Below are 65,324 nucleotides of genomic sequence, written 5' to 3'. Positions count from 1 at the left end.
TTAGCTTAGTATTGGGACAAGGAGGTATTATTTTTTAATATTACATTTCGTTTCTAGCCAATGTAACACTCTAGTTTGGCTGAGGAGCGTGGACGTAGCCCAGTTGTAGACCGCTCGTTTGATGAGCAGTCGCGGTCTAGGATCGATCCCTTTCGTGGGCCCACTTGGGTCCTATCGCTCTCTTACCAGCCAGTGCGTCACGACTGGTATATCAAAAGCCGTGGTATGTGCTATCCTGTCTGTGGGTCGGTGCATATAACAGGTACATTATTAATAACAGAAAAAAAAAATTAGATCGCTTTCTAAGACTAGTGTCATAATTATCCAAATGTTTGGAGATCCAATAGCCGATGATTAATAAATCAATGTGCTCTAGTGGTGTCGTTGAACAAAACAAACTTTAAACTGTTGGCTGTAAAACGATATTTGGAGTTCATGTACCTACTAGGATTCTACAGGTAAATAATGGCTCTGCGCCCGGGCCCACACACACACACACGCACGCTGTCAGGACACGCGCACACAAACATCTTATGGTAGGATGTTAAATGTAGTTAGTAAATTATGCTTTCTAGGCATCATATTCCCACGATTGTAGAATACATACCAATTTACTAAAAATGTGGCATCACAGGGTATTGTGGAACCGGTTTTTTTATGACTTTTAGTATTATCATTTCTTCTTCTTAATATTTTACTTTTTTAAATTACTATTATTATATTATTAATATTTTTATTACAATTGAACAATGTACATCCATTAAATAAAATATATTTAAAACAATAAACACTCACATACAAGAACCGTTTTGACTAAGCTACCCTGGTTCTATCACACTGATGTATACACTCGTATGTAAAACAAAAGTTCAAAGTAAAAATGTGTTTGGTTTAACGACACACCACTAGGGCACATAGATTCATTAATTATCGTCTAATGGATGACCGTCATTTCGTAACTAATTGTGAGATAAAACATGTCGCCTCTCTCTCTCTCTCTCTCTCTCTCTCCGTCTCTCTCTCTCTCTCTCTCATCTCTCTCTCGTCTCTCTCTCTCTCTCTGTCTCTCTGTGTGTGGTGTGTGTCTCTCTCTGTCTCTGTCTCTCAATATTAATATTAATATTAATTGAACAACAGCACTATTTACATCCCGTACCTTCAATTGCAATGTCGTGGGACATTGCCTGGGTTGGGGGTAGCCCGTGTCCAGCCACATCGAACGACCCATCATATCTCAGACGAGCGCTGTATCCACTAAGCGATACGCCGCCTAACTATAATTACAATGACAGACAGATGACGGTCACGCAATTGTTTGTCGTTTATTAACGAACTTTGACCTCCACAAAGTCAACAGGGATTTAGTGAAATATATAGAGGACTATTTTCATGGGTTTTTTTTCAAATGGTATATGGAGAGATAGGAAGGTTCCCTTTAGAAATACAAGTAATGTTACGAATGGTGTTATTTTGGTAGTAAACTGGTTAAAGGCGAAAATAAACTTAGAAGTATTTTATGTAAATTAATGTTTCCTTTAAACAGTGGTGAAAGAAATCAATTTTAAATGGTTGAAATTCATAAAAAGTATTTCGATAACACGGGAGTGGGGTACATCTATACCAATCAAAATAATGATTTCAAATTGTATAAACAAGAATGGAAAACAAAACCTCTGCAATCAATTTATACAACAGTGATTCTCGGATATTACAAACTCTTCTAGGGGTCAATTTTATACTTATTTTAAAACAGAATTTTATTTCGAAACCTATTCGTCGAGATTATCGTACCAAAATAGATGCTTAATAACTAAATTGCGTACGTCAAATTTAAGATTACAATCGAAACTGGCAGATGGCATAAACATTCCTAGAGAAAAAAGAATAGCAAACTTTCTAATACTGATATTGGAGATAAGTACCAGTATTTATTCAACTGTAAGAATGAAAACATTGAAAAACATTAGAATAAAATATATAAAAAACAATGTATATAAAACGTTTTTAAAATGAAAGGTATGCTGTCATGTAATGCACCATTATAGAAAAAACTAGCTATATTTATTAAAACATTATCTAGTCTAGTGAACTGACGTTCGCCGCACCCTTTAGCCATTTTGTTTGCATATCTTGTGTTCTATGTTAATTGTAGATACTTCTATGTTGACGCCTGTTCTTGTCATGTGTGTTAATTATGTATTTGAAAATGTCCTCTTGTTACACATTATAATGTATCTGAGTGGGGTTTTTTTAATAAATCTTGAAAAATAATTTTAAGAAACCCAACAACCACAAACAAAAAAACAACACCACCAACATATACACCACGCATATAAATACTACCACCCCTCATCCTTAAATTAAATAAGAAAACAATGGGAGTTAAGATGCTAATTTCACAGTTAACGAGTAGCGTCTATGACTACCCTAGTTGCGCACAAAATTGAGTATTTTGTTTTTCTTTACAGGTACCCCGTACATGTTTCAAGCACAAGGAATCTGGACACTGTGATACTAGATGAAATAAAATTTCTTTCAAAACATTGCCCAGATGATTTTTTTTCCAACAACAAACACACTAACACTATCACCAGTGACAGTGATTGCAGGGAAATGTATTCTGTAAATAAGTGTGTGCTCACTTCATTCTTACTCGGAGTGTACTTAAAAAACCACCCCATCCATAATAACAATAATAAAATCATTAAAAGACAAATAATAATAATAATAATAATAATAATAATAACAACAGTGTTGTTGTGGTTAAGCCACTGGGCATAAGGTTGACAGGTAGAGGGTTCGGAGCCCGGTACCGGCTCGCACCCAGAGTGAGGTTTAACGAATCAGTTGGTAGGTGTAACACCACTACACCCTCTTCTCTCACACTAACCACTAACAATTAACAAGTAACTCACTGTCCTGGACAGACAGCCCAGATAGCTGAGGTGTTTGCCCAGGACGCTAATTATTTGGAATATTGAAATACATTATTGAGCTTAGTAATGGCAAAGGAGTTATTATTTTTATATTTACATTTCGTTTCTAGTCAATGTAACACTCTTTTGGCATCACGACTGGTATATCAAAAGCCGTGGTACGTGCTATCCTGTCTGTGGGTCGGTGCATATAACAGGTACATTACTAATAACAGAAAAAATGTAGAGCGCTTTCTAAGACTATGTGTCAGAATTACCAAATGTTTGAGATCCAATAGCCGATGATTAATAAATCAATGTGCTCTAGTGGTGTCGTTGAACAAAACAAACTTTGCGTGAATACAGCTTTCTTTCTCTGAGGCCACGTGTATTTGTTTAATTATAACTCATAGACTGTGACCTTGTCGCTAGACTTAGATCACGTGATCATTATCTCTGGCTTGAAGCTCCGCCCATTTTATTGTCGGTAGGACCCACCGCAAGCGCGGCTTTAAGCTTAGTAATGGACAAGGAGGTATTATTTTTATATTTACATTTCGTTTCTAGCCAATGTAACACTCATTTGGCTGAGGAGCGTGGGACGTAGCCCAGTTGTAGACCGCTCGTTTGATGAGCCGTCGGTCTAGGATCGATCCCCTTCGGTGGGTGCATTGGGCTATCTCTCTTACCAGCCAGTGCGTCACGACTGGTATATCAAAAGCCGTGGTATGTGCTATCCTGTCTGTGGGTCGGTGCATATAACAGGTACATTATTAATAACAGAAAAAAAATGTAGAGCGCTTTCTAAGACTATGTGTCAGAATTACCAAATGTTTGAGATCCAATAGCCGATGATTAATAAATCAATGTGCTCTAGTGGTGTCGTTGAACAAAACAAACTTTAACTGTTTGGCTGTAACGAGATTCGGAGTTCATGTACCCACTAATAATATAGTAATAATGGCTATGCCCCCCCCCCCCCCCCACAGAGACACACGCACGCACATGCACACACTGACATGCACACAGACATGCACGCGCGCACACACACACACACGCACGTACGCAGTCAGGAACACGCGCACAGAAACATTATGGTAGGATGTTAAATGTAGTTAGGCATAAATATTTCACGACTGTAGAATACATACCAATTTACTAAAAATATGGCATCACAGTTTATTGTGGAACCGGGTTTTTGTTACTTTTTTATTATTATTTCTTCTTATTATTATTATTTTACCTTTTTTAATTACTATTATTATTATTATTATTTTAAAAATTATAGTTACATCATCCTTTTCCGAGATATTTGTCTAGTTAGATGACGGGTTTTGGAGCCGTTGAGTGACGGGTGTAATGATCGAGGGCGTAGCACGAGCTTGGCCATGATTTTATATTGAGGGGTACCCATACGTGGGGAGGGCACCCACACTGTCTTTGGGTCATGTATATAATTATAACAGACTAATATATATTTAACAGGTAGTTGAGTGTGTGTGTGTGTGTGGGGGGGGGGGGGGGGGGGTTACTTTTCAAGACTGACACAGGGCCTCCGGAGTGTATTTGAAAATGGGGGCGGGGTGGGGCGAATGTCTGTGAATCAAAATACATGTATTTGTGGGCCCGGGCATGCTTCCCTGAGAAAAGTTTGAATTTTAGGTGTTAAAATACATTTCAAGCCTTCTGAACAGTATAACATGGAAACGTGGGTGGTGTGCCATGACGTCAGACACGCCCGTGGTCTAACTATGGGATACACCACGGGTAAAATCAAAGGGACCCATACCAAAGCGTGGTACAAATTGATTTTGTATTACACATATGTGCAATCTTGACCGGAACTTTTAAATGGGGAATTCCCGTTTTATTTTTACTGCAGTTAGCGTCTTAGTTCTCACTACACAGATGTCATCTGCCACTGAAACCCATGTTAAACTGCCCAACTTCAAACGAAGATTGCCAATAGAGGTATTTCACATTCCTATTGCGCATGCGCGCGAAGAGTAACGTCCCTTGACAAAATAGACTGAAACTAGTCTATTTACAAATTGGGGGGCGTGACAGACATGTTGTTATGGGCGACTTGAGTAGCTTCGTAGGAGACTTTTAAACTTTGGCAACTAACATGTACATATTTCGAATTAGATGGTATAATGGCCGTAGAAAACAGTCCGCTGAAATTTATAGCGGAATGGTTCAAATTAAAAAGCAGTGCAACAACTTGGACAAAGTCTCTGCGACTTGTATCCGAGGATTTTGATAACGCCAGATTAAAAGACTATCTCGTAAAAAGTATAAACAAAACATTTGACAGATTCCATAGGTTATGGCATCGACAGGTTATGGCATCGATCGATATATATATTTGAGAGAGAGAGAGAGAGAGAGAGAGAGAGAGAGAGAGAGAGAGAGAGAGAGAGAGAGAGAGAGAGAGAGAGAGAGAGAGAGAGAGAGAGAGAGAGAGAGAGAGAGAGAGAGAGAGAGAGAGAGAGAGAGAGAGAGAGAGAGAGAGAGAGAGTATATATATACACACACACACATATATATATATATATATATAGTCAAACCTGTCTTATGCGGCCACACAAGGGAGTAGATAAACGTGGCCGCCGAGTACAGGTTGCCACATATATAGTCTTTAAAACATTTGTTGTTGTTTCTTGTTTTACCGTCTGTACTGCTAATTAACGGATGTGTGCTTCATAGTTGACTATAAATCAACTTTTGACATGTTGTCTCCTTCAAAAATAATGCAAATAGAATATATTAAATTAACCGTTCTCCACAAGTTTGTTTTCTACTTCCATTTAATTATTTATTTCCGACTTCATGCGATGTATTGTTATAGTAAGTGAATCTACAAACTGTCAAGCGTAGCCTGCCCAGAGGCAATTAGATGCTGTTCAGATTCATACTTCCTTAATTGATACACAGTGGAGATGTCGGGACTGAATGGGTACTATTATTCCTGAAGGTGTGAAGATCGGTTATTTGCTGCATTTTACCCATTATCGCTGTTGTCAAGGTCAAGGTCAAGGTTCAATAGGGTTTATAGTCAAACTGCACGTTCAGAGCAAGCTGTTCATAATACATGCACGCCTGTCGTGGGCACAGGGCATTTTACTTCCATATATAGTCCGTTCATAATACATGCATTTTACTGCCTCTCTGTCCAAGACTGCCATATATAGGTGGGGGGGGGGGGGGGGGGGGAACTGTTCATAATACATGCATTTTACTTCCGGGGAAGGGCAAGGGACTGTCATGGCACTGCAGGTTTCAGGATACAGCAGTCCGATTGAATCGGTAGCAGGCGGATGGGTTTTGGGGTGCTATGGAATTTTGAGTGGAGCGATTTACCAAAGAGAAAAGGTGCGCAGTTTTGTTGAGTAATTTGGCGCAATTTTGAACGGTCGGTCGAAAGGTAAAAATTTGAGCTAGTATAGGTTTTGGAATTCGAGTGTAACTCGTTAGTGGTTCGAGAGTAGCTCGTTATTTATAGACCTTCATGATGCTGGTTGTCTCCCTAGGCTGTTCATGGGGTCCTCAGAAGGACCTGACCTATTCAGGTCGTGGCATGACAGCCCAGAGGAGACTCGTGCAATTGTGTAGACACTGGTAGGCAAGGCAATTTGTTCCGGGGTGGTCGAAGCGCAGGTGTTGTTATCGCTGTTGTTAAAATATCCCTTTTATATAAGAGTAAAACTTTACTGTGGCGCTTAATGCAGGTATTTTAGCGATTTGGGGTCCGATTTAGGTTGCCGCTGGCCGCGTTAGACAGGTGACCGCTTATTACAGGTGCATTTACATTATAAATCGTTTGGGAGGAAAAAAGTGGCCGCTTAAGGCAGGTGACCGCTGAGTACAGGTGGCCGCTAGGACAGGTTGTTTTGACTGATATATATATATATATATATATATATAAGATATATCAGGTGTTTTGTTGCATTTTTCTTAGTGTCTACCTAATTGGGGAAAAGTTAAAAAAAGAAGAGAATTTATGCTGTTACATGTATATCCATAAACGTGGGAATTTAAAAAAAAGGGGGGATTTGGGGGGGGGGGGGGGTGTTGAAGGTTTTGTGCCGTTCTGTTTACCCATACACACGTTTTTATACAGTGTCAACATGAACGCATGGGTGAGTATTATACAAAATATATTTATTTTCTTTACAGTTAATGTGTTTTCCACCATATCTAAGTATATAAATACTAGACGGACCTGTGTAGGAACGTCCTGTACAGAGCCGTCATCACTCTATATATATTTATATATCATTATTATTATTATTATTATTATTATTATTATTATTATTATTTAAGGAGTGTCTGTTATTTCTTTTACGTTCATCGGGGTATGAACAAAATAAATCATCCGTAAATTGTGTGAATCGGCGAAGCCGTTCTCACATATGTTTGCGGATGATTTTTTTGTTCATACCTAGATGAACGTAAAAGTAATAACAGACAATACTTATAATTAAATTTGAAACATACTGAGTAATAATAACATTAAAAGTTCATATATATATATATATATATATATATATATGGGTATATAAGGATATATATATTAAGTTGAGTATTGTCCGAAATATACATATATTTTCTGTATATACAAAATAGATATTTTTTTTATTTTATTTACTGTTTACTACCATATCTAAGTAGAGAATACTAAACCGCCCTGTATAGGAACGTTCTGTACAGAGCTGTCCTGACTACATATATTTTTTATATATTTACACACGCACACGTTATAACATTTATTGAGTATAATCCGAAATACACATATATTTTTTTTATATACAAAATATATATATTTTTTCTTTACTGTTAATGTGTTTTTCACCATATCTAAGTATACTAGACCACCCTGTGTAGGAACGTCCTGTACAGAACCGGTAAAGTTTTGGTCCCTTATGCGTTCACTGGCTTCCCTCCTACAAAATGTGCCGAACAAACCCTCGTACTTAGAGTAACATTAAAATCGTTTTCTACGTGAAACGATTACCCACAATCGTTTCCGATATCCATTGGCTGGATATCGATGGAAGGATAACGAATTTCCCGGACATATGCGGTTGGAACAGTTAATAATTGAACAATGGTCGTGGCCTCCCATTGCTTTTGCCCCCCAATTTGCAGATAGGTCTATTTTGGCGAGATCTCGCGAAGTCTCGCGGTTTGCGTCCTCGAGTAACTCCGCAACGGGCACATGCGCAGTGGAATGTGAAAGAAGTCTATAGAACGGGTTCTCGTTGCAACTAACAACATACACCATTGCGAACCGTATATAAGCATTATATATATTACATTATATAAGCATTTATTTTCACTCCAAAATTGAGAACATTTCCATCTCAGTTTTTTGCTATATGACCGCATCTGGCTGTAGTACCGGTCCGAACAGGTGGTTCATTAATCGATTCAATCCGGCTGTCTCTTGCGCTATACACCCATGTCCCAAAAGGACGATGCACAATATTACAAAATAACATGGGTGTGACGGTACATGCTCTTAATTTCTTTTCGCCTGTGGCGATATTAATTGTTTTAGAAGGCCGTGTGCAGTTCCAAATGCACTTAGCCCAGATGGGCAACTTGTTACGTGATACCTTTGCGCGACGGTCGTCGAGCTTTTCTAATACACAACTAGCGCAGGTGTGAAGGCCATGTGGCCAGTAGTTACGTAATAACTCCGCTAGTGCTGTTTATGACCAGGGGATTGCTCGCGGAATGGCGACAGCCAGTCTGACGATCAGAGAAAAATATGCCGGCATGGTGGCTGTGGAAAATCCACATGATACGTGAGGTACCGCCTTGTACCCCCAGGCGATATTCGCTGTCTCTGAGAGTTTGGAATAAATAGCTAGGATTTTAGAGATATCGAGGAGAAACATAGGAAGGCTCCAGGGGATCGCTGTCCGTCCACTGAACGATCTATATTAGTTCAGACGGGACTTTGGTAAATATATATTTTCTGCTCTGTGTATAACCTTGATGTGATTGATGTGACTTTAAATATTTTAATACTGTATTATACCAATATTATTTAGACGATGCTGCCGGTCATCTGACGCAGTATACTGTAGGCTCACCGTTCTGATATATATATATATATATATATATATGTATATGTATATATATATATATATATATATATATATATATATATATATATATATATATATATATATATATATATATATATATATATATATCAAGCTTATCCAGTCATCCTAGAAGACCTAGGTAAACTGTAGGTTATTGTCTTTATTGTGATAGGTACCAGTATTAAGTGTGTATTACAAGGTTATTGAATGAGTAGTTAGGGTTAATTAAAAATTAACCAGTTAGGAATAGAGTGTATTCCTTTATTAATTAAGTTCCCCTGGCAGCGTTTCTCCATTATCACACGTGTGCGTGTTAGCGTTTCTCAGTTATCACACGTGTGGGTGTTGTGTCACGGTGAAGTGATTAGCATATTGTGTAAACAAGACACCTAGAGATTAACTAATTAAGTGATTAGTTCTGGGTTATTATTATTGTTGTTATTAATTAACTACTGCGGCAGTACATTTGTCAGCGTAGGTTAATACAGATTCCAAAGTGTATTGTGTTTTGTTGTGTTTTCTAGTGAACTAAACGTGCTATAATAATATATACTTTATATAAGATCGTATCTCTGATCATACCTAGACGAGCCACTCGGGTAAATACTGCTCGATACAGAGAGATCTAATAGATATACAGTTAGGAGAGATATTTGGATAATCGTGTTTCATCCAGTTACGGGTATTATAGGATCCTCGTGACAATGGGCAAAATACATCAGAAGGCTTACCATTAAACATACATATTGTTTTAATTCTTCACCATTTCCTAGAAGTGAATATGTCAACCATAACGTGTCACAATTAGGAACTATAGTACCGTGATCATAACTAATCAGTTGTGTTGGTAAACTGTTTACTGCCATTATTAATAACAGACTAAACCTTTTTGCTACTGAAGTACACTTAATAAACAGGAACCAGGCTGGATTTCGCAAAGGTCACTCAACGAGCGATAATGTATACTTTATGCATGTTTTATTGTCGTTATACCTGTCATTTGGTAAAACATTATACTGTACTTTTGTCAATTTTTTAAAGGCTTTTGACTTTGTCTGGCATACGAGACTATGGAGAAAATTACAAAAAAAAACTAAATAAAAAAAACATATACACCACGCATATAAATACCACCTTCCCTTATCCTTAAATTAAATAAGAAAACAATGAGGGTTAAGCTGCTCATTTCAGAGTTAACGAGTAGCGTCTATGACTACCCTAGTTGCACACAAAATTGAGTACTTTTTTTTTTCTTTACAGGTACTCCATACATGTTTCAAGTACAAGGATACTGGACACTGTGATACTAGATGAAATAAAATTTCTTTAAATTTTTGCCCAGATGATTTTTTTTCCAACAGCAAACACACTAACATTATCACCAGTGACAGTGATTGCAGGCAAATGTTTTCTGTAAATAAGTGTGTGCTCACTTCATTCTTACTCGGAGTGTACAAGTTTACAAACAAAAAATCCATAATAATAATAAAATCATTAAAAGACAAATAATAATAATAATAATAATAATAAACAATAACAATTATAATTATGATATAATCATGTATATATAATTATATTTAAAAAAAAAAAAAAAAAATGTCTACAGCACCCGGTGTTCCCAGGCGGTCACCCATCCAAGTACTAACCGGGCCCGACGTTGCTTAACTTCGGTGATCGGACGAGAACCGGTGCTTTCAACGTGGTATGGCCGTAGACAACAACTGTTGAAAAATAGGGGTATACATACGTAATTTTCCGGAAGTCGATATATGGCCGTAGCTTTTGTTTTGTTTTATTTGTTGGAAAGACAGATCGAATGACTTATCGCCGGTGTTGTTTACATGCAATTTTAGTGAAGTTTTTTTTTAATCCACACAGTGATCTCCCTTGTGTATCGCGTAGAGAAAAAGAGTCCACAAGACCGGCCTCGGTGTTGTCGTGGTTAAGCCACTGGGCATAAGGTTGACAGATACAGGGCTCGGAGTACGGTACCAGCTCGCACCCGAAGTGAGGTTTAATGACTCAATTGGTAGGTGTAACACCACTACACCCACTTATCTCTGACTAACCACTAACAATTAACTCACTGTCCTGGACAGACAGCCCAGATAGCTGAGGTGTTTGCCCAGGACAGCGTGCTTGAACCTTAATTAGATATAAGCACGAAAATAAGCAGAAATGAAAAGAAAGAAATGTTTTATTTAACGACGCACTCAACACATTTTCTTTACGGTTATATGGCGTCAGACATATGGTTAAGGACCACACAGATTTCTTTGAGAGGAAACCCGCTGTCGCCACTTCATGGGCTACTCTTTCCAATTAACAGCAAGGGATCTTTTATTTGTGCTTCCCACAGGCAGGATAGCACAAACCATGGCCTTTGTTGAACCAGTTATGGATCACTGGTCGGTGCAAGTAGTTTACACCTACCCACTGGGCCTTGCGGAGCACTCACTCAGGGTTTGGAGTCGGTATCTGGATTAAAAATCCCATGCCTCGACTGGGATCCGAACCCAGTACCTACCAGCCTGTTGACCGATGGCCTAACCACGACGCCACGAGTACACTTAATAAACAGGAACCAGGCTGGATTTTGCAAAGGTCACTCAACGAGCGATAATGTATACTTTATGCATGTTTTATTGTCGTTATACCTGTCATTTGGTAAAACATTATACTGTACTTTTGTCAATTTTCGAAAGGCTTTTGACTTTGTCTGGCATACGAGACTATGTAGAAAATTACAAAAACAAACAACAACATATACACCACGCATATAAATACCACCACCCCTCATCCTTAAAGGAACAATTAAGGCATTTGACCTGGTATGCATATTCCACTATATATAACGCACATTATTATTTAATATCAACAAGTATAATCGTATAGTTAATTAATAAAACGCTTAAATGTGACGGCTATTATATATAACGGGCGCGGCCATTTTGTACCATCCCAATGAATGCGCCCTCTGGCGAGCTGGTGGTTACGTAATACCTAACGTGTCGCGTCAGAAATTAGTCTTCGAACTGAAGAAACAAAACATACCTGATTTTTGCGGATGCATCGCAATGTCTGTAATAATATCCATCCCAGTAAGCCGGCAACAAGTATATATTATTTTTCAATACACACTAAGCCATCATTGTCAAAGTGTTGAAATAACTGTATTATGTTTTGTACATAAATTAACCCACATACTGAAAGAATAATCGGAGTGTGTTCTTGGTTAACTGGTCTTTTCTTTCCGTGGCCTGTACCTGTGGTTCCTGATTGACAGGTGTATATTTAGACGGTCCCCAGACACTGTGTCTAGACACTCTAAAAAGACGTGCCTCTTTTATTAAGATCACAAGGTATTGTCTGATAGCCGCGCGGACGCCCCTTAAATCGTAATGGACATTATCACTTTATTACTGTAAGTAATTCTGTAAAACCCTTGATTAAGTAGACTTTCCCATCTAACATCACAAAACTGACCTAGTACGTAGTCCCAAAAGTAACTCACTGTTCTGGACAGACAGCCCAAATAGATGTACATTCATTAAGCAAAATATATTAAAACAATAAACACTCACATACAAGAACCGTTCACTGAGCTACCCTGTTCTATCACACTGATGTATACACTCCTATTTAATTAAAGATAAAAGTTAAAAGTAAAAATGTGTTTGGTTTAACGATACCACTAGGGCACATAGATTTATTAATTATCGGCTAATGGATGAGTCATTTGGTAACTAATTGTGAGATAAAACATGTCGCCTCTCTCTCTCTCTCTCTCTCTCTCTCTCTCCCTCTCTCTCTCTCTCCTCTCTCTCTCTCTCTCTCTCTCTCTCTCTCTCTCTCTCTCATTATTAATATTAATTGAACAACAGCACTATTTACATCCCATGCCTTCAGTTGCAATGTCGTGGGACATTGCCTGGGATTGGGGGTAGCCCGTGTCCATCTACATCGAACGACCCATCGTATCTCAGACGAGCGCTGTATCCACTAAGTGATACGCCGCCTAACTATAATTACAATGACAGATAGATGCCGTCACGCAATTGTTTGTTGTTTGTTAACGAACTTTGACCTCCGCAGTCAACAGAGATTTAAATATATATATATTTTTTTTTTATTACATACCTATTCAATCTTACTATAGTGATAAAGACATTTTCAACCCGTGTAATAAATTGATTTTGTATTACATATATGTGCAATCTGGACCGGAAGTTTTAAATGGAGAATTCCCTTTTTATTTTTACTGCAGTTGGCGTCTTATATTTACTGACGTCATATTATATGATTAAATAGAATGGAAATTACATTTAAAATGAAATTTTCTTGGAGCTTGGGGATTTCGACCTCCATGCTTCACCCACCCACCCCCATCTGTGCACACTAGCCTGATGTCACATTCCTGAAAAATAGGATATGACTAGTGACTGTATACAGACACTGGGTGCGCTCCTTTCACCTCTCCTGGACATGTTCCAGCTGTTCTGTCCTGGACAGCGAAAGGAACGATTTTGGAACAGGAAGTTATTTCAACAACATGGCTGCCTCTGTTGTTGTGGTCAAGCATTCGATCGTTTCAATTATTAAACATAAAATAAACGCTTTAACTTACACACTACAGTAAATCAGAATAACGATGTCGCCTCTTTGACTGGTGGTTATGTTGTTTAACTAGTCCTTGTAATTTTTATACCTGCATTTGGCTAGCTAATTAGTAATTTGTACTTTCCTAAAACACAAACTTTGCAATGTCCGCCATTTTGTCTTCCGGCTGCACCACGTCGTCGTCTGGCAGAGGCGGAGTAAGTCCTGGACAGTGTTCCCATTCACTCCATTGCTGTGCGGAGTACTCTGGCTCTCCGGGAGAGTGAAAGGAGCGCACCCTGTAGTCATTAGTGGTGGGACTAGCTGTCTGTGCTTGCGTCGTATAATAGAACCACCTCTGGGGTGTTTTGTTTTTTTACATCCCAACCAGTGCCCCCCCCCCCACCCCCACTGGTATGTCAAAGGCCGTTGTATGTGCTGTCCTGTCTGGGAAAGTAAAGATCCCTTGCTGGTAATGAAAAGTTTTGTAACAACGCGCCTTACTATGTATGGTCTTGTGTCAGTTATGACCATAAAGACTTTCATATTGGAAGTTGATTGCTTGATGATACTAACTACAAAATACTTTACTTTAAAACATGAAATAAAACTGATGTTACAATAATTAAACAAAAAAATTCACGTAACTGCATTTATTGTGATAACATAAATGTGTAATAACATAATATATGAATGCCATCGTGGTAACTCTGTTCTGTTATATATATCCTATAACTATTATGAATAAAAACATTTAGAAAATATTAGGCCTCCATATTTTTGCCAACAGCTGTTGTGCAATTTCTTTTCTATCTTTTTCTAATAATAAATACATTGTAATCATTTATATTTATGCTAAATATTTCACAACATATCACTAAAGATAAAATACCATTTTAAAACTCTCCCGAAACAGTTAACGCTGGTTAAGACAAGCTGAGTACAAGTTAGAAATCGCGATTAGTTTTATACAGTTGGTGGCCAAATATTTGGGATTTATAATTTTATTTCGAAACTATTTTATCAAGACAAATCTGCCAGTGTCAGTTGTTACTTCATTTTTTTCTAAATATATAAAGCTGTTATCCCACGAAACCAGGTAAGAATTCTTGTGTTAATTATATGTAAAATTATGAACTATAAACAGTCATAAATACTAAATAGGGACCGCATAGTTGTCATTGTCGAGATGGGACTGGGATCAGGTCAACTTGCCCTAAAATCATCTCGCCCCCTAGCTACCAACTCCTCGAAGCAGGTCAATGCTCCCCAAAATGAGCTCAACCCGTAGTAACTAACTCGCCCCAGTGGTTGTCAACTCTCCCCAAACTTTATCAACTCACTTCCACCCCCACCCCCCACCCCCCGAAATTAAAAAAACAAACAAAATAATTACTAACTTCCCCAAAAAACACTTTACTCAATACTGTCCATTGGCTAATTGTGAAGATACTAATGCAGACCTCAAATGGGACCTTTTTTTTTTCATTTGGCGACTAAAGTATTTCATACTATCTAAAAATATAAGTAGGCGCCATCTGGCTCCTAAATTGAAAAGTTAACATAGAGGGCTGTTAATGTAGACCTGGTCGTCTATGTACTATAGTGTATATGTTAATGTAGACCTGATCGTCTATGTACTATAGTGTATATATTAATGTAGACCTGGTCGTCTATGTACTATAGTGTATATGTTAATGTAGACCTGGTCGTCTATGTACTATAGTGTATATATTAATGTAGACCTGGTCGTCTATGTATACTACTCAAAAGAATTTAAGGGTCAGACGATATTTTCGACATTATTTTCTGAATGTCAATTATATTAGCTAGACCATAATGTCACGCATGGTATTGTTCCATTTTGACGAAAGTGGGTCTAAGCAACCCATAAATGAATTAAAATCCACTGTCATTGACACTGTCGACTAGTTCTAATGGCGAAAACATGCTTACATTTGCACGTAAATTAGGGCGAAAGCGAAAGGTCTGCTAAGTGCCCATAACTTGCTTTTTCACAAAGCGCTTCATTTGCATGCTTTGCACGTGTATTCCATGTTCCCAACGCTGAATTTCCGTATAATTGAAGCTTGCGTTCGTGTACGGTGCACACTCCAAATTCGACAATGGTACGACGTCAACTGACTATCGAAGATCAAGGAAGGGCTATTGCTTGGCTTCAGGATGGCAATACGCAAAGAAATGTTGCTCTGAGACTTGGTGTCAGTCAGAGTGTCGTTGGCCGACTGTGGCAACGGTACCAAGCAACGAATTCTGTTCAAAATCGTCCACGTTCGGGAAGACCCCGAAGCACTACAAATAGAGAGGACCGCTACATCACCAATATGGCTCTACATCAACGCACAACCACTGCACGCCGATTACGTGACAATCTGCGGACTGCAACTGGAACTCGAGTGTCTGATCAAACCATACGCAATCGTCTGAGAGCCAATAATCTACGCTGCCGTCGCCAGGCTGTTCGACCACCACTCCTACCACGTCACAGAACGGCCAGACGTCACTGGTGCACGCTTCATCTGCGGTGGCAACGTGTTCAGTGGGGTCAAGTGATGGTCACTGATGAGTCCAGGTTTAGTCTCCAGTTCAACGACGGTCGGGTTCGTGTCTACAGACGTCCTGGGGAGCGCTTCGCTGACGTTAACGTTAGACAACGCCATCGGTTCGGTGGTGGCAGCGTCATGGTGTGGGGCGGCATCTCTATCCACCACAGGACCCCCCTCTATGTGGTGGATGGCAATCTGAATGGAATTCGCTATCTGAATGAGATTATCCGGCCGTTGGTTCTCCCAGGCCTTCAGCAGATTGGCGGCGGGGCAGTTCTGCAGGATGACAATGCCAGACCCCACCGCGCCAGGGTGGTAACGGACTTTCTCAGACAACAAGGTATTGCCAGGATGGATTGGCCAGCATATTCGCCTGACTTGGCCCCAATAGAGTACGCCTGGGACGAATTAGGCAGGAGAGTTCGGGATAACCATGCCCCTCCGGCCAACCTTCATGGTCTGGGTCAACTTCTTATGGCAGAGTGGCAGGCCATTCCCCAAGAGTTCTTCAGACGTCTGATCAACAGCATGAGGCAACGATGTGTCGAGTGTATTCGCACCAGGGGTGGATTCACACACTATTAAACGAATGTTCTAATGTGTAAAATCCATGTTTGACAACCTTCAACTTTAACAGCATGTCATGTGACTTTCTTGTATACAGTGACGTTTATTTGTGGTTTTTTGTAAATATGGAACAATAAATTAAATTTTTGGTGTAGTTTACATCATCAATCTAATACACTCTGAAACTTATTTGGTTATACATTTTTGACCCTTAAATTCTTTTGAGTAGTATACTATAGTCTATATATTTCATGCCAGAACATGCTCTGGGGTACAGAGGTGTGAATTGCCGTCGTACTGTAGTAAAATATATCAAGCAATGAACAGTTATTAAGCTGCTTTCATCTGCTGTAACCAAACCGACACAGATAGGTTGGTACTACTAATTATCAATTAACCAACTCAATGAGTTTGAAACATTGTAAAATCTTTGTCAATACACACACATGCCAGGCATGCATGAATGACGTCTGCAATGTTCACTGATTGGTGCTTTGCCGCCACAAAATGTTGATCCCCAAGACAGCATTGTCTGTCGAGACTGTCTTCATCTCAATTGTATACTAATTAAGGAAATAATTAGGGATACAGACCTATAAACACACACCCCCCCCCCCCAGTCTTCATTATTAAAAGATTATTGGCAGTTCAAATATTAGTTGACGCTATTCAGAGTATTTTTGTCAAAATTGGACACCCTCCCTCCCCCTAGGGGCAGTTCGTAGTCCAGTGGTAAAGTGTTCGTTTGATGTGCGGTCAGTCTAGGATCGATCCCTGTCGGTGGACCCGTTGGGCTAATTCTTGTTCCAGCCAGTGCTCCACAACTGGTGTAACAAAGGCTGTGGTATGTACTATTGGATGGTGCATATAAAAGATCTTTTGCTGCTAATCGAAAAGAGTAGCCCATGAAGTGGCGACAGCGGGTTTCCTCTCTCAATATCTGTGTGGTCCTTAAGCATATGTTTGATGCCATATAACTGTAAATAAAATGTGTTGAGTGCGTCATTAAATAAAACATTTCCTTCCTTCTCACCCCCCCCCCCCCCCCCCCCCCCCAATACTACATAATGCTTGGAGATCTCTCCCCCCCCCCCCCAGCCCTTCATAAACAAGTTATGTGATGGGTGTAATATAATTGTAGTGTAACTGGCCTCGGTGGCATTGTGGTTAGGCCATCAGTCTACAGGCTGGTAGGTACTGGGTTCGGATCCCAGTTGAGGCATGGATTTTTAATCCAGATACCGACTCCAAACCCTGAGTGATTGCTCCGCAAGACTCAATGGGTAGGTATAAACCACTTGCACCGACCAGTGATCCATAACTGGTTCGACAAAGGCCATGGTTTGTACTATCCTGCCTGTGGGAAGCGCAAATAAAATATCCCTTGCTGCCTGTTGTAAAAGAGTAGCCTATGTGGCAACAGCGGGTTTCTTCTAAAAAACAGTGTTAGAATGACCATATGTTTGACATCCAATAGCCGATGATAAGATAAAAAATCAATGTGCTCTAGTGGCGTCGTTAAATAAAACAAACTTTATTTTAATATAATTGTAATGTAATACTGTTTTGTCATTTTGGAAAGTGCAGATGTATGCATTTCAATTTGATTTATAATCCTTATATATTGTTACATATATAATTGTATGTATATACGGTATATGCCTAACTATAACTATGTTAAACACTGTCACTGTGACAGAGCATTTATAAAAAACACAAAACCAGGTGGCAGAAATGGAAAATATTTCACAAGCCCGCCGGATCAAAACCAACTAAAATTTACTAACCCACCAGAATTTCTACTAGTCCACCAGTCTATAGAACAATATATTATTAACAATATTATAATACACAGAGTGTCTTCACGTTAAATGATATACGTTATATACATATATTGATAAATTTGAAACATTATTAAGATCAGTTGGTAAGTGATCAGCATCATGTGGCGTACAAAATAAAAAACCCACAGATAGACTGTCGGACTGGTAGTTGCTTTTTTTAACTTGCCAATACCACAACGTTAATGTGAAAAATTTGATCTGATGGATTTTTTGTCTTAAATTTCCTCTAACTTCTGTTGGAAATATGATACCCACAAGCTCTTCTTGTCAGCCAGTTTGCGTGGAGTAATGTAGTCTGATATATTTTTAAGAGTTTTACTTAATGGAGTAAATATTTTTCAATTCTGAAATTTTGGTATATTGAGGTATGCTCGGTATGATAAATCAGTATTGACATTATACCGATACCGAATGGTATATACAATATACCGCCTAGCTCTATTTATAACTAAAAAGGACCTGGTTATTCAAAGACATACATGTATGTAGGCCTACATGTATTTCCAGTTAGACATGGGTACAAACAATTTTTTAAGGTACATTAATTGTACATGTATGTACCATTAAAACACTTTACTTAAAATTTCCTGTGAATTAACATTTTGTACATGTTTTAATTGTAATGTACATGTATTTGCATAAATTATTTCTTTAATGTATGTTGTACATTTTGTAATGTATTAAACAGAATATATATTTATTTTTGTAGAAACTTAAAAGAACATTTCTTCTCAACAATGGAAGGAACAATAACAGAAAACCCACTCACTACATCCAATGCTTGGGCGAAAACGTCAACACCAGTTAGCTCCCCCTGGGGTAAGAAGGTTGAAGTGATGCCCTGTTCCCTGGAAGACGTGATGAGTGAACAGCTGGCATCAGAACTGGCCATTCAGGAGACTCGGCGAGTGGATATCACACCAGTAGACAGCTGCTGGTGAGAAACAGATCTCTGAATACTTTTACTGTAACTCGGAACAAGATGTTTCATTTCATATCAACTTATTTGTGTGCTTATATCCAATTAAGGTTCATGCACACTGTCCTGGGCACACACCTCAGCTATCTGGGCTGTCTGTCCATGTCAGTGAGTTGGTTGCTAGTAAGAGAGAAGAGGGTGTAGTGGTCTTCTACCTACCCATTGAGTCATTAAAACTCGCTCTGGGTGGGAGCCAGTACCGGGCTGCGAACCCTGTACCTACCAGCCTTATGCTCGATGGCTTAACCACGACATCACAAGATGTGTCTCACTGGTAGAGATTGCTGACACTACTGACATTCACAATCAGTGCAAACATTACAACTTGGTATGAAAAACACACATTACCACGCTAGTAATGAATTAAATTATGTATACAAGTCCACATGTTCTCTTACTTCATTTCATCAGTGTAGTTTTATAGAGTAACATGAACAAGATATTCTTTCTCGGTTTCATCTACATTATGTAGGCTTTTTTTCCTGAATTCTGGATTGTTTTGTTTTTATGCTGTTCCTGTTCATGTTCTGTGATGAAAAGTACACAGTAGCTCTCTGAAAACCATTTATTTTTACAGCAATAAAAATATGTTTTATACAAACTGTCTCCGCGTAAAACCCTTAAAATTTGTTTGCTGAATTTTGTGCCAGTGACCCTTTTCATCCATCTGCTTGTTATGAGTAATATTTTTGTACGATTCAGAAAGTTTTACCAAGATTGATTTGTTTTAGTTCTGGAGCGGAGTCTGCTGATGACTTAAGTTATCTGCTGACAGACCAATCGAAACTTGATGGGTGTAATGATGAACTGATCGCCCGCATGCTGCAGCTTGAGTTTGATCGGGAGCACAACGCCTTGCTTACCAAGGAACAGCAGAAGTTAAATGGCTCAAACAAAGGTATTCCTAAATAATAAATGTATGAAATACATTGTATACTATAAGGTCCTGGAGGGAAAAGTATGGGAGTTTTTATGATGCAAAGAAGCAGCAGTGTGAAATAGAGTGTAGTTATTTCACACGTGATTAGAGTGTGAAAAAAAGAGTATTAGAAAACAAGCATGTTATCACCACATACATGTAGGCTGCTTCAAGCACACAGCAGTTAATGCCTTCGGTAAAAGATGACATTTACAAGCTTTGGATAGACCGTAACACCTGCAAATCTAAAAACTACATGTGTTATATAATCTCCTGTTTAAAGATAAACATACAATTTAATAGTACATTGTGCATGTACATTTATGTATGCAGCCGTTTCGTAAAATCAGTGCGGCACGCATACGGTTCGTATAATAATATCTATTTATTAACCAAGTTAATAATTTTTTACTGTCTACTGTCAGTGGGTCATTTGTTTACAAGCCAATAAGACCTGTATGCCAAAGTGTTGTATTTTTTTAATGATTTTAGTTGAAATATATCGTTAAACCACATTTACAAGGGCTAATTGTGATGACATCATATTACGAAAGGAAGTGATTTTAGAACTGGTTTACTAAATGTTATAGCATAAATAGGATTAGCTACCTGTGTTTTTTAATATGTAAAATATCAACGTTGTCAGCAGAACTTCAACAAATACTGTTTAACATAAGACACCAGCCTCGGTGGTGTCACGGTTAAGCCATCAAACATAAGGCTAGTAGGTACAGGGTTCATATCACAGCTCCCACCCAGAGCGAGTTTTAACGACTCAGTGGTTAGGTGTAAGACCACTACACCCTCTTCTCTCTCGTTAACCAACTAACAACTAACTCACTGTCCTGGACAGACAGACCAAATAGCTGATGTATGTTCACAGGACAGTGTGCTTGAACCTTAATTGGTTATAAGCATGAAAATAAGTTAAAAAATTAATAAATACTGAGTTGATATTTTCTATATTAAACAACACTCTGACAAATCCTTTATTTCCTTTCTTTTAAGTGTGCATATCGTTTGAGAATTACAAGACACTTCATCCTTCGTATGAGGAGGAAGACGATGAGGAGAAATTGAAAGAACTTCAAAATAGAGAACCCGAAGAAACTAAATGGCGTAAGAAGAATTTAATTTTTACCCTATGAACTTGAAGGAAATGTGCTACAATAAAAAATTTGGTTTTATTATTTTTTTTAACTTTACATGTACATGTATAAGGAATATCACTTTTAATGTGTGTTGTTAGATCTTAGTTTCTTTCTTAGTACACCATCCTTCTGTAGAGCTAATAACACTTTGCAGTGAATTATATGCGAGGTTTTTGTGGTGAGGATATTTGGGGTGAAGGTGTGTATGGGGATGTTGTAGCATTAAAAGAATTTTCTTTTTCTTGTTTTTGTGTTATACTAATTTTCTTTTTCTTGTTTGGTGTTTATTTTATTTTAATTTTTTGTGTGGTGTTTTTAAAAAATATTTTTCTGCTTTTTGTTTATTTTAGATGAGAAGACACCACAGATAGGTCGGTCTGGATTTGTGTGTGAGGGGAGCAAAATCACGACGAAACATGACAAGGTTATCTGTGGCAGACGTAATGCTGAACGACTGATGGAGGTAAAAAACCAGTGACATTTCATCGTCTTCCAGTAGCTACGAAGATAATTAACAAACACTATTTCGTCTTATTTAAAAAATTGTGATAAATTTATTCTTTTGTTTAGCTTGTCAAGTAGATATAGAGGGTTGATATCCTCAACTAGTGATATCTAAAATCATGGTTTTCAGAAAAACTACTTTTAATGTTTACAATGTTAAGAAAAATCTGAAAAGAAAGCAATTTTGTTTGTTATAAATTATATAGCTTTGCATGTACATGCATGTCTCCTCAAGGGAGGGAAGAAATGTTTTATTTAACGATGCAGCACTCAACACATTTTATTTTAGTAATGGTTATATGGCTTCACCCAGATGGGGGGGGGGGACATAGCCCAGAGGTAAAGTGCTCGCTTGATGCGTGGTCGGTTTAGGATTGATCCCCGTCGTGGCCCCATTGGGCTATTTTTCGTTCCAGTCAGTGCTCCACAACTGGTGTAATAAAGGCCATGGTGTGTACTGTCCTATCTGTGGGATGGTGCACATAAAAGATCCCTTGCTGCTAATCGAAAAGAGCAGCCCATGAAGTGGCGACAGCAGGTTTCCTCTCTCCATATTTGTGTGGTCCTTAACCATATGTCTGATGCCATATGACTGTAAATAAAATGTGTTGAGTGCTTCGTTAAATTAAACAGTTCTTTCCTTCAGCCGGATGGTTAAGGATCACTGAGATCATTTAGAGACGAAACCCGCTGCTGCCTTTCCACGAGCTGATCTTTTTGATTAATTTGCAGCAAGGCATCTTTTATATGCACTATCACATAGAGCCTTTATTAAACCAGTCATGGAGCACTGGCTGGAGTCTCCTAAAAAAACTGACTTTTTAAAAAAGACTTACTATTCTAATTTTTGCATAGGGTGGATGTAACAAATTCTTGTTGTTAGCAATATGTTCTTTTATTTGATAGCATTTTTTTTTTTTTATTGGTAAGTAAGATCTACTGTTGAGAAAACTTAAGAATAATAGTACTTCGGTTCTGATCTGTATTGATATTTTCACTGTATTCATAAGAAACCAATCTTAATTTCTCAGGGAATATATGTGCAGGTTTAATTATTACAAAATGTATATATGAAGAGTTTACTTTGAAAATGCAGTTTATGCCAATTTCAAGATTTCGAAGTTAGCAGTGAAGTTACATGCATAATAATATTAGGGAGGTTTAGATACAAGGTACAAGTGCAAGCTTATAACTTGTAACTTGTAAAACGTACAAGTTGCAGGTTAAAGTATTGAGTTTGCATTTAGTTACACGTAATAGATTTGGATTAAACTTGTAACTTGATTATGAATTATGGGAAATGTAACAAATTTATCCATTGAGGTGTATCAAGATGTTCAGAGTTAAAACCTTTCAGCAGTGCTTCATGTGATATACACTTCATGTGATATACACTTCATGTGATATACGCTTCATGTGATATACCCTTCATGTGATACACACTTCATGTGATACACACTTCATGTGATATACACTTCATGTGATATACAATATGTCATGTGATATACACTTCATGTGATATACAATATGTCATGTGATATACACTTCATGTGATATACGCTTCATGTGATATACGCTTCATGTGATATACGCTTCATGTGATATACGCTTCATGTGATATACGCTTCATGTTACACTTCATGTGATATACACTTCATGTGATATACGCTTCATGTGATATACGCTTCATGTGATATACGCTTCATGTGATATACAATACATGTGATATACGCTTCATGTGATATACGCTTCATGTGATATACACTTCATGTGATATACACTTCATGTGATATACGCTTCATGTGATATACAATATGTCATGTGATATACGCTTCATGTGATATACGCTTCATGTGATATACACTTCATGTGATATACACTTCATGTGATATACGCTTCATGTGATATACAATATGTCATGTGATATACGCTTCATGTGATATACGCTTCATGTGATATACGCTTCATGTGATATACAATATGTCATGTGATATACGCTTCATGTGATATACGCTTCATGTGATATACGCTTCATGTGATATACGCTTCATGTGATATACAATATGTCATGTGATATACACTTCATGTGATATACGCTTCATGTGATATACAATATGTGATATACACTTCATGTGATATACGCTTCATGTGATACACGCTTCATGTGATACACGCTTCATGTGATACACGCTTCATGTGATATACAATACGTCATGTGATATACAATACGTCATGTGATATACGCTTCATGTGATATACGCTTCATGTGATATACGCTTCATGTGATATACGCTTCATGTGATTATACACTTCATGTGATATACACTTCATGTGATATACAATATGTCATGTTGCAACAATGAATTAATGAATGGTTAATGACACCCCAGCACAAAAATACACATTGGCTATTGGGTGTTGCAACGAAATAACATTTTCCTCAAAATGACGTACATGTAAGTGGATATGTCACATTCTGGAAATAATTCTTTATATATATATATATGTATATATGTGTGTGTGTGTGTGTATATATATATATATATATATATATATATATATATATATATATATATATATATATATATATATATATATATAAATATATGATGCAGTGTCTTTTTGAATGAAAATGACATCAGACTCGAATGACATCATTTTGGATGTCCTCACATAAAAATAAACTAGTGCTTAACGTGTTTTTTGTTTCCTGAATGCTGGACAGCTTTTGGTGTAAAGTTGCTGTTGAAATGGGGTTTTTTGATGACTATGAATGCACACGTCAGTTATGGAGTGTTCCGTAGAATGTTTGCTTAAATGTCAATAAACCTAGTTTTGTGACCTCGATTTATTTACATCTAATTTGCAAAGTTATCAAGTTCTTAAAGTATGTGATCTGAAAAACATCACATACTTTGATTGCACTGAAAATGTAAGATACATGTATTATACGTATTTGTAATTGTACCCGGTACTTGTAATTTCAGTTTCCACCTGAGTTTGACAGCGGCGATGGTGAGGGGATGGACATGCAATTACCCAACCATGTGTACAACTCTCTGAAGGTTCACTCGATTCGCGAAAACAACCGAGCACAGAGACTGCATGAGAAGAAGGAGCACTCCACCGCTGTGAGTCACTGTCACACACGCTCGGATCACTGTGTGCCATCCCAGCCTCCACTAAACTTTTTTTTTTTTCTTTCTCTCCTTTGAATTCAATCTCATTTCTTCCCAGTCTGACAACTCCTATATTTCAACTTCTTTTGATGCCCACGTCCACATCCCAGTCCGTGTGTCTCAACTACGACATGTGCTTGTCTCTTGTGGCTATCCATGTCACACACCTTTTAATTGAAGCTTCTAAAGTCTGTATTTGATTATTCTTTGTTAATCAGTACCCACATAGTGTATAATAGTAGGAGATCATTTTATTATGCTAACAGGTCAGAAATCGATCACATTCCAAACTTAACTGCAGTTACCTCCCCCTGTTTATGTACTGTTAGAGCTGGGCAGTATTGAAATTTCAGGTTCGTTATCGGTATCAGTATTTTTGGGGTGATTTACCTTGGTATCAGTACGGTATCTGGTATTGACACAATACCAATACCAATATGGAGCGGTATTTTTGGTATACTCAGCTTTAAATGCACGAGTTATCTCACCGGCAAATTTGATCTAGATAAAAATAAATTCCATACACAAGGCCCTCATCTCTCTCTCCTTATCAGCTATTTTGTGTTTCAGTTATATTCATATAGTGTTAGTGCTTTACTAAATGGCGTAGAACCTTTTTTAATACCAAAATGTTTGTATTTTGAGATTTGCTCAGCTCGTTAAAGCACTATTGACATGATACCGATACCGAACGGTATATACGGTATACCACCCAGCTCTATGTACTATATTGGTCAGTCGATCTAGTAAATGGACATATCTGGACATAACCACACATCGTTCTCTCACTATAGTAACTGATAATTAGCTTTAACTGACAAAACGGTTATTTAACCGTCTGACTACTGGATTAAAGTTTGACAAAAACAAATTTGAGTGGTTACAAATTTATAACTTTTGATGATATTTTAGATCGGTTAATGTTGATGAAACTTAGTGGCATTTACTTACACACATTTGTGGCCAGATGTCCAGTATTCATGGTCATTATTCCAAATAACTGTTTTCTGACCAGATATATTTTTAGAAACGAATTAAGATTCATATCCCAATTTTCTTTTCTTTTTCACTGTTGACAAAATGGTCAGATTATTATCAAATTGGCTGTCAATTCCCGAAAATGACTGCAAGGTTCCGCCATTGTTGTCAAGCACAAATTTTTCGTGCAAAAACAAAAAACTAAAGCATCCATTATCAAGATTGGTCTCAATCTGTGTTCTATTATTATTTCTGGTTAGTACCGTAGGCAAAATGACGGGAAATATGATTGACTGCTGGTAAGACTGATGTTGGGCGATATATCAGAAGGTTAAATGAATCACATATAATTGATCATGTTAATGGATTCACCTGGAAATAAGCCAGATTTTGTCCACCCTTTCCCTCATACAATGCTGTAACTGGGTGATTATTTCAGGAACACGCTGTCGATTCCAAGACGAGACTGATGATGTACAAACTCGTCAACTCCGGCATCCTCGAATCGGTGACGGGCGCTATCAGCGGAGGCAAGGAGGCCCAGGTGTTTCACGCATTCGGCGGAGAGTACGTCTACAGTATTATTTATTACCGTAGGAAAATTAGTGGAAAATATCTTGATATTTTGTATTACATGTATATGTTATATTAGAAAAGTTAAATGGCTAACCTCTGGGTGGGCAAAACATTTCGCCAAATTATTTTTTAAAAACCTAGCTATTTTCCAACAAAATACCATTTATTAAATGAAATATTTTCACCAAATTGAAATAAAATATGTCAATTGTTCCTAAAATTCGCAATTGACGATTTTAAGCAGAGTTAATCCTGTAAAATTAGTTAAAATTTGTGGAAAATGTCTTGATATTTTGTATTTTATATTATATTAGGAAAATTAATAAACTGCTGGTTGAAAACATAGTGATATTTATTATTGCAAGAAAAAATAGTTTAAAATTGGTGAAAAATATCTTTGTATTGTATATTATTGTAGAAAAATCAATCACAAATTAGTGAATTCAACCATATTTCCTTGTTTAATGACAGATAATTGTTGGTTGACTTTTAGAGTGGAAGATAAATGTTTGCCAAAAGAGTGTGCACTCAAAGTGTACAAGACTACTCTGAATGAGTTCAAGAATCGCGAGAAGTATATCCATGGAGACCGGCGTTTCTTCAAGGACGACTTCAAGAAAGCCAACCCAAGAAAGATCATGAAATTGTGGGCAGAGAAAGAAGCCTACAATTTGAACAGGTAAATAAATACACAGTCAGTGTGTGATCGATCCCCATTGGTGGGCCCATTGGGCTATTTCTCATTCCAGCCAGTGCACCACGACAGATATATTAAAGGCCATGGTATGAGCTATCCTGCATATAAAAGATCCCTTGCTACTAATGGAAAAATTTAGTGGGTTTCTTCTCTAAGACTAAATGCCAAAATTAGCAAATGTTTGACATCCAATAGTCGATGATTAATAAATCAATGTGCTCTAGTGATGTCATTAACCTTTAGACTACTGGATTAATTTTTAACAAAAACCATGTTGAGTGGGTACAAGTTTATAATTTTTACTCACATATATTCACTTAAATGTTTCATAAATATATGAAATAAAGTTCATATATGAATCGGTAAGTATTATTTTCGTGTCTTTTTTTGTAATTTTTATTATTTTAGATCGGCTAATGGTGATTAAAATTAGGCAAAACATCGAAAAAGTTGTGTTTACTTACGGGCATTTGTGGCCAGCTGTCCAGTATTTATGTCCATTATTCCCGATAACAGTGGTTTTCTGACCAGAATTTTTTTTAAAACCCGAACTGCGATTCATATTGCAATATTTGGTAATTTTCGTTGTTGGTAAAACGATCAAATTTATTATCAAATTAGCTGTTACAATCAGCTATCGATCCCTGAAAATTACCGCGACGTGCCGCCATTGTTGTCAAGCGAAAATACTTGGCGAAAACCACTTTTTGAACTAAAAATTTCAAGGTATTTTCAATTGAAAAAATCAAAACAAAAACCACCATTTTGAAAAAAAATCTTTTTTCTTTAATTATATTTCCGTTTCCGGTGAGTGTCGTGTGCAAAACGGCGGGAAATATGAATTGGGGAATGCACTGTATGCAGTGTACAGTATATCGACTGACATGACGTCGGGCGAGATATCTCGCCTGCAGTAGTCAGAAGGTTAAACAAAAAAAACACCAAATGATTTACCTATTTTCCACAGAGTTATGGCCCTTGAACTTGGGAGATTGGAAAATGTGTTGGGCCCTGTAGGGGACATGTATTGCTTTAGCAGCTCTCAGAATGCTTGTTGAAATTTGTTTTGCAGAATGAAGAAGTTCTCTGTGCCCTGTCCAAGTGTGGTGGCCTTGAAGAAACATGTACTGGTGATGTCCTTCATCGGGAAAGACGGGCATCCAGCGCCAAAACTCAAAGATGCTAAATTGTCACCAGAAAATCTTGAAGATGCCTTTGACCAAACGGTTAAAGTGAGTGTAAAGTAATTTAACATTTACATGTGGGTTTTCAGTAACAGTGGAAAGGAGACAGTCGTAACCAAACAAAGGGAGGGATGTAGCCCAGTGGTAAAACATTCGCTTGATGCTCAGTCGATCTGGGATCGATCCCATGTCAGTGGGCCCATTGGGTTATTTCTCGTTCCAGCCAGTGTACCACAACTGGTATATCAAAGGCCATGGTATATGTTATCTTTTCTGTGGAACGGTGCATAAAAAACATCCTTTGCTACTAATGGAAAAATATAGCGGGTTTCCTCTCTAAGACTCCAATAGCCAATGTTGAATAAATAAATTTGCTCTAGTGGTGTTAAAACAAATTTGTCTTAACCCAGGCTTCTGAAAATTGAAATTTTGTATAATAAATTTATGGGTTACACAAAAGCAAATTCAGGTCACTCATTTTGACGTAAGGTGCCATATGTCCATGTAAATGATGTCATAAATTCAATGTGCGAATGAAAAATGGGTTACGCAAAACTATGCTTCCGCGAGCGACAGGCGAATGAAACTATCGCTCTCGCAATTTTTAGAGGCCTGAAACCAAACGTATTTAATGCTGCCTAATCACGACGGTCTGTGGCTTTATGGCTGCACACCACACGTGAACTTTCGTCAGGCATTTCAATACAGTTTCTATTTCACAGTATGTAGGCTGAAAAACACAACTACTGTATGTCGTAAGGGTTAAATGACTACTATTTTTAAAAAGTGGATTATTGTACAGCATAACTTCCATGCAAAAAATCAATGTATGTTGACCATAAAAATGTGGAGTTATCCACACTCATCATGAACTATCAGTGAACTGCCTCATTTTGCCGTTAGTAAGCCTCCCGTGAGGGGATTAATTTGACAAGCATCACTAAAAAATTAAAATCGATGAAATTCAACTTTAATTCATAAACTAACAAAAATAATAACTGTAAAGTAGTTAAAATAGATATATTATTTAACTATGTAGAATTTAAAAGCATTTATTTACAGTTTATAACAGTTGCTTTGTAAATAAAAATAGCCAACAAATCACATGCAGATTTCATGTGCGCTGCCATTTTGTTCACAGTGTTGTAAACAAATTATCACAGTAAGTAAGAGTTGCCTTTTAATAATAGGATTATATTGCCTGTTAAATTAATGACTGATAGAAAGGCACTCGCACGCAATACGTAGTAAAAAAAGCATGTTTGATTCACAGCACTACTAAAATGACATAAATGTTGCTTTCCCCCGTAAAATGGTAAGCGGCGTGAATATTGTTCTCCAGTCAAAGGGTTAGAAATGCTCTGTTAGTGAAACACGTGTTACAGTGGGTGGAGACTGAGGTCGGTGTGACGAGTGTTCTGTAGAACGTGTTACAGTGGGTGGAGACTGAGGTCGGTGTGACGAGTGTTCTGTAGAACGTGTTACAGTGGGTGGAGACTGAGGTCGGTGCGACGAGTGTTCTGTAGAACGTGTTACAGTGGGTGGAGACTGAGGTCGGTGCGACGAGTGTTCTGTAGAACGTGTTACAGTGGGTGGAGACTGAGGTCGGTGCGACGAGTGTTCTGTAGAACGTGTTACAGTGGGTGGAGACTGAGGTCGGTGCGACGAGTGTTCTGTAGAACGTGTTACAGTGGGTGGAGACTGAGGTCGGTGCGACGAGTGTTCTGTAGAACGTGTTACAGTGGGTGGAGACTGAGGTCGGTGCGACGAGTGTTCTGTAGAACGTGTTACAGTGGGTGGAGACTGAGGTCGGTGCGACGAGTGTTCTGTAGAACGTGTTACAGTGGGTGGAGACTGAGGTCGGTGCGACGACTGTTCTGTAGAACGTGTTACAGTGGGTGGAGACTGAGGTCGGTGCGACGACTGTTCTGTAGAACGTGTTACAGTGGGTGGAGACTGAGGTCGGTGCGACGAGTGTTCTGTAGAACGTGATACAGTGGGTGGAGACTGAGGTCGGTGCGACGAGTGTTCTGTAGAACGTGTTACAGTGGGTGGGTGGAGACTGAGGTCGGTGCGACGAGTGTTCTGTAGAACGTGTTACAGTGGGTGGGTGGAGACTGAGGTCGGTGCGGCGAGTGTTCTGTAGAACGTGTTACAGTGGGTGGAGACTGAGGTCGGTGCGGCGAGTGTTCTGTAGAACGTGATACAGTGGGTGGAGACTGAGGTCGGTGCGACGAGTGTTCTGTAGAACGTGATACAGTGGGTGGAGACTGAGGTCGGTGCGACGAGTGTTCTGTAGAACGTGATACAGTGGGTGGAGACTGAGGTCGGTGCGACGAGTGTTCTGTAGAACGTGTTACAGTGGGTGGAGACTGAGGTCGGTGCGACGAGTGTTCTGTAGAACGTGTTACAGTGGGTGGAGACTGAGGTCGGTGCGACGAGTGTTCTGTAGAACGTGTTACAGTGGGTGGAGACTGAGGTCGGTGCGACGAGTGTTCTGTAGAACGTGTTACAGTGGGTGGAGACTGAGGTCGGTGTGACGAGTGTTCTGTAGAACGTGTTACAGTGGGTGGAGACTGAGGTCGGTGTGACGAGTGTTCTGTAGAACGTGTTACAGTGGGTGGAGACTGAGGTCGGTGTGACGAGTGTTCTGTAGAACGTGTTACAGTGGGTGGAGACTGAGGTCGGTGCGACGAGTGTTCTGTAGAACGTGTTACAGTGGGTGAATACTGAGGTCGGTGTGACGAATGTTCTGTAGAACGTGTTACAGTGGGTGGGTGGAGACTGAGGTCGGTGTGACGAGTGTTCTGTAGAACGTGTTACAGTGGGTGGAGACTGAGGTCGGTGTGGTGAATGTTCTGTAGAACGTGATACAGTGGGTGGAGACTGAGGTCGGTGTGACGACTGTTCTGTAGAACGTGTTACAGTGGGTGGAGACTGAGGTCGGTGTGATGAATGTTTTGTAGATAATGAAGAAGCTGCAGACGGAGTGCAGTCTGGTCCACGCAGACCTCAGTGAGTTCAACATGCTGTGGCACAACAACACCGTGCACGTGATCGACGTCAGCCAGTCAGTCGACCTGATGCATCCCAAGGCCATGGAGTTCCTCTACAGAGACTGCTACAATGTTAACAAGGTGGGTATTATCCATAGGCATACAGGCTCCCATTTTTGGAGTGGGACATGCTGGCTTTTGTCCAAATTAAACAAAATGCCTTCATGTGAATAACAACATTTATTTATATTGGCATTACTAACAAACAGCTATAGAGGGTTGCAAACAAATCACTACACATTTTTACATGGATTATAACTAATTTTGAGGGTAGAATGATGAAAATACATTGTACAAAGGTCTCAGGTTAGCACATTTTGCCTGAATATCTCTATCACTTTCCCTCGAATTTGAGGTTTTGCTCCAGCACTAGTGAGGCAGTTGATCCACCCCCCCCCCCCACACACACACACACCCTCCTGTCTCATATGCTTATGTGGGTATCTTACCAACACTTCAGTTTGTTAGCATAGTTCATTAAACAAACATGTTAGTTCCTCTACAGAGACTGCTACAGTGTAATGAACAAGGTGGGTATCTTACCAACACTTCTCGTTCCTCTACAGAGACTGCTACAGTGTAACGAACAAGGTGGGTATCTTACCAACACTTCTCGTTCCTCTACAGAGACTGCTACAGTGTAACGAACAAGGTGGGTATCTTACCAACACTTCTCGTTCCTCTACAGAGACTGCTACAGTGTAACGAACAAGGTGGGTATCTTACCAACACTTCTCGTTCCTCTACAGAGACTGCTACAGTGTAACGAACAAGGTGGGTATCTTACCAACACTTCTCGTTCCTCTACAGAGACTGCTACAGTGTAACGAACAAGGTGGGTATCTTACCAACACTTCTCGTTCCTCTACAGAGACTGCTACAGTGTAACGAACAAGGTGGGTATCTTACCAACACTTCTCGTTCCTCTACAGAGACTGCTACAGTGTAACGAACAAGGTGGGTATCTTACCAACACTTCTCGTTCCTCTACAGAGACTGCTACAGTGTAACGAACAAGGTGGGTATCTTACCAACACTTCTCGTTCCTCTACAGAGACTGCTACAGTGTAACGAACAAGGTGGGTATCTTACCAACACTTCTCGTTCCTCTACAGAGACTGCTACAGTGTAACGAACAAGGTGGGTATCTTACCAACACTTCTCGTTCCTCTACAGAGACTGCTACAGTGTAACGAACAAGGTGGGTATCTTACCAACACTTCTCGTTCCTCTACAGAGACTGCTACAGTGTAACGAACAAGGTGGGTATCTTACCAACACTTCTCGTTCCTCTACAGAGACTGCTACAGTGTAACGAACAAGGTGGGTATCTTACCAACACTTCTCGTTCCTCTACAGAGACTGCTACAGTGTAACGAACAAGGTGGGTATCTTACCAACACTTCTCGTTCCTCTACAGAGACTGCTACAGTGTAACGAACAAGGTGGGTATCTTACCAACACTTCTCGTTCCTCTACAGAGACTGCTACAGTGTAACGAACAAGGTGGGTATCTTACCAACACTTCTCGTTCCTCTACAGAGACTGCTACAGTGTAACGAACAAGGTGGGTATCTTACCAACACTTCTCGTTCCTCTACAGAGACTGCTACAGTGTAACGAACAAGGTGGGTATCTTACCAACACTTCTCGTTCCTCTACAGAGACTGCTACAGTGTAACGAACAAGGTGGGTATCTTACCAACACTTCTCGTTCCTCTACAGAGACTGCTACAGTGTAACGAACAAGGTGGGTATCTTACCAACACTTCTCGTTCCTCTACAGAGACTGCTACAGTGTAACGAACAAGGTGGGCATCTTACCAACACTTCTCGTTCCTCTACAGAGACTGCTACAGTGTAACGAACAAGGTGGGTATCTTACCAACACTTCTCGTTCCTCTACAGAGACTGCTACAGTGTAACGAACAAGGTGGGCATCTTACCAACACTTCTCGTTCCTCTACAGAGACTGCTACAGTGTAACGAACAAGGTGGGTATCTTACCAACACTTCTTGTTGTTAGCACATTTTATTACCCATATGATTAAAATATCTTGGTACATATCAAAATATTACATCTCACTAGAATGTCAAGTGGGACGTAACACGTCGATATCAGAGGGCGACATCATATAATTGGTGCACTAGGATCTTGCCGGAATGTCAGTCAAACATATTCAGTAATGTAAATTAAAATTGATTATGGGCAATAAATAGGATATTAAACTCGCTACCATTTCGATTCATATTTATGTTCCTTGTGAAACAATTTTTATTGTCACTCGCTAAAGCTCATGACAGTTGAAAATTATTTCACTCAGGACATAAACATGACATGAAATGGAATCTCATTTAAAAGTAAACTTAAGTTTGTTTTATTTAACGACGCCACTAGAGCACATTGATTTTTTTATCTTATCATCGGGGTCAAAATTCCACAGGATTTTCTTTTTTACTGTTTCTGTCTCCAGGGGTTGAACATTTTTCAAAACAATTACTTGCCACAGGACAAGTACCAATCAGATATTCACTTGCCCCATATATTCCCACTTACCCATACTTCTTATTGTAACCAATTCTGTTACTGTACTTAATTTTTAGTACAGTGCTCAATAATGTAATAATCTTGAAAGTAATTGGTCTAATTGCACAACTAAAGAATTTTGGCAATATAGGTTACAACACTTACTCGGGAAGTACTAAATTTATATTTCTGTTCAGTAGTATCCAGTATTTATTGTATTTTTGTCTGTCTTCTCTACTTGTTGATTTAAACTTTGTTTTAAATACATGTAGTGTCCATTTGCTGATTTAAACTTTGTTATTTGTTTGGTAGTGTCTACTTGTTCATCCAAATATAATTATTGTGTCAATGTATGTCTTAGTGACCACTTGTTGTATGGTGTAGGTCTAATGAAATCTGACTTCACCTTCTAAAGATGTTCATTTTACACGAACGTGGAGTTACCTTGGCAAAAGATTAAGTCTGTTCTGCTACAAGGTTTGTTACATCTAAACTAAAATATCTTACAACTTTTATAAGAATACAGTTCATAATATTTATGCTTTTTTCGAGTGAACTCGGGAATTATAAACTCGTTAGTAGCACTTGCTTTACGTCCCTGTTCATTTGCAAAGAGCAGATTCCATAATCGCGTTAACATCAAATTTAATTTTAATATGACTAATTTAAATTGTGTCCCACCTCATATACCATGTATGCAACGATTAAACATTTTGAGTTCACACACAAGACATGTATACTTTATTTTTATATAAGCTGTAAAGCGTATTGGACGCTATTTCCTAAGTTGGAAGATTATCGAAACGATTACTTGTACAAATTCAATTAAACATTCAGTGGCAGAAATTACCAATCTCAGTCAATAGTAAAAGGGGAATAACTATCAAGTTGTTATCAAACGTTTCAATACAATTTCCGTTTTGGTGTGTTAACGCATTGGCAAGAGTTCCGATCATTGCAGCATTTAGGGTTAGGGTTACTGTAGTTCTCCTGAGAGCTGTGTAAATGCTCGAACGATCGGAACTCTTTCCAAAGGATTTACCAAGATTTGTAACAAAATAAGTTTCAGGTGTTACGTTAATCACTTGTCATTGGGCATATGCAGTTAATATAATTACTTGCCCGACATGAAAATTCCACTTGGCACGGGCGTCGGGCGATGGGATGTTTGATCCCCTTTGTTTCAGACATACTGCTGACATTCTGCCAGTAACAATACAAGATGCAGACTGTCTTGAATTGAACCAGTGATGGTTTTGTTCTGTTTCAGTTTTTCGACAAGAGAGGAGTGCACAATGTTCCTAGTCCAGAGAAGTTGTTTAACGACGTCACTGGTCTCGACATACAAGGAACAGGTGCAGATTTTGTTGCACAGGTTAGTAACATTACTTTATGAGAACAGGTTTTTCATTTCATTTCAACTTATTTTCATACTTATATCCAATTAAATTCAAGCACGCTGTCATGGGAACATATCTCAGCTATCTGGGCTGTCTGTCCAGGACAGTGGGCTAGTTGTTAGTTGTTAGTTGTTAGTGAGAGAGAAGAGGGTGTAGTGATCTTACACCTACACATTGAGTCGTTAAAACTCGCTCTGCGTGGGAGCCGTTACCGGGCTGCGAACCCAGTACCTACCAGCCTATTGTCTGACAGCTTAATTACGACACCACCGAGGCAAGTGGATTTTCATTACGTATTGCTCCAGTTGACTTTTTTTTGTATGTTGAACAGTAGGTGTTTTATAAGCACAAATGGTTAACCCGCCACCATGTCACCTTTTTGTGTGTGCATGTGCATGTCTGTACCATGTGGGTGGGTAGGTGTATGGATGGAGGACGGACAAATGAAAAGAACGAACAAATGAATGGACATAGAAAATTCTCAACCAGTTGAGAGGAGTGGGATAATTGTTTGTATTATTATTAGTATGTAAAAATTGATGTCCAACTCTGATTTGTACAGGTTCAGCGATGCGACAAGGAAAGAAAGGAGGCCCTGACTAGTCACAGCAACCAGTACAAGGAATACGCATTTGATTACTTCTTTGACATCTCACAGTCGGAAAGATCGGCGGCTCTCGACAAACTAGTTCTCTCAGACAGCGATGAGGAAGTCGTAGACACCAGGTGAAGCAGGTTCCGTCTGTAACACCAATTCTCATTGGAAGTTGCAGTGTACCTGCTATGTAACGTTTATTGTGATTGGTCAAGCCGTCTGCTCAGGTTGAAGATGTGTGAGAGGGTGATGACATCAGTAAAACATTTTAGGCCAAATTTACAAAGCCTGTTTTTGTCTTACATGAGGTTTCTACACTGTTTGTATTGCTTAAACATTCGCATTTAAGAAAAACAGGTAAATGTGGCACTTTATTTTTAGTCAGAAGTATTGTTTTTTAAGTCAGAATATTGTACCAGTTAGTTCCAAACTATACCAGTCGATTGCAAAATATATAAGTAAACTGCATTTTGTGATGTGTGTACAGTGGAACAGGTGGCCAATGTTAATAGGTGCCTGCACCACCTGTTAGGACAGCTACTACAACCAGATGGAGTTGTATAGCCAAAACACTCAGGAAATAGATGAAGATATGATGATTTTGAAAATGATAAATGTCATTAGAGCAGTGAGAATGCATTCTGTTAGCAGTATTGGTTTCAAACTATAGTCTGTCCCATCATTCTATAAAAATGTTTTTTGTAAATAATTTCAATTTGGTTTGACGTAAGAAGAAATTGAATCAAAGTGTTTTGGAAATAACAAAAAAACCTAACTATTTTTGTGTGCAATTTAGAAATCAGTTGGCTCAGAAATAAATAACTTGTAGTAAATTCCATACTATGAAAAAAGATGTTCCTTGTGGGATGGACCATAGGTGATTTTCAGATGGATCTGGGTAGTGAGACCTAAAGTAAATTTTATTCAGCTTTTTATCTGCGAATTCCTGTAAAAGGCATTTTGAATGCTAACAGAGTGAGATGTGCATCCTTCTTTGTTGTAGCCATGTACAGTAACGTACTTGACTGGATTTGGTGAAATCAATGATAAAAATATTTGTGAACGGAATGTTTGCACATTGTTGTTTATTCAACATTAAACCAAGAAGGGTATGTTGGATAATACTTACATGGAAGTGAATGCATGCCATTGTCAAATGGATCTTACAGAAAAGTATACTGTTAATACATGTATATGGCATAACATAAATGCATTATATGTTGGTGAATTTCAATGGATCTTACAGAAAAGTATACTGTTAATACATGTATATGGCATAACATAAATGCATTATATGTAGGTGAATTTCAATGGATCTTATAGAAAAGTATACTGTTAATACATGTATATGGCATAACATAAATGCATTATATGTTGGTGAATTTCAATAGATTATAAATTTGATAAACCTACTTCTGTAAAAGAAACTGGTAGGGTTCATACTAATCATTGGAATGCAGTGTTCTTTTGAATACATGTACACTTACATTTTGCTTTTATGTATAGATTGAATGTCCATATTCATTCAGATAAATACTTTTATTTTGCCCCCCCCCCCCCAGCTCCAAAAAAAAGAACTTTGTGAAAGTCTTAGCAAGTTTATATAATATTTTTTCTTAGAAAGCCACCCAAATACGAGGTTTGTAAAAAAAGCTTTCTATGTCTTTCGTTCTTAGATTTCTTAGATATATACACAGTATTTGAACTGATCATGTCAACAGGCTCATGAATTTGTGGCCTCTTTATAAATTGTTATGTATGAAAAGCACATTGCAGGGAACGTTTTGTTCAGTATCGCATCTCGATTCGCTACACAAGTTTCAGAGATCAGAGATCACTGAACAGTTTTAAAACATTTAAACAGTAATTTCCTATTGATTATAAATCTAACTAAATGAAATTTTAATACAAAATGTTCCCTGTGTGGTCATGTTTATTGCAAAGAAATACTTTTGATACCCAGAAAGTATGAGAGCTACATGTGTGTTAGTATTTGTTAGTGCATTGGACAGAGTATGTTGTTGCTATGTTCCTTTACTGTTTGTTATTTTGTAGTTTGTTGTAGTTACAATCAAGAACTAAAATTCAGAAAAATTAAAATAATGTACATCAGTTTACACTGGACTCACTGGATTCAAGGTGAAACCGACTGCTTAGGGTCCATTTAGATAGTACGTAAGGCTCGAGGGGGTGGGTGGGTGTAGGTCCAAATGTTATGTGGGGTTACAAGAGGTGGGTGGGTGTATTTAACAGCCTTATGTAACACTTTTTTATTATTACTAATTTATTGGGGTTTTGAGGTGGGTTTTCATAAACACTGTCACGGCAACAGTGTTTAGCGTAGGCCTACATGTAGTTATAGCTAGACATATACACACAATAAGGATTATAAATGGAGTTGAAATCCATATTTATGCTTTGCCAAATTTCAAAACAGTATGTTAACATTATATTACACCCATCGCATGACTCATTTGTGAATGGGAAAGGGGTGTGTGTGTCTAATTTTAACAAAAATAGTGTTACGTAATATCTGACCAGCCCCTTACACATTGTTGGATTAAACCGATTTTTCCCAGCTGTTGTCAGTAAATGGGAGTCCTATGGTGTGCTGGATTATGCAGGCACCCATTTCGACAAAGTCCACTGTATTCAGATTGCTCTAATAGTGCTGACACAAAATATATTTACAAGTGTGTTGTCCATCTTTCTACTATATTGTGCATTTAAAACCCAATTCTTCAGAAGTCTAGGTTAATGTGTCCATTATCATAATTATAACCTTTGATTAATGTTGACCAAATGCATTTTATGTCTTATTTTACATTATCTTTTTTACATTAGTTTTTTAATCATTTACAGTTATTTCATAAACCTTTAGGAAAAATTGATAAACCTAGATAAATCTACGTTTTGTTATTTTTAAATGGAAATATTTGATGAAATACTGAGAAAGCTGCATGCTATAATGTACACTTGTGAAAAAACGGTCCTGTTAGGAACAAGCTTTTCTACTATACTTTTTGCTTTTCAAATGAGTCCGATAATGTTATATCACTGAATTGTATCTTTTTATTTATTGAAAAAAAGATGATATAATTATTTTCACAATAAATATTTATATTCATATTATGATTTAGTTATGTTTCAGTTTCTCATGTAATTTTGTAATACAATACATCTCAATACCCATGTGCATGGAAATCATCTCCAATAGAAATATTGGCCTCGACTGAATAAAAATGATTAATGGTTGTTAAATGTTATGCATCAAATGCTACCATGCAAAATATATCGTAAAAAAATAATAAAATTGCATTGAATGTTGTGCGTGTGCTGTGTTTTGACACCATAACCACCTTGCACATGCTACACAATGATTAATGGTTGTGAAAATGATATGCAACTATAGTCCATCCCAATTAATTTCAGTTTGGTTTAAAGGAAAGAAAGGAAAATATTTTATTTAAAGACGCACTCAACACATTTTATTTACGGTTATATGGCGTCAGAGTTTGGTTTGATGTAAGAAGAAAAATAAAAATGTTTTGGAAATTAAAAAACTACAATTGTTTTTTGACACTATAGTCTGTCCCATCATTCTATAATAACAGGGCTTCTAGAATTTTATAGAAATCCACTAGACATGGGATCAGTGATTTTAAAAATGTACTAGCCATGATTAAAAATTCACTAGCCCTACTTTAAATAAATAAAATTTTACTAACAGTAATAATGAGATGTCACCTAAAAAGGGATATAGAGCTTCAACTTTTTTAGATTGGGGTTGGAAAGAGGAGGCAGAATATGCATATTTACAAAATATGTAACTGCAGCATTTGACAAGGTTTTTTTTCCACTAGACATTGGGCTAGTTGTAGTTTGTATTTACTAGCCCAACACTAAATATCACTAGCCATGGGAGTGGAGCTACCATAATCTAGAATTCCTGACAATAATTTCAGTTTGGTTTGACATAAGAAGAAATTAAGTAAAAGTGTTTTGGAAATAAAAAAAACACCCAACTATTTTTGTGTGCAATTTACAAATCAGTTGGCTCAAAAATAAACTTGTAGTAAATTCCATAGTATGAAAAAAGACGTTCCCCATGGGACGGACTATAGACAAAAAGTCTTAACTTTCGAGAATGGCTGCCGGTGGTCTCTTCAAGTATACAGAAGAGCAACGATGTAATAGAGATTTCAGAATTCCTCAGAGTAATCGGAGAGGGGTCAAAAGTTACATAATTATGCAGTGTTGCCGATTCCACAATAAGTGGTTTGTTTTACACAGTGGGTAAATGAAAACAGGTCGCTCATTGAGCTGGTGTGTCGGAATGTTTATTCACATGTGGTGAGTGGATTAGTACCGGTAATTTCTGATGCCGTTACACCTGCATGTACATGTATTCCGAATCTAGATTATGGTCATTTCTGATGCCGTTACACCTGCATGTACATGTATTCCGAATCTAGATTATGGTCATTTCTGATGCCGTTACACCTGCATGTACATGTATTCCGAATCTAGATTATGGCAATTTCTGATGCCGTTACACCTGCATGTACATGTATTCCGAATCTAGATTATGGCAATTTCTGATGCCGTTACACCTGCATGTACATGTATTCCGAATCTAGATTATGGTCATTTCTGATGCCGTTACACCTGCATGTACATGTATTCCGAATCTAGATTATGGCAATTTCTGATGCCGTTACACCTGCATGTACATGTATTCTGAATCTAGATTATGGTCATTTCAACACGGTCAAGGGAGCGGGACGTAGCTCAGTGGTAAATCGTTCGCTTGATGCGTGGTTGGTCTGGAATCGATCCCCGTCGGTGGGCCCATTGGGCTATTTCTCATTCCTGCCAGTGCACCACTACTGGTATATCAAAGGCCGTGGTATGTTATCCTGTCTGTGGGATAGTGCATATAACAGATCCCTTGCTGCTAATCGAAAAGAGTAGCTCATGAAGTGGCAACAGCGGGTTTCCTCTCAGTATCTGTGTGGTCCTTAACCATATGTCTGACGCCATATAACCGTAAATAAAATGTGTTGAGTGCGTGATTAAATAAAACATTTTCTTTCTTCAACACTGTCAAGAGACAAAACCCACAGCTTCCACACACTATAAAGCAGTAAAGGCCTTTTATATATGCATTTCCCCCCCAGACAGGACAAATACATACATGTACCACAGCCTTTGATGGGGCACTGGTTGGGATGGGAAAAAATCAAGACCATAGAGGGCGATCGATTGTGTCACCCAGCACATTGGATATCAAACATTTCTTAATTTTGACATATAGTCCGAGAGGAAACCCGCTACATTTTTCCATTAGTAGCAAGGGATCTTGTGTATGCACCACCCCAAAGACAGGATAGCATGTACCACAGCTTTTGATATCTAAAGCAAATTTTAAAAAAAGTCTACATTTCTTGTCAGTTTCATAGAACCAAAAGATGTTTTTCCTGTCTCGACCAGTGCCTCACACCTTGTACCTCAAAGGCTGTGGTAGGTGTATGTATACTAGCCAAAACAAGTTAAGGACCACATGGACACTGCATCAGAGGGGTAGCCCATTCGCTGCGACAGTGGCAATGTTTGAAATAAGATTTGTCCAATGGCAGCAAGGGATCTTTTATATGCACCATCACAGACAGGACAGCACATACCACAGCCTTTGATATACCAGTCATGGTGCATTGGTTAGAGCGAGAAATTGATGGAAAGGAGAATATAAAAGATTGCTAGCCGAAGGAAGGAGTAATCAGTGTGTTTAAAATGTTCCGCGGTATCATTTAACTTGTAATCACTTTCATTTCATAAAACAAACAAAATTGTGAATCGTTTCTTAATAATTTTATTGTACAAATATATTATCAAAAATAATTATCATGTATTTAAAAACAATAAAAATTTAACAGAGATGAGCCTACTGAATCAATTATGCTTTAAAAATGAACTTTTTTTTTTTTTTTTACAAAACAGTCTCTTCACGTTTCAAAATTATTATTTTGGTTCACCGCCAACAATCTGTGACTCGATACCACATTCATCATTTCCTCGGAGTATTTTGAAGAATCCTGCAAAGAAATAAGATATTAACTTTATGTAATCAAATGGTAAACGTTGCTTCATTCTACATTCAAACACAACTTGTTTTCAAACATAGTCTAAACTATATCAAATCTGTGTTAAACTGCCACATCAAATATATACTCTTCAAAAAAAGTAGGGGAACCTGAAATATTAATGTTAATAACAACTATTAGACCAAACATACGTTTTGACCACAGACATCCTAGTAAAGAATGTTCAGGTCTGTTTATCAACACATCTGTTGATGATACAGCTGTTATTGTTTTGTTTTTAGTCATTTTTATTGTTTGAATTTGCGATTTACTGATAAAAAACCCGTCAACTTTCAAATTTCACTTCTGACCCCAATCGTCCTTCAAGATCTTTAGTGGTCATAAAACCTACTGTAATACTGAACTACTGGTTGTAATATTTGTCCAATTAATTCACTATTATCAAATAACCATTCCCCACAGCTAATATACCTTACAATTTTGGTAATTCTAAATTCTTATTAGAGTTCCCCTACTTTTTTTGAAGAGTATATTTTAAAAATTTGCTTTGTAAAGTGGACGTTCAGAAATTACTGATTAGTTTCTTCAGACGTTTAAAAAGAGATGTCCATCTGAGCGAGTTATGGTAACAGTATATGACATGTTTCTTATATTTTCACACTACCCGCTCTGGTATAGCAATTTTGTGTTAAATCGTGTGCATTTAAAAAAAATCTGCTTTTTGACAAAATCTCCTACTTTTTCAACTCACACCTGCTTTCTCTTGACTAAATTTAACAGGATGAATCATTCATGGATAGTTGGCTATGTTCGGACATATGAAGAAAGTATATATTTATAGATGAAAATATATGCATAAACCCAAAGATGCTGGTAAAACACTTTTCACTGTTTTTGGCAAAATCTTATGTCAATTTGTAAGCAAGTCATTTTTATTTTTTTACATTTTATTGTTTGGGGGTGGGGGTGTTGACTTATAAGCAAGATTGACTAATATACAGTACCTTTATCGCCCCAGTCACTGTTCCAGGAGTTGGCCACGAGCCAGTACTTTGTTCCAGCTTCAACACCATACCCCATCATTTTAACAGCATGGCCACCGAGAGCTTCCCCAGACGTGTGCTTGTAAACACCTGACAGAACAGCAAACTTCATTAAACTACCATTTATAAAAGCTAACAACATCCTGTTATCTGAACATGCTGAACGCCGAGTCCAGCCAGTTTTGTCTTGGTGAATATACATGTATGTAATGACACAAGTTTGTTTTGTCTTGGTGAACATACATGTATGTAATGACACAAGTTTGTTTTGTCTCGGTGGACATACATGTATGTAATGACACAAGTTTGTTTTGTCTCGGTGGACATACATGTATGTAATGACACAAGTTTGTTTTGTCTCGGTGAACATACATGTATGTAATGACACAAGTTTGTTTTGTCTCGGTGGACATACATGTATGTAATAACACAAGTTTGTTTTGTCTCGGTGGACATACATGTATGTAATAACACAAGTTTGTTTTGTCTCGGTGGACATACATGTATGTAATAACACAAGTTTGTTTTGTCTCGGTGAACATACATGTATGTAATTTGTTTTGTCTCGGTGAACATACATGTATGTAATAACACAAGTTTTTGTTTTACATGTATGTAATAACACAAGTTTGTTTTGTCTCGGTGAACATACATGTATGTAATGACACAAGTTTGTTTTGTCTCGGTGAACATACATGTATGTAATGACACAAGTTTGTTTTGTCTCGGTGAACATACATGTATGTAATGACACAAGTTTGTTTTGTCTCGGTGGACATACATGTATGTAATGACACAAGTTTGTTTTGTCTCGGTGGACATACATGTATGTAATGACACAAGTTTGTTTTGTCTCGGTGGACATACATGTATGTAATGACACAAGTTTGTTTTGTCTCGGTGGACATACATGTATGTAATGACACAAGTTTGTTTTGTCTCGGTGAACATACATGTATGTAATAACACAAGTTTGTTTTGTCTCGGTGAACATACATGTATGTAATAACACAAGTTTGTTTTGTCTCGGTGAACATACACGTATGTAATAACACAAGTTTGTTTTGTCTTGATGAACATACATGTATGTAATAACACAAGTTTGTTTTGTTTAACAACACCACTGAAACACATCCATTAATTAATCATCGCCTATTGGATGTCAAACATTTGGTCATTCTGCTCGTAGTCACCAGAGGAAACCCACTACATTTTTTCTAATGAAGCAAGGGATCTTTTATATGCACTTTCCCACAGACAGGAAAGCACATACCACACCCTTTGTCCAGTTTTGGTGCACTGGTTGGATTGAGAAAAAAACCAATTAGCTGAAAAGATCCACCGAGGTGGTTTGAACCTGCGATGCAAGCACCTCAAGCGAGTATTCAACTGACAGGTAAATCCTGCCCGTATGTAATAACAAATTCATTAAACCATAAAAACATCTGAAAATTATTTCATCAGCTTTCATGTTGGCCTATGCCTTTGAATCACCACAGTTTACAATCTACACAGCATGCATCCCTGGTGTTCACTAGTATCAAACTTGTATCGTTAGTGAAGAATCATACAATTTGGGAAAACTGAAGAAAACTTCAAAAATGCTTCATAAATGAAGTGTGCATCTCAGTGATATAAATAAGCAAAAAATCCACCGGACAAATACATCTAGAAATCTATTTGTCCACCAATATTTTCTCTTGTCCAAATAAACTGATGTTTTATTCAAATACCAGAATGATGATTGTGATTGGTCAAAATGAAACTGCACAGAAATGTTTTTACTTGTCCACTGGACAACCACTGAGGCACATTTTGCTTGTCCGAATAGATTTTCACTTGTCGGGACAAACGGACAATGCTTATTTTGAACACTGCATCTGAGCTGACATTATATGCAAAATTATTTTTAAAAAATTGCACATATGCAGGCATCGAAATAAGTCGAGAACAGTCGTTCAGGTTACCAGGAGGTTACGACATGCAAGAAAAGAACGGTAGTTTCGTTTCTGAATGTAAACCAGGCAATGCATTCCGGACTTCCGACCAGCCTCAGTGGCGTAGTGGTTAGGCCATCGGTGTACAGGCTGGTAGGTACTGGGTTCGGATCCCAGTCGAGGCATGGGATTTTTAATCCAGATACCGACTCCAAACCCTGAGTGAGTGCTCCGCAAGGCTCAATGGGTAGGTGTAAACCACTTGCACCGACCAGTGATTCATAACTGGTTCAACAAAGGCCATGGTTTGTGCTATCCTGCCTGTGGGAAGCGCAAATAAAAGATCCCTTGCTGCTAATCGGAAAGAGTAGCCCATGTAGTAGCGACAGCGGGTTTCCTCTAAAAAATCTGTGTGGTCCTTAACCATATGTCTGATGCCATATAACCGTAAATAAAATGTGTTGAGTGCGTCGTTAAATAAAATATTTCTTTCTTTCTTTCTTTCCGGACTTCTGCGTTTCATTTTCTCGTAAGGAATTGCATCAATGTTCGCGCGCACTTGTGCAATAGACCTCTTTCACACTCCACTGCGCATGTACCCGTTGCGGGGTAACTCGAGGACGCAAACTGCGACCTCATGCAAAAATAGACCTGTGGACAAGTTGGGGGGCATAGATAATGGGAGGCCATGCAATAGAATGCCATGATTAATTATTCTATCAGTAGGGAACCCGAAACTTCTGTTGACATCCAACAAGACTTATTGGAGACATTTATGAATTATTGCTTATCACAAAATAAAAAATATTTTGTTGTTAATGCCCGACAAACCATCGGTTCGGATTCATAAGCAATAAATATCGGATATGGGCTAAAATAATATTAATGTGTGCGTGCATGTATGTATGCAGATATTTACTGTATTTAACATAATTTAAATATTTATAAAGCATAATACAGATAAATACATTCAGGATTCTTGTCGGGATTTCTTTTCACCAAGTTTAAAATATTGTTCAGTATTTGGAATAAAATTAAATGATACATATGAAAGTTGAGCTATGGTATATAAAACATTAGAATCAGGCTCATAGGAATGATATCTGGAGTTGGGGGAGGGGGCACAATCTGTAGTGAAGGGACACAGTCTAGTTGTTGGGGTGGGGGGGGGCATAGATGCCAACCTTTACTGATCAACACCTGTAAGACTGTGGAAAAAAATCCATAAGAAATCCATAAACGAGCTGCAAAAGGACAGGGAACTGATGATTTTAAATTCAAGGCAACATAAAAATGAAAATTGAGACTATTAACAAGTACAATTTTGATTAGTGCACATATATCCATGAGGTGGCACCTCTCGTCCAAAATAATTACGACAACATGGCTGTTTTCTGATACACGAAAGGACAACGAAAATCATGAAGGATCACGAAGGATGGCTTACTTAGATGATAACGAGTCATGTAAAAATAATAATGAAAAAAATAATAAAACCTAAAAATGCGTGTTATCCGTAAGGAATTTGTCCTACCCCCGTAAGACTGTCAAATGCTAAAAAATCCGTAAGTCTTACGGGTGATCCGTAATAGTTGACATGTAGGGGGGGGGGGGGGGGGGACACGAGGACAAATACCATATTTTAAACCGGGTTTATAAAAGTGGGGCTATAGACACACACCCCTCCGACTTCTTGATTGCTACCGACCTGAAAATGGTCAGAAATATAACTGTATTGCATATACAACTATTTAAATTCGAAACAAGATTATTTAACCAAAGAAAGATGTAAGTTTTATTTATAACAGATTAGACTAGCCGACAGCTTCATAATATAGCTACAAACTCAGGATGGTCTCTTTATTATAAACTCATGAGGGTTTATTATGCGCAGTCATAAGGTACTTCATTTGAATGTTTGAAGCAAACATATTAAGTACCATGTCAGGCCCATAGCCGGGGGGGGGGGGGGGGAGAGAAGGGAATCATCCGATTCACCCATGCAGGACTGAGAGTTCCGCTCAAATGAAAACAAACAAAATCGGATTTTACATATAAAAGTCCTTGTCCCCAAATGACCTGGATAACGTAACAAGAACGTCTGTCTGAGGTTCCATTTGCTGAAAGTTCGATCCTCCTCAGTGGGCCCGTTTGATTATTTACCGTCCCAACCAATGATCCATCAAAGGACGTCGTGTATGCTATCCTTTTTGTGGGATGTGAGAAGTATGCCATATATCATTTATTATAAATACATTGGTACGACTGAAAACAAACGGTTTCATGCCCAGGCCATTTTACATGCATTCCATAACTTAATGCAACTTGTTAACGTATATTTCGCAACAAAAGTTTGTGTATTATTCTTGAGTGTAACCGGCGTCATCTCAATGTTTGACAAGGGGTTCTATATATATATATATATATGTATACACATCTCAGCAAAAGTTAAGCATCCCCTGATTGAAACTGAAATAACAATCGATGTAATGTTTCATTATGGATAAAACATGTTCTCGGTGAAATGTACTTGTTCAGCTCGTGCAATGCGAACGTGTATATTGGTATCGGTATTGCACATGCGTATTACGTGGGCCATGAATCAGGGAACCACCAGTATCACAAACAGTCAGTTTGTTGCCAGTGTTGTTTCTTGCAGATATGTGGGTGGTATCATTAGTAAAAAGGCTATGGCTAGACGCAGATTGACAGAGAATCAGAAATGGCAAATTATAGGGATGACAAATGCAGGACTATCGTACGAAAACAGGCAGTGACAGGTCGGGTTATAGACTGGCCTAGGTCAGGCCGACCTAAGAAAACAAGTAATAAAGAAAATCATGCCTTAGTTGACTTACAAGACAAAGACCCTTCACCAACGCAACCATCCTCCGTGAACTATGGAGACCATATAACTGGATATCCACCAGCATGGTCAGAAGAAGGATCCATGCTGCTGGAAGGAGGTCATGGCGACCTATCACCAGATCTCTGCTGACTCCAAGACACATACATGAACGTCTTCTGTGGTGTAATGCCAGAGCGGCATGGAACATCAGAACATGGCGCAGGGTTCACTGCCACTGGTCAGATGAAAGCTGATTCCTGTAGAAAGCGATTGATGGCAGAACGCGAATATGGAGACCCAGAGGAACTGCATTTGACCAGCACAACATCCAGGAGGCAGTTCCCTTTGGTGGAGGGTCCGTCATGGTGTGGGGGGTGTGTGGGGGGGGGGGGGGGGCTGTTCCTACAATTGTAAGCTGGACCTGGTAGTTTTCCATGGAAACCTCAATGGACAGATTTATTAAACAGACACTTTGGATACCAAAGTTATTCCACATTTTGATAACCATGCACTTGCCACGCGTCCCATATTCATGGATGATAATGCCAGGCCATACAGAGTGCAGGCAGTGCTCCAACATTTGCAGAGAAATGCCATTGAGCAGATGCCATGGCCAGCGAGGAGTCCTGTCAAACATTTGTGGGATATTTTGGGTCGCAGAGTGAAAGCCATGGAACCCCCAGTGCAGAATCTCCAGGAACTAGCCCAAACACTCCATGAACAATGGCACAGGATCCCACAGTTGACAATCAGACGACTTGTCGGTAGTATGAGAAGACGTGTGCAGAATGTCGTCAGTGCGAGAGGATGATACACCAGATACTGAAGATGTGGCATGTTACTGGAAGTGAGTCTGATGCTATACTTTCGAACAGATTTGACCTGTGAACTTTTTCTCAATGTCATACTTGTTTTGGTTGTGTATACCTCTGATTTACATGTTTTAATGAATTGCCAATACACACATCAATATTTCACCATTTTTGTTTCTTTGTGGTCTTTTAATACTGAGCAGTGAATATTACACCATGAACAATTCAATAGTTGTGGATAATATATGCATTAGAAACATAATCCACACTTGAAACATACACATATTAGAAAAAAGTGGTGGTGCTTAACTTTTGCTGATATATATATATATCTGGGGACCCCACCCCCGCCCCACCCCCACCCCCTCACCCCACCACCATCTATGGCTCCACGCCTTCGGCGCTTGCATTTGATGAGTATCATTGACATGAAATTTCGATCTCTCCCCCCCCCCCCTCCCACTAATGAAGCTGGCTACGGGACTGAAGTTATATACACTATCATAAGTTAGACAAAACATCAAATTAGGATCATATCGGGTTGCATGAGTCTACCACTCTGGAAAAGTTGCTGAACTTTATGTTATGTATAATCATGTATGTTATAAAAACGTGTGATACTTGCATACCATATCGATATAGAGGACTTCGCCCTATGCTTGTACATGTGTATCAAAGTGCTGATGGTATCGCTAACGATCTCAACCAATGTTCTCAGGTACAAAATACAAAATAGTAACCAAACACTATTGTACATACAGATATATGTTTACTTAAACTGATCTTCATGTAAAGAAGAAGATGTCATCTTCTAAATTCTTCAAAACAAACAACGCAAACAGCATGTCAATTTTTACTTCCGTGTTTACATGTGATGTCAAACTTTGAGCCGTGTTTACTCAGTTTCTGATGTCATGCTAAGATGTAGGTTTTCGCGTGTGAATCAGATATTATTTCAAGTGAAGTTGTATGTATCTGATATAAATGATAGTGAAAATAAAATAAAATAAAATAAAATAATAAATAAAATAAGATAAATAAATAAGTAAATAAATAAATACATAAATAAATAATTTGTGGTTAGACATGTAACATTGATTAGTAGTTGTACGACTGTCTTTTTTTTAATGAAACGATAAGGGGAAAATAGAAATGTGATAAACATTAACTTAGACGAAGTCTCTGGAGCCACCTGTCAAGGGTATTTTAACAACACAAAATTAAAAGACTCATACAATAAAATTAACTTTAGTGGAATGTGTTTTTTACTTTTAACAATTAGAATTATAGTTTAATACTCATGTGGATTTCCAGTGATGTTTAATACTCCACATGTATCAGTATTTAAAATTCAATAAAATATGCCTCCCCTTCCCCATAATTTTATTGTATGAATCTTTTAATTTTGCGTTGTTAATACCCTTGACAGGCGGCTCCAGAGACTTCATCTAAGTTAATGTTTCACTGTTTTTGGTCTTAAACCATTCCGATGTAAACTTTAGTAGGTCGTTTTTCGCAGCCATTTTAACATCTTATACAAAATATGTACGTTAGTCGCTAGAGATTTACAGCTCCTTCGAAGCTACTCACAACGCTCATGACAACTGTCGATCATGCCCCCCAATTTGTATATAGCCTCGATACCATCCAATTCGGCAAGGGACGGTACTCTTCGTGCACATGCGCAATGGGAATGTGAAAGAGGTCTATTATAGTCATTCCACGTTAAAGCAGCGTCCACTAGATGAATTTACTTCCACGTTTCGTTATCTCGTATGAAATTGCACCGATGTTCATGCGCACTTGTGCAACTGCAAGCAATTTCGGCAATCCGCGTTAAAGCAGCGCCCACTAGATAAATAAGTAGTAGTAACAGGAATTCAATTCTAACTTTCATATAGTTGTGGTAACCTATAGGTTACCAGGCTATATTTTGTGGTAACCTGTAAATGGGTTACCAGACACAATGCTTATTTCGATGCCTGCATATGACAACACATATACAGCAAGATGCACGTAAATTGTGATGGTGTATTTATCTATTCAATATAGTGACTAAATGACTGATGTTAGCAGTCAGTATGGATTTACTCGATGTGTACCACTGTATACATGTATATGCTAATATAGGATCATTTACGGTATCTTTTAAAGTTGCCTCTCTGTTTCACAACAGGTGAGATAGAATGTTCATTGTTACCTGACTTGTATGTGAGAAAATCCTTGTAGACGGTGAAAGCTGCTTCCACTGGTCCATTGGTGAACAACTCGGTCATAATATCAGACTCGCCCCGAACTCCATACGGTCGTTTACCTGAATATAAAACACATTGTTATACCAGTGGGGTAAAATAGAAGGCAGTTCATACATGTACACTCTTACAGGATTTTCAATAAATATGTTTCTCCCCAACCACCATACGGTTGTTTGCCTGAATATACAATTGACTGTCCAGTTGCTAGTCTGAGCGTTATTACAACTCAATTCTCATCGTATAACCCATTAATTGTTACACTGAGTGCACCCGTTGTAAGTCAGAAGTTGCGGAAATTACAATGCAACCAACTTCGTCATAACAGTTGACAGTCTAATCCTAGTATTATACTATGAGGTAAAAATAGAAGACAGTTCATACACTATTACAGGATTTTCAATTATTTTTCTGCAACCATATTACAATGTTTTGATTCGAATTTTATCAAGTCTTACTGTATCCTCCCCCACCTCCCACTCCCTCCCTAGTGACTACCTAGTGACTGTGGGTCTCACCATAGTGTTTGTCATCTTCAAGTCTTGTATCCCTCCCCACCTCCCACGTGACTGTGGGTCTCATCATAGTGTTTATCATGTTCAAAGGTCTTGTTGTATCCCCCCCACCTCTCACTCCCTCCCTAGTAACTGTGGGTCTCACCATAGTGTTTATCATGTTCAAAGGTCTTGTTGTATCCCCCCACCTCTCACTCCCTCCCTAGTGACTGTGGGTCTCACCATAGTGTTTGTCATGTTCAAAGGTCTTGTTGTATCCCCCCACCTCTCCCTCCCTAGTGACTGTGGGTCTCACCATAGTGTTTGTCATATTTAAAGGTCTTGTTGTATCCCCCCCCACCTCCCACTCCCTCCCTAGTGACTGTGGGTCTCACCATAGTGTTTGTCATATTTAAAGGTCTTGTTGTATCCCCCCCCCCCCCACCTCCCACTCCCTCCCTAGTGACTGTGGGTCTCACCATAGTGTTTGTCATGTTCAAAGGTCTGGTTGTATCCCCACCCCCACCTCCCACTCCCTCCCATGTGACTGAGGGTCTCACCATAGTGTTTGTCATGTTCAAAGGTCTTGTATCCCCCCACCTCCCACTCCCTCCCTAGTGACTGTGGGTCTCACCATAGTGTTTGTCATGTTCAAAGGTCTTGTATCCCCCCACCTCCCACTCCCTCCCTAGTGACTGTGGGTCTCACCATAGTGTTTGTCATGTTCAAAGGTCTTGTATCCCCCACCTCCCACTCCCTCCCTAGTGACTGTGGGTCTCACCATAGTGTTTGTCATGTTCAAAGGCCTTGTATCCCCCACCTCCCACTCCCTCCCTAGTGACTGTGGGTCTCACCATAGTGTTTGTCATGTTCGAAGGTCTTGTTGTAATCCCCCACCTCCCACTCCCTCCCTAGTGACTGTGGGTCTCACCATAGTGTTTGTCATGTTCAAAGGTCTTGTTGTATCCGGGCTCACACTTGTGTGAACATGATGGTGTTTTGGCATCTCCTGAGCACGGTGGCTTCGTCCCAGGAACGTGGTGATCACACTGGGGAAGAACGTACGGCTGACAGCCCTATCACGAGAAAAACGTTTTCATGAAGTTTTATAATAACAGCCCAGACATTAACCAACCAGTTATCAGATTTTAAAGGGCCTATCCTGAGTTTGTTGACATTTTAAAAGGTTTTCGGCAAACAAAATATTTGTACATTATTAGGATTACAATTTACTAATGTTTTCTTAGAATATGAATATTTCTATGTACAATGTATTTCAGGACATCTCAATATCAATTTTTTGTGTGATATAATTTTCTACATATCAATTTAGTATTGTTTCCAGTTACCAAATGAAATTTGATAAAAGTCAGGCAAATGCTTTTCAAAATGTATTTCTTTATATAATGCTTTGTATTTAAAACATGTTACGGTAGACAGAGGTTTTTTTTAAAACCCAGGAAAAGCAGGATAATGTAATCAACTGCACAATAGCTGTAGTCAATGAGTCTTCATTTCACTTAAAGTACCCACTGATACAAGGAATAATACTGATATAGTGAGTCGGACATAAAGATAAATCGGATCAATAAAGTGGCTTAAATTCAAACAAAACTGACAGAACTGTACGTATACAAATACTTGAAACATAAATACCATGTTCATCCAAACAATCTATTTAGTGTCGTTATGTGGTCCTTTTAGGACACTGAACGGTTTCTGGATCACCAGTTGAGACAAAGAAGGAAGGAAATGTTTTATTTAATGACGCACTCAACACATTGTATTTACGGTTATATGGCATCAGACATATGGTTAAGGACCACACAGGTATTGAGAGAAGAAACCCGCTGTCGCCACTTCATGGGCTACTCTTTTCGATTAGCAGCAAGGGATCTTTTATATGCACCATCCCACAGACAGGATAGTACATACCACGGCCTTCGTTACACCAGTTGTGGAGCACTGGCTAGAACGAGTTGAGACAAAGAAACAAAACTTTAAAAAATTTATTTTGTCTCGAATTCCAAACTGCCACTACATATATAGACTGCATTATTGTAACACTGGAATAATGACAAATCACAGAGGTTCTAAAACTAATGTTTATAGATGTAGTTTATTTATTCTTTAATTCTTGTTACAATATAAAATCCAAGCAATACAGCTTGGGCTGTTGCTCATTCCAGCCAGTGCACCACGACTGGTATATCACAGGCTGTGGTATGTGCTATCCTGCATGTATTTATAGGATGGCACATATAAAAGATCCCTTGCTACCGATGGAAAAATTAATCAGGTTTCTTCTCTAAGACTATATGTCAAAATTACCAAATTAATGTTTGACATCCATTACGGCATTAGCCAATGATTAATAAATCAATGTGCTCTAGTGATGTCGTTAAACAAAACAAACTTTATTTCGGATCTGATGTCACCATGGCATAACGACATTCTTTTTGCAGTCTAGTTTTTACAATACAAAACAATACAACTGTGATCGCATTATAAAGTAATTATTTCTCTACATTGTAATAGTCACTTCTACTCCACTTTCGACAAGGGTATTTTGAAAAATATATTTCAAGTAAAGCAACTGCATTTATTGTGTTCAGTTGTAGTAATACATTACTATGGTGATGTATGGAGCATCCAAACTGCATAGTTACATTGATCACATGTTGCACAAATTTAAGATGTGTACAAATTGTTTATCATGACAAATATATCTTTGGTCTCGAGTGAAAATTGGGTAGTACATACATAAACCAAATCGGTAAATAATTTCCTGTAAATTTCTGTGGATCGTATAACATGTCTAAACTTACTGATGAATGAAAACATTGAACAAATAAAAGTAAAATTCTGGTCATAGCAAAGAACCAATCAAACATCATTATTCTTAAGCCAGTCGGGGCGGGACGTATCCAAGTGGTAAATCGCTCGCCTGATGTGCGATCGGTCTAGAATCGATCCCCACTGGTGGGTCCATTAGGCTATTTATCATCCCAGCCAGTGCACCACGACTGGTATTTCAAAGGCTGTGGTATGTGCCATCCTGTCTGTGGGATGGTGCATATAAAAGATCCATTGCTACTAATGGGGGAAAATGTAGCGTGTTTCCTGTTTAAGATTACATGTCAAAATTACCAAATGTTTGACATCCAATAGCTGATGATTAATAAATAAATGTGCTCTAGTGGTGTCTTTAAACAACACAACCTTTAACTTTTCTTAAGCCAGTCAATCAGAGGCTTTAGAATCAATCTGCACCATGTACAATTGTAAAACAATTTATCCCAGACATTTACCTCAAATAGGTAATAAATTGAATGAATGAATGAATGAATGTTTAACAACACCCCAGCATGAAAAATACATCGGCTATTGGGTGTCAAACTATGGTAAATGCAAAAATAATGTGAGGGTAATAAAATGAAATCCGAGATTCAAGATAACCGTAACACAAGCCTACACAAATCCTGTATATATACATGTAGGTTTAAAAATAAAATAAAATACAGGACATTGTTAGAATTAGCAACCATGATGCTTTCACATACAGACATAAGAGCATGGCTTTCAGTTTTTCAGGTGTGTTGTGGAGATCCTCTCATTTACTGTGTCACTGGTGGATGTCACGCATGGCTTCTACAATTTTATAAAAAATCCACTAGCAATGGCCCATGGATGGGATCAGTGATTTAAAAAATGTACTAGCAATGGCCCATGGATGGGATCAGTGATTTAAAAAATCCACTAGCAATGGCCCATGGATGGGATCAGTGATTTAAAAAATCCACTAGCAATGGCCCATGGATGGGATCAGTGATTTAAAAAATGTACTAGCCATGTTTATAAATTCACTAGCCCTACTTTAATAAATACAATCAGATACAGGTATGTCACTCAAAGAGGGAGATAGAGCTTAAAAACCCTTCGATTTGGGTAGGTGGATGGGACAGAAACGTCATATTTACAAAACAGGTATAAATGCAGCATTTAACACCTTTGGTTTATACTAGCCATCGGGCATGATGATAGTAGTTATTTATTAGCCCAACATTGAATATCACTAGCCATGGGAGTGGTGATACCATAATCTAGAAGCTGTGTTATGTAAGTGTTCCAAGCCACTGGACACGTTTTAAGTCTTACCTGTTTGCTTCCATACTGGCCACCAGTGACAAGACCAACATTTTCATAGTATTCCCAGGCAGCCCTGGGATATCCTCCATTGCATCTAAAAACAGCAGGTCATATTTTACTTCCTATCTCAAACCCTAAGACGTACTTAAGTAGGCGTGTCAAGAAATATGTGGACAGAGAGGAAGGGGGGAGAGAGAGAGAGAGAGAGAGAGAGAGAGAGAGAGAGAGAGAGAGAGAGAGAGAGAGAGAGAGAGAGAGAGAGAGAGAGAGAGACACACAGACAGACAGACAAACAGAGAGGACAGAGAGAGAGAGAGGTGGGAGGGAGAAAGACAGACAGACACAGATTGAAGATAAAGAAAGAGAAATACAGAGTGAACTGTACAGGTTTTGGAAGTAAGCCTCTCACCCCATTCCACAGGTGTGACAACAAGTCATCATCTGTTCAGCAGACAGGTGTGCGTTCTTCTGGCCACCAGATGCAATACAGATTCTGTCACTCATTGCTTCCACCGCACCAAACGCCTGAAGCAGAAAGAACCAATTTCTAGATCACTTTTCTACCAGTAATATAATTACAGGATTTATTAACACATGCAGCATTAGGTTTTATCAAAAAGCCATACATGAAATTGGTTTGTGTTTTTACTAATCCATGTTTGTGTATTATAAATATCTGTACCCAGCATGATCCACAGTTTGCTTGATCTCGCACTTCGTTGAGAGATGGGCAGTGGGGCCACTTGGTCCTGGGGTCGAAGTTCTCGGGAAGATCCTGGACATCAAAGAACTCCTTCCTGGGCAGCTGCCGACTGAACTTCTCCGAGCCTTCCAGGACTCCACACAGAGACTTGTAGAAGCTCAATGGAGTGTTGGCTGGCATGTGATGGAAATTATGTCCAGCCTGGCAAAAACACAGAATGAAGAAGTGTGTTTTTAGTTTTTAAATGCACCTTATCTGAACATAAACTATATCTAGAGCTTTTTGATGTTTTTGTTGTTGTTATTTTGTTTTGAAGTTTATAAGCGTTATGTGGCATATGACACACATCATTTCCAACCAGGCAAAAAAAAACAAAAAAAACATTTACAATTAAAAGTAACATTATTTCAACATAAATAAGTTTGGGTTTTTTCGTCTTGTTCTTTATTTATTTTTTTTTATTTTTTTTTTTTTTTACCTGTATGCAAACTTAGCTGAAACAAAATTTCCAACCAGGCATAAAAAAAAAAAACATTTTTAATTAAAAATTTTTTTTTTTTTTTTTTTTTTTTTTTTTTTTTTTTTTTTTCCTCTTTGAAAACTTGGTTGAAACAAAAAAGTTTGTTCTATTGTGGCAAGTATACAAAACTATTTCCCACTAACCACACCCCTTATAATGAATTGTGGAAAAGGGCTATCAAAATGAACGTATGACTACCACACAAGCTAGCTAGGTAGCTACTCTTCGTTTTGACTAGCCAATCTTTAAACATGTGCACACCTTCCACGTTGTCTTTAGCCCATTAACATGGTTGATGATGTCATCAAAGTTTAGTTTCTTGTTTTCATATCTTTGCCTTGGAACAGCAAATGCTGTGACAAACAACACACAGGATACCAACAGGATCTTCATGACTAAACCTGTACATGAAGAGAGAGAAAAGTAATTATATATATTAGTAACAGAAAAAACACCAGGGCCCGTGCTTATAAAACTTAAAGTCTAGACTTTAACGTAATGCTATTTGAATGGCGTTGCCATGATGTTAAAGTCTAGACTTTAAGGTTTATAAGCACGGGGCCAGGTTCAAAATAATACTAATATATGTGTTGTTTTATGCAGGGTTGTGAAAATAAGAACATCAAAGTTTATAAATTTTGTTATTTCAAGCTTAACTGATATATGGGTCTCATAATTTGAAATATTATGGGAAACACTGCCTCGTGTTCATCACAACTGATTGGAATCTGGTTCTGTAATCACAGAAATCATCGATTATGTTACATAATAATGGCCAACAGACTTTCAGTTATGTGCTTCTGCTTTTTCACTGAAAATATGCTACTGAAACAAATATTTCTGAGAAATCAGTAGGCCCGAGAACGAGAACGTTAAAAGAATTTCTGTTCTAATTAATACAAAATATAATTTACACCACAGAGATGTTATGTGGTCTTGACCTGGCAGGAAGGGGGGGGGGGAAGAGAGTTCGAATATGAACCTAGCATTTCCCCTGGATACCTATATGACTAGCCTAATATTGCACTGTAAAAAGTTTTACTCTCAGCAGGGGAAGGTGGGTGAGGGTGTCATTTGAACTTTCCATACCAGCCTATGGCTGTGTAGGATTACACCAAAATATTACTACTTTTGTAACAATATTTTTAGTTTTTATTGTGGCTTTGTCAGTTTGTGTATATAGGTACTGTTATTAATGAGATTAATGTTATTGCTATTATTGCAATCATAAACATGACTAATAGTGAAAGCATAAGAGAGTCGGGTCTACATCCAATGATCTATTAATCATATTCTATCTGTGGGATGGTGCATATAAAAGATCATTTGCTACTAATGGTAAAATGTAGCGGGTTTCCTCCTTATCGCTATGATAAAACTACCAAATATATGACATCCAATAGCCAACGATTAATGAATTAATGTGCTCTAGTGGTGTTGTTAAAGGAAGGGACAATTAAGGCATTTGAACTGGTATGCATATTCAACGATATATAATGCACATTATTGCTTAATATCATCAAGAATAATCGTATAGTTAATTAATAAAATGGTTAAATGTGACGGCTATTATATATAACGGCCGCAGCCATTTTGTACCATCTCAGTGAGTAAGCCCTCTGGCGAGCTGGTGGTTACGTAATACTTAACACGTCACGTCAGGAATGAGCCTTAGAACTAGAAAAAAACAATCTACCTGGTTTTTGCAGGATAATAAATAGTCATATACTAAAACGCAAAAGAAACGCAGGTTCTCATTAAATTGGATATAAAATATTAAAAAAACAAAACGAAATGAAGATTTCAACATTTATTTTGGAGCTACACCAATTCGGCACACATTGGTGTTGGAAATGTTTGATTGAATTCCTTTTTGGCTATTGTTTCATGTCATAAAGTAGGGTGGGGGTCCATGTTAAAAATGTGAAAGAGACGACCTGTAGCATTGTCAAAGTCAGTATCGCGTGTGACCACCCTGGGCATTCAAACAGGCAGTGCAACGTCTCCTCATTGAGTTGACAAGCCGTTGAAAGAATGCCTGAGGGAGTGAGTTCCATTCATGGACCAATGCTGCCTCCAGCGCCTGCATATTCTGAGGTTGTCCGCGAGCCTGAAGGCGACGTCCGATTTCATCCCAGACGTGTTCGATAGGCGCCATGTCCGGTGATAAGGCTGGCCACGGCAACGTTGGGATGTTGTGCTGAGCCAGCAACGCCTGTGTTGCCCTGGCAGTGTGCGGCCTGGCATTGTCTTGCTGCAGCAAGCGCACACGTGGGTGAGCGGCAAAGAAGGGAACGACGTGATTGTTGATGACGTCATTTTGGTACACGGCGGCATTAACGCGTTGTCTGAACACATGAAGTTGTGTTCTGTGGTTGAATGAGAACCCACCCCACACCATCACACTACCCCCGCCCCATCGGTCGGCCTGCAGAACGCAGCAGTCGGAGTAACGTTCATGTCGACGTCGCCATACTCGGATTCGGCCATCAGCGTTGGAAACATTGTAACGGCTCTCATCAGTAAACAGAACTTGTTGCCACTGGCCACGTCGCCATCTTTGATGTTGTTGCGCCCACTGTTGACGTTGTTGGCGGTGCCGAGGGGTCAATATTGGTCCCACATAAGGACGGCGGTTACGGAGTCCTGCTGCCCTCAGACGGCGTCGGACGGTATCGGCGGACACTGGACCACGTGGACCACGCACCTGGTGAGCGGTGTTAGCTGCTGGCAGCATCCGATTCCTAAGGTGGGTCACCCGGATGTACCGGTCTAGGGCTGCGGTTGTCACCCTCGGGCGGCCGGTGCGTGGTCGATCGTTCACAGATCCAGTGATTTGGTGACGTTGAGAAAGGCGTGCGATTGTCGAAACATGACATCCCAATTGTCTGGCTACAGCAGTACGGGTCTGTCCGGCTTGCAACATCCCGATGGCCATCCCTCGCTGGAGTTGCGTCAGTCGCGGCATTTTTAAAATGTGATTCTGTTGTCTGTCACTACTCAAATTGAATTTATGCGATTAAATCCAGGTGTGTAGGCTTTATAAGCATTTCAATGAGTGTGTTTGCACTGGATTCATGATACGGATGATCCAGCATGTGCAAACAACGTGTTTTGAGAATTCGTGACGTCACACAGGTAATGAAATTGACACGCAGGTGGGACTGCGGTGTGGGTGTGTGCCATGTCCTTTAACACAGTTGAGGTTCAATTCCACCAAAGATACTGCTTTACAAAGTGCAATTCTTTCGCATTTTCAGGACCTGCGTTTCTTTTGCGTTTTAGTATACATTGCAATGTTCTGTAATATAACACATCCCAGTAAGCCAACACAAAAACTAAACAAAATGGGTGCCCCCAGTTAGCAGGAATAATCATGTTTTTTTATTAACTCTAAAATTACGCGGTTTTCATTTGTTAAAGTGTCAGTATGTGTTGGTGGTCCGGGTATGCATCTTTCTAACACATAAAGCTCTTGTTTGAGTTTACTCTACATTTAAACAAAACAAACCTTTTTATTGTTGATTGTCAGGCACTTGTCGTGTTATCGTATGAGACGCCCCTGGAAGATGAAATGGCTGAGTCACAAAATATGTATGTTGGCGAACTCAGAATTCTGCTGTCCGAAGTTTACCAAATCTTAGCTGAATGTGGCTGCTGTCGGGTTTCTTTCTGTAGTGTGTGTATTAGTAATTAATATCTGGATTTTGTTTAATCAAGGAACTCGAAAATTATCAATTTAAATATATTTGACATCATACAGAGGATTGTTGTGGTATTAGAGCGGGAATCTTTGACTACTCTTTGACTGTAATGAGATTGTATAACTGTCCAAATGTCAGTGTAGCTCTCTTACAGTCAGAGTACTTGGACTATTACAGTAGTTGCTAGCATTTTTTAACTGACTAGAAATAACATTCATCAAGATTTTGAAAACAAAATGTTTCCTAAACTTAGGACAATCCCTTTAACAGAAATATTACTAAGTAATTTTAAGTCACCTTCCCTGCACTAATCTAGTCGAAAGATTATAATACTGATGGAAGGACTTTCAACAAACACACCTCCCTTATCAAAAAAAGAGAAAAAAAATTTAATGTATAAATACAGGTAATAAAATTTAACACTGTGGTAGGACTTTCCTTTGACATGGTCACTTGATGCGCGGTCGGTTTGGGATTGATCCCCGTCGGTGGGCCCATTAGGCTATTTCTCGTCACAGCCAGTGCACCACGACTGGTATACCAAAGGCCGTGGTATGTGCTATATCCAGTCTGTTGGATGGTGCATATAAAAGATCCCTTGCTGCTAATGGAAAAATGTTGCAGGATTTCTCTCTAGGACTGTAAAAAATTACCATATGTTTGACATCCAATAGCAAATGATTAATAAATCAATGTGCTCTAGTGGTGTCGTTAAGAACATTATAAATACTTATCATAAATAGAGTTAGGGTGACAATGCCAAAGGAAAGTCCTACCAGTGTTCATTTTTATTACCTGTATTTATACATTAACTTTTTTTCTTCTTTTTTCCTTTTTTCTGTGGAGGGAGGTGTATTTGTTGTTTTTGGGGACTGTTGTTGAGGTGGGTGGATTGTTGGTTTTGTTTTTGTCGCTGGGTTTTTGTTGTTTTTTTTTAAGGGGGGTGTGTGGTACGTGGGTGTACAAACAGTTGCTAGTCACTTCGTACCATGGTCATTTCATACATATAGTCATTTTTAACCTTATTTGGTTGTTTCGTACCCTGGTCAGTTCGTACCATTGCAAAAAGTCATTTCGTACCTTGGTCATTTCGTGCCATTGCAAAACGTCATTTCGTACCCTAGTCATTTCGTACCATAACTGAAAGTCATATCGTACCATGGTATAACAATTTATAACAATCACCCCGGTAATATCTTTTACAAAATAACATTAAATTACAAATTTGTGGTTAATTTAAGGGATATTTTATCAGCAAAAGACTAAAAATTATTGCCACTTTGTATAAACATTAGCGATTGGCTAATTTGGCAATCAGTAAGGTAGTTAATGTTTTAATGGCTGTTATTGTTTATTTCTTAAACAAATAAGATGCAAATAAGCATGAAAAGAAGACCTAATAAATAAATAATATTTTGTTGGTCCATTATATTGTTTTGTTGTTTTTGATTAATTATCTGGAGCCATTTCACACAAAATCGAAGTTGGCAGTTAGTAGTAAATACCATATACAGCAGGTAAAATAGAAATAACAGTTGACAGGTATTATGGGTATCAATAACGATATGCTGCACAATAACATGTTCTGGTTTTCAAACTGTCAAAATAAAGTTTTAAAACAAAACCCACTGCTTTTATGCTATAGTCAATTCGTTTTCTATATACTGGAATGAAATGACTAGGGTAGGAAATGACTTTTCACAATGGTACGAAATGACTAGGGTACGAAATGACTTTGGTACGAAATGACTTTTTGCAATGGTACAAAATGACTTTGGTACGAAATGACTTTTTGCAATGGTACGAAATGACCAAGGTACGAAATGACTAGGGTACGAAATGACCAGGCAGCATGGTACGAAATGACTTGGGTACGAAGTGACTATGGTTCGTACAAACAACAACAAAACAAGTCATGGTATAATTTCGCGTTAATGGGGAAAAAATCAAAAGGTTAATCAACTTTATGCCGTGTTCAGGTTACATGAGCATAAATAAAACGAATAAGGAAGTAATTCAAGTATTTATTTGAAGAAATTACCAAACTTTCATTTCAAAAACGACCATCTTTTGGAAATAAAAATAAACATTTGTTATGGGAGGACGGGAGGAACTCTTGACGAGTTAACCACACTAACGGTCAATATACAAATTAACACGTACCTTTCCTTGGCCGACAGCTTCTAGGACAATGTCAATCAGATAAATTTTGTATTATATTTTACATTGTAGATCACGAGACTGACCCTGCGTGTGTCATGTGATAAGTTCATGTGATAGTACACGTGCTAATCTATAGTCCATACAACAGGAAACGCCGTTTCTCATACTATGAAATTTACTACAAGTTATTTATTTCTAACAGAGCTGTCAACCTGTGGCAATTCTCTGGTGTGAGAAAATTAGAAGTCAGGGTCCAGGTACTGCAGGCTCTTAGTCGGGTCATGGGTGAAGTTTTTTGTTGTTTGTTTAAGTCCAATATGGAAATCGAGCGAGCGCACGTTTTACACATAGGTACTTGATGACAGGATAATAAACCATTTCCAAATGACACTAGTACATGATACGGTGGTTGCTGCATTGAGTTAGTCACTGTGATTAAAAGCCCAATGTCCGATAAACATACAGTACTTTTCTTTCTTTTTTCTTTTTTTTTAACAGCATTTTGGTTCGCGTTTTATTCCCGGCCATGACGAAATGAGGATTTTACCCCGCCCATAATGCAAATTTTAAAACACGAAACAACATGAGAAAAAAGTTTAAAAAAAAAGTAAACAAATACTTTTACAGCTTAATTTGTATCATATGCTTCTAGAAAAATACCTTATGACTTTGATATAATCAGGTATTAAAAACACTTCATCAGGACCATATTATTATATATTCGACTTTGAAAATGTAAGTTCTTTAATTACTTTGTATAATATCTACATTTGACATTTTTTTGCAACTTCATAAACCAGTTCAGAGATTTAAAATGTTTAATTAATTAAACATAAATTATTTCAAGTCAGTTTTCAAATTTATATTTTTGCGTTCAGTGTTGGGAAAACGCTTGTTAAGCCTTGTAACAATATAGGCTACGTGTTAGTGCAATATTTTCAGGGGTTTGTATGTAGGCTAGTGCGTGCTAAGAGGGTTTTTTGAGGGGTATATTGTGGTATATTGACAATATTTACATTATCCTGTCATCACGTGCCTATGGTTTTACTAGGCTAATTAATACGGTTAATGTTAAACCACACAAGTCGGTCATAGGTAGATTCCACGAGTGATTGTTGGTATTGAACCGGGGGTAGGTTCCATATGCTGTATTATTATTAATAGGTAACAAGTTCAGAGACCTGCATAATCAGCATATAATTCCATTCAGCTCTAAAATATAAACCACAACTATAAAATATTTTTATTTTTAGAAAAAGCGTGATATTATAGTAACGTCACGTGAGAATGTGACGTTCGTTACAAATACGTGAGACTCACGCCAAATGCGCGAGTTGACAGGTATGTTCTAAGCCGATTGATTTGTAAATTGCTCACAAACATTGTTTTAAAAAAAAAAATTTTTTTTATTTCGGAAATTATATTCCAAATCACTTTTACTTTTCTTGTTACGTTTAACAAAAAACGATGGGACGGACTATAGTAGTAGTAACCATGTCACAGCAAATATTTGGTACTAAGAAAGATTATTCGTTTTGTTTAACGACACCAGTAGAGCAATGTATAAGTATTGACTCAGTACCATGGTCATTTATAAATAAAGCACTAGATATGTTTAACTTTAAAACTTCTATTAAAGATTGGATCAAAACGTTATATAACAATTCTCTATCTCCGGTAATACAAAGTGTTTTTTGTTGTTGTCGTTGTTGTTTGTTGTTGTCGTTGTTGTTTGTTGGACCTATTTCATTTAGAAAGGGGATACAGATAAGGGGATCCACATATATGTTTATTATTCTGGTAATACAAAGTGTTTTTTGTTGTTGTCGTTGTTGTTTGTTGGACCTATTTCATTTAGAAAGGGGATACAGATAAGGGGATCCACATATATGTTTATTATTCTGGCAATTCTTGTTAAAAATTGTACATCAATTGAAGGTTTAACTATAAATGGAGAAGACTATTTATATCCCAAATATGCGGATGGACGAGTCCCATCATAGTACACTAACAGTTCTAGATGACTATGCTTATATTTCTGGCTTAAAACTAAATTATTAAAAATCAAGCGCTAAATGCAGTAAAACGTTTTCTAAAGATGTTTTTCACCATGCTACATGGAAAGTAGACTGGAGGGCAACTGAATTTAAACTAATTACAATTAAATTCGCAGTCATGTTAGAACAAATATATAAACTCAGTTATGACCCTAAACTATTGGATACAAAAGTTAATTAAA

General features: G+C 38.2%; 2 protein-coding genes and 1 non-coding gene across 3 annotated transcripts; 1 reads left to right on the top strand and 2 right to left on the bottom strand.

The window, feature by feature from the left end:
* Positions 1-10,631: 10,631 nt before the first annotated feature.
* LOC121378162 lies at positions 10,632-10,750 on the bottom strand. The gene has a single exon (XR_005958678.1). It is a non-coding gene; the product is annotated as a 5S ribosomal RNA (ribosomal RNA).
* Positions 10,751-14,415: 3,665 nt separating this feature from the next.
* LOC121376927 (serine/threonine-protein kinase RIO3-like) lies at positions 14,416-39,483 on the top strand. Its single transcript, XM_041504732.1, has 12 exons — positions 14,416-14,732; positions 19,321-19,548; positions 20,322-20,488; positions 21,518-21,628; positions 22,011-22,123; positions 25,152-25,295; positions 26,761-26,888; positions 27,391-27,576; positions 28,667-28,826; positions 31,745-31,915; positions 35,632-35,736; positions 36,324-39,483. The coding sequence occupies exons 2-12, from the start codon at positions 19,349-19,351 to the stop codon at positions 36,489-36,491; spliced, it is 1,653 nt and encodes a 550-aa protein (XP_041360666.1). The 5' UTR covers positions 14,416-14,732; positions 19,321-19,348; the 3' UTR covers positions 36,492-39,483.
* Positions 39,484-42,212: 2,729 nt separating this feature from the next.
* Positions 42,213-63,190, bottom strand: LOC121377457 (cathepsin B-like). The gene is made up of 10 exons (XM_041505449.1): positions 63,086-63,190; positions 60,730-60,780; positions 57,480-57,619; positions 56,678-56,899; positions 56,405-56,520; positions 56,005-56,089; positions 52,778-52,922; positions 51,301-51,414; positions 43,465-43,593; positions 42,213-42,451 (listed from the first exon to the last, which is right to left on the bottom strand). Exons 3-10 carry the CDS (start codon positions 57,609-57,611, stop codon positions 42,378-42,380), a joined length of 1,017 nt encoding a protein of 338 aa, XP_041361383.1. The 5' UTR covers positions 57,612-57,619; positions 60,730-60,780; positions 63,086-63,190; the 3' UTR covers positions 42,213-42,377.
* Between the last annotated feature and the right edge of the window lie 2,134 nt (positions 63,191-65,324).

The sequence above is a fragment of the Gigantopelta aegis genome, chromosome 7 (genome assembly GCF_016097555.1).
Source record: "Gigantopelta aegis isolate Gae_Host chromosome 7, Gae_host_genome, whole genome shotgun sequence".
NCBI classification, from domain to species: Eukaryota; Metazoa; Mollusca; class Gastropoda; order Neomphalida; family Peltospiridae; genus Gigantopelta; species Gigantopelta aegis.
The sequence above is the reverse complement of the archived record's forward strand: the minus strand, read 5'-3'. Positions and strand labels throughout refer to the sequence as shown.

Coding starts and splice junctions, on each gene's coding strand:
- LOC121376927 (XM_041504732.1), top strand. CDS start 19,349: ATGGAAGGAACAATAACAGAAAACCCACTCACTACATCCAATGCTTGG. Junction 20,489..21,517: donor GTTAAATGGCTCAAACAAAG/GTATTCCTAAAT, acceptor CTTTCTTTTAAG/TGTGCATATCGTTTGAGAAT. Junction 27,577..28,666: donor GAAGCCTACAATTTGAACAG/GTAAATAAATAC, acceptor TTTGTTTTGCAG/AATGAAGAAGTTCTCTGTGC.
- LOC121377457 (XM_041505449.1), bottom strand. CDS start 57,611: ATGAAGATCCTGTTGGTATCCTGTGTGTTGTTTGTCACAGCATTTGCT. Junction 43,594..51,300: donor TTTTCTCACATACAAGTCAG/GTAACAATGAAC, acceptor CTGTTCTGTCAG/GTGTTTACAAGCACACGTCT. Junction 42,452..43,464: donor CAGTGACTGGGGCGATAAAG/GTACTGTATATT, acceptor ATTTCTTTGCAG/GATTCTTCAAAATACTCCGA.